We start from the raw sequence: 69,192 nt of genomic DNA on the forward strand, positions 1-69,192 counted from the left end.
ACTTTCTTTCTTTTTTTTTTTTAACGCCTCTGCCTCCGCCTTGAGAGTGGCAGAAAGACCAGTGTTTTTTTCCCCCACCGGGCCTCTGTCTATTCTTGGAGGCTGCCCTGATCAGAGATAACGATGGACAGGGAAGATGGCGGGGGGTGATGGATTCATTAAGGACCTGGTTTCGGAGGAAGGGTTAGGTAATGCCATCGAGAAAGAAAGCTGGGTGCCGAGGGCTGATTGGGCAGCTCTCATATTCCAAAGCGAGCTCTACCCCGAGCCCCGGTGACGGCTTGTTTGGTTAGGAAATGCGAGTGGGAGACGGGGCCGGCGGCCTAGTGGAAAGAACGCGGGCCTGGGAGTCAGAGGACCTGGGTTCTGATTTTGGATCTGCCACCCACCTGCTTGCTGTGTGACCTCGGTCAAGTGGCTTAACTTCCCTGAGCCTCACTGGGTTTTCTCAGCTGTAAAACTGGGGACTCAATACCTGTTCTCTCACCTGCTTAGACCGCGAACCCCAAGGCGGGGGGCGGGGGAGGGCCGCGGCCGATGAGATTCCCTCCAGCGCTAAGGAACGTGTTTATTTGGCATATAGCAAAGCGATGGCATGTAGAGAAACAGCGTGGTGTTGCGGACAGGGCCCGGGCCTGGGAGTCAGAAAGCCCATGGGTTCTAATCCCGGCTGCTGGGTGGCCCTGGGCAAGTCCCTTCACTTCTCTGAGGCTCAGTTACCTCGTTTGTAAATTGGGGAATTAAGGCTGTGAGCCTCACGTGGGACAGGGACCCCGTGTCCAACCTTATTTGTAACCACCCCAGCGCTTAGTCCAGTGCCTGGCACACGGTAAGCGCTTAACAAATACCATAATTATTATCATTAAACACTTAATCAGTGGTATCCTTAATTACTTATTTGTAGGCGGAGCCCTGTAGTAAGTGCTTGGGGGAGGGTACAATCCGGTGCCGGTAGACCCATTCCCTGCCCACCAGGAAAAATAGGAAAAAACCTGAGGCAGGGAGGGAGGAGATGGTTGGAGTTAATCCGGGCCCTGTAGGTGGGTGGCGGTTGGGGGTAAATCACTTAACCTCAGCCTCAGTTTCCCTATCTGAGAAATGGGGAAAATGATAGTGTCCCATCCCAAGTGCCATGGAGTGACAAGCCCAAATTTACTCAGCCGTTTCCAGTGCTAAATTGTCATACGGTCCTGGAAAATGAGGAAAATCTAGAGCAGCATGTCGGACCAGAGAACCCGCTAAGAGTAACAGAGCATTGACAAGGAATAGGATTTGCTCAGCGAAACCCTTTGGGTACCAGGCAGCCCCTCCACAGTTGGCGAACGGCGGAGAAGACCGAGCCAAGGCTGACTGGGTGAAAATGACTCAGAGATTTAAAAAAAAACCACAACTATTTGCAACAGAACCGAGGCCTAGGAAAAGCCGGGGTGGGATTAAGTTTAAGAAAGGTGCGGGGCCAGTGGGGCGCGATCATTAAAAGCGAAAGAGATTGAGGGAGGAGGAAGCTCGCCAAGATAGATAATCGGCCAGACCCCGGTCCCCGCCTGTGAGGAAGTAACAGGTGTCGTGGAAAGCCACGAGAAAGCATCTCAGTACATCCGGCCTCTGTATGCACTAGGTCTCCTTCGGGACCTGTGGATCATCTTTCAGAGACCGTGTGAACTTTTCTACAACCCATGCCTCACTGAGGAGGTGCCGCCAGCCTTTCAAGACTCGGCAACAGTCGAAGGAGAAAAAGCGGGCAACAATCCCATTTCCCCGCTTCGCTAGCGCAGGCATCAGTCGGTCGGTGGTATTTACTGAGCACATACTGTGTGTAGAGCATTCGACTAAGCGCTCGGGAGAGCATAATACAACAGAGTAGGTAGACACATTCCCTGCCCACCGGGAGCTTACGATTTAGAGCGGGAAAAGGACATAAGTATAAATTATGGCTCTGCTCTATATGTAAACGCTGTGGGGCCGAGGGTGTGGGGTGGATTCTTGCGACGGGTGATACGGAAGGGAGAGGGGGAATCGGTGAGTCGAGGACTCAGTCGGGGAAGCCCTCTTGGAGGAGGGGGATCTTTTATAAGACAGGGAAGATGGGGAGAGTGATGGTCTGTCATATATGAAGGGGGAGGGAGTTCCAGGCCCGAGGGAGGGCGTGGGTGAGAGGGGGTCACGGATGAGATAGGCAAGATGAGTGGGTCAGCTTTGGAGGAGCGCGAAGCATGCGGACCGGGTTTCCGTCTATCGTAAGGAAATCAGCGAGGGAAGATTAGGAAGGGGACGAAAGTGAGGATTTTCCGTTTAATGCAGAGGTGGTTGGGCAACCGTCGGAGATTTTTGAGGAATGGACGGTGGGGGAGATGTGAGTGGTGAATGGTTTTTTAGCAAAAGGATCTGGGCAGCAGAATCAAGTATGGTCTGGTGCGGGGAGGTCAGGAGGCTGGGAGGTCAGCGAGGAGGCTGATGCAAGGGGATAAGTGCTCGAATCTGCACGGTAGCAGTTTGGATGGAGAGGAGAGGGCGGATTTTGGCTCTGTCGTGACGGTAGAACCGACAGGATTCGGTGACAGATTGAACAAGTGAGTTGAATGAGAGCGATGAGTCGAGGATAACGCCAAGGTTGCGGGAGCGTGAGACGGGGAGGGAGGGTGGTGGTGTGTCTACATTGATGGGAAAGACAGGGGGATGACGAGGTTCAGGTGGGAAGATGAGTTCCGTTCGGGGTGTCGCCGGGACATCCGAGTCGGGAATGGGTCCGTCTTGCCCCCAAACCGATGACCCACCCACCGTCTAGTCAAGTTTGAATGTCTATAACTTTTATTCCTAATGACTTTGAAAAGCATTCTCAGCAGCAAAGCCTAGCGGAAAGAGCCCGGACCCGGGAGCCTACAGACTTGATCCCGGTTCGGCCACTTGCCTGCTGGCTCCCATCTTCACTTCTCCGGGTGCGATCCCTCGGCCGGAAGATGGGACTGAAGCACCCCTTTCCCTCTCCCCCCATAGGCTGAGTTCCGTGTGTTGGGGGACAGGGACCGTGAACAATCTGATATCTTGTCTCTCTACTTGGCATAGAGTATAAGCGTTCGGTGAAAGCTACGATGGGTATTGTTATTGGTGATTCTGGATGTCCCAGAAGGACAGCTAATTATTGGGGAAAGAGGAGGGTGTTGGTAAAATGTAGGGGAGGACACCCCCCGGCATTTACAAGGAGAACTTAACCCCCCAAAGACGGGACCGTGAGTTCACCGGAAGGGTGGTTTTAACGGCCTTTTCCTTGCAAATCTTAGAGTGCTTTTATGGACCCTTGGTTTGTAAACACTTCCTGGGTTCACCTTTCTCCCCCGCAAACCATTTTGAGGGTCCCCCCATGAGATTGCCAGCTCCTAGAGACTTGTGATCTTCCACCAGAACTCAGCGGAGTGGGACACTCCAAAAAGAGCCCCCATTCCTGGGGATCTGCTTCCTAGACGGGTGTTAATGACAGGCCCGCCAGCACTGGGGGCCCTCTAAAATAGTGGGTACGTTTCCCCCCTAAATATCCCGTGGGTTACCCCGGGCACGGAACGGCACCGCGGGTGGTGCTGTAGTCCCCCAGGTTGGCACATCCTCGACTATTTCTGGGGGTGGGAGGGGATATCGCGGCCTGCTTGCGCCACGGCTGTTGCGCGATTCCCCCCACGCCGCCCCCCCACCCCCTCCGGATGCCCCTCCAAATCGGGACTCGGCGATCGGAGCCGGGACAGGAACGCAGAGCCCAGAGAGCCAGAGCGGCCGTTGTCAAGGTCTCCGGTTCCCCGTCGCACCGGGAATGCATCAGCCCAAAGACAGCCGCAGGCCGGCTGGCTCCCCGTGCCACCTGACTGGCAGAGGGGCACAGAACTCCCCCCGATCAGGACGCACTTCTCACCGCCCTCCCCCTTCTGACCGCTTGTTCTCCCCACGACACTTCCCCCTCCATTCTGGCTACTGGCCAGCGTTGAGCCCTCAAGCCATACAGGGAGGAAAGCTAGGTTTTGATCCCCTCCTCTCCTCCTGAAGTCGACAGGAAGGAAGCCTGGGCTTCCAACGGAGAGGGAAGGGAGGAGGTGTGAGGGGCCAGAGGTAGGACCCCTGCTCCGGCAAGGCCACGGAAGGGGAGACCGACACCCAGAGCTTCCGGACCCGGTCGCCGCTAATGAGCCTTTAAAAGCCCCAGGGAGGGAGTGGGGCCCGGCAGAAGCAGGCGGCGGAGCGAGCAGGAGACACAGATGGACGCAGCCGCTAGCTCGGTAAGCGCCTGCCGGCGTGGAGGTGGGAGCGGGTGGCCGGTGAGGAAAGCGGCCTGGCTGGGCCGCAGAGGGCCTGCCAAAGACGGCCGCGTTTGGACTTGACAAACCTCTCCCAGAGTAAGGGATGGAGGGTGCGGAGAAGCAGGCCGGGGTCTGAAAAGGAAAATGAAAGTGCTTTAAGGGGTTCAGAACCAGAAAGCGCTCAGTAAGTATGATTGAATGAATGGATGAACGAACCAAGCACATAGATGACGCAGAAGGGAGAGTCTAGCTTTCTCTAGACTAATCAGTCAGTGGTATTTATTGAGCGCTTACTGTGTGCAGCGCACTGTAGTCAGATCTTGGGAGAGTACGCTACCACAGAGATGGTAGACACGTTCCCCGTCCCTAACGAACTTACGGTCTAGAGGGGGAGATGGGAATTAATACTGATAAACGAACTGTGGATATATACATAAATGCTGTGGGGCTGAGGAAGGGGTGAAGAAAGGGTAAAAATCCCAGTACGCCCTGTAAACTCATTGTGGACACCGACTTTGTTCTGTCATCCTCTCCCAAGTGCCTAGAAGGGTGCTGGGTACACAGTCGGTGCTCAATAAATATTCATTCATTCAATTGTACTTATTGAGCGCTTATCTTATGCAGAACATTTACTTAGCGCTTGGGAGAGGACAATAGAACAATAATTAGACATGAGGAGGAGGAGGAGGATATTAGGAGCCTGGGGAATCTCCCAAGCACTTCCCGGGCCGGATTGAGGAACGGGGCCGGATGCGGCAGGCGGCGCAGGAGTATCCGGGAGGGCGGGACGGGTGTGTGTGTGTCGGGGGTCGTTCCAGGGACCCTGATGGGCTTCTCCACCCTTGCAGGGGCAAGTTGAGAACGTGACCCCATAGCCAGGATCACCTGCCAGATGCCAAGCGGCCCACCGAGGGCTCCTTCGCCAGTGACTTCACATAACTCCTGGACCACAGGAAAGACTAGGAGTACGTGAAGATACTCCTCGCCTTGGAGAAGCCTCCCAGGTGGGCCGAGGGGGAGGTGGGGGAACAGGGTCCCCAGCTCGGGACCCTCGAGGGATGTGAGCTGGCTCCAGACCTTCTGGGGGGGAAGGCTCGATTCACTCTTCGGAGTCTGGGGGCCTGTTGTATTTGAGCGGCCGCTTCTCTCAGACTGTAAGCTCCTCGAGGGCAGGGTTGATGTCTACTGACTAGTGAACTCTTGAGCGCTTAGAACAGTGCTGTGCACACCGTAAGCACTCCACCAGTCAGGGCGGTGGAGGGGGGGAGTAGTACGTAGCAGGGTTGGGGATCAGACCCATTCCTGCACAGAAACCAAATGGGAGATCCCAATTTCTGTCCCTCAGGGCTTCTCCCAGGAGTCGTTTCCCTGGCTGCGTTGAGGGCCGGACGCCAGACCCCATAGGTGTCGCCGCCGAGACCCCCGGACAGGTTCCCCGGGGAAATCCCACCGGCCACGTCCCGCACCAGGTAAGCCTCCAGGGAAGCCGCCCCCTGGGTTCTAATCCCGGCTCCGATCCTTGCCCGCCGTGTGACCTTGGCCAGGTCACTTCCCTTCTCGGGCACCTCGGTTCCTTCTGCAAAATGGGGATTCAGTCCCTGTTCTCCTTCTGAGAGCTCCACGCGGGCTTCAATCCACCCCAACGCTTAGTACGGTTCTCGGCACTTCACAGTTATGATTATTATGGGGCCCTGTTGTGGGGTACACCCCGACCCTGCCTGGGGCTGGGTTGAGCCCGGAGGCTCCGCTGACGCCTGTCTTCCCCAAGCTGGAGCTGGAGATAGCGAGCTGACCCCCGAGAGGGGGGCATCACCCAAGGCCACGGCCTGCAGGAGTCTCATCCGGCCCCCACTCCGGAGGGCCCCCCCCCGGCCCGGGACGGCTGGGGTGGGGAGTAGGCGGACGGGGCCCGTCCCCGTGAGACGAAATACCCGAGGGCCCGTTTGGTGTGTTTTCAGGACTCGAGAGCCGCCCAGCCCAGACGTCGTCCTGGGTAGAGCACCGACCCCCCGGTACTTTGGCCCGGCGCCCACCACCCCAAGACTGCATCGCCACCCTGGTTTTCTGCGTTCGGGACAGAGAGACTTGACCGCGGATTCCCAAGGGGGGAACTCCCCCATACTCTCCCAGGACCCCGGCGGAGCAATAAGGTGCAGAGAGGTTGGGCCCATCTGGAGAGGACCCAGAGGGTTTGTGTTGGGAGGGGGATGGCGGGGGTGGGGGGGAGGGGAGGGCACGAGGAAACGCAGCACCCACTGCCGAGGGGTGGGAGAATGGAGCTGATCCAGAGGGGGCAGAATGTCAGACTCCTGTCAGCCGGGACCTTGATGTGATGGTGGCTTTCACTGCGGTCATTAACCCGGGAAGGAATTTGCCGTTCCCAAAGGCGTCTTTCCAATAAAAACACAAATCTGACTGGACAGAGAGTCTGTGCAGTCTGTCCCTCCCCTTCCCCACCTGTTGAAACGGGCTCTTTCCCCCTCAGGCCCCGGCCTCTGCCCTCCCTTGCCAATTCCCGTTGTCCCCGAGGCACAGCTCCGGAGCATCTTTCCCTTCGGAGGTGAGGAAAAATGGCAGGAGTCTTTGGGCATCCTGGAGTGGGAAGGAAGTAGCGCGGCTCAGTGGGAAGAGTCCTGGCCTGGGAGACGGAAAGCCTGAGTTCTGCTCCCCGCTGGGCCCCTTCTCAATGTGACTCGCTTCTCTGGGTCTCAGTTTCCTCATCTGCAAAATGGGGACTCGACGACGCCCGTCTCCCCTTTCAGACTGCGAGCTCCATGTGGGACAGAAGGTCGGATATCGTGTTATCCACCTCAGGGCTTAGCACAGTGATTGGCACACAGGACGTGCTGAATAAATATTACAATTAGGATTCGATTCTGTAATGGACAGCTCAAAGGGAAGAGGGAAAGGGCCAGAATCTGGCCCCTACCTCCAATACAATACCTCCAATGCTAAACCCTCTTCTCCCCCCCACCTTTCCCTCTCCTCCTCCCCCTCTCCCGACCCACCCCCTCAGCACTGTACTTGTCCGCTCAAGGGCATGTATCTTCATCACCCTATTAATTTCGTTTAATGAGATGTGCATCACCCTGATTCTATTTATTTGCCATTGTTTTTATGAGATGTATTCTTATTGCCATTGTTCTCGTCTGCCCGTCTCCCCCGATTAGACCGTAAGCCCATCAAAGGGCGGGGACTGTCTCTATCTGTTGCCGATTTGTACATTCCAAGCGCTTAGTACAGTGCTCTGCACATAGTAAGCGCTCAATAAATACTATTGAATGAATGAATACACAATCCTTTACACATTGCAATTTGCCCAGTTCTTTCAGCACTCACTCACCTGCAAACCCTTGTTTCATCTGTAAATCTGTGTCTCCCTGACTCCCCTGCAAACTCCTACGCAATTGTGGTATTTGTTAAGCGCTTACTCCGTGCCAGGCACTGTTCTAAGCGCTGGGGTAGCTACAAGATAATCGGGTTGGACCCAGTCCCCATCCCACACGGGGCTCACAGTCTTAATCCCCATTTTACAGATGAGGTCACTGAGGCCTAGAGAAGTGAAGTGACCTGCACAAGGTCTCACAGCAAAGTGGCGGGGCTGGGATTAGAACCCAGGTCCTTCCGAATAACATCTTCCACCTCTACTGTTCTCTCCCAAGTGCTGAGCACAGTGCTCCGCACAGAGGAGGGACTCAATCGATCTAATGACGGGTGGATGGATTCAACCTTCTTCTTTCTCTTTGCTCGCACACCCCGCCCTCCTCCTTGACCTCCGAGGCCCCAGCCCCCCTAGAGTGCTGGCCTTATGAAATGCCCGGGGTAGACGGAGGGTTATACACAACGTTTATTTTTTCACCAGCGTGGGCAGCCAAAGGGCCAGGTGTTTGCACATCACAACCAGTGGCTCCCATTTTTCTCTCTCTCTCACACACAGACACACACACACACACACAAACAGAGGAACAGGTAACGTTTCGGACACGAACACAGACGTGGACGAGGGGCAGGGATACGGTCTTTCCGCTCGATGGGCCTCGGGGCTCCGTTTCTTAGGGCAAAAAGAAGATTCCGGCCTCTGGCATCGAACAAAAATATCTCTAACACTACATGGCGCGGAGCGGGAAGAGGGAACCGAGAAGTGGGGCAAAACTCGTCTCTCTCGTCGACCGGCTAGCGGGCCGGTGTCCTTCCCGGCCTCGGGTCGATAGAGCCACTTGGGCAGCTGGGCGCTCTGCTCCGCCCTTGGCATGGCCGGGGTGGCTCTGCCTCGGGTGGAGGGGAATGAGGAATTGTGGAAACTCAACACCGTCTCCAGCTCCTAAGCTGGAGAAGCCGACTTCTCCATCCAGCCAAACGGGACTGTCTCGGGTTTGCGTGGGCAGCCTGGGAATGCGGGGGCAGACGGGAGTACCCGCCTTGCCTGTGGAATTCAAGAGCTGCTCCTCACCCAGGTGTGCCCCCTTTCTTCCCTCCCACACCCCTCTGGCCCCACCCTTTGACCATCCAAGGATCCAGACCCTGGCGCCAACGCCACGGCCCCTCACCCCTGGCAGTCAACCATGCCGCAGGAAGTTCCCTCGAGACCCCGGTTCATCCCGTGCCGCCCCCGAAACCTGCAAGATGGGAAGAACATCGACTAAAGCTAGGTCACTTACGGAGAAAGTCTCTCGCTCAGTCACTTTTCGAAGTCCCTCCCCAGTGTGGCCAGGGAAGATTTTCCATCGACCCGGCTGGATCGCCCCCATCCAAACTAGTCCCGCCGGGACGTCTCTGTTGGCTGTTTTCCCAGTGCCTGGTGGGGCACTGAAAGGCAGACACGTTCTAAGCGAGAGCCTGCCGAGGGCAGGGAACCGTATTCGATGCAGCAGAAAGCAAGACGTGTTCCCTACCCACAGGGAGCTGCCAGCCGACTTCCACGGGGACGTCGACGGAGGTGATGAAGGGCTTCAGCAATTTGGGGCATTTGGTCTCCCCCTCAAAGCACCCCATAACCACCCCCCAAACTGCTCCTGTGTGGCTCCACAAAGCCAACACCAAGATCACCACGAACCGCATCCTCTTTCCTTCTTCCTCGGAACTGGAAGTTATTTCAATTCGTCTCCCCTGCTAAGACTGGAAGCTCCTTGAGGGCAGGAACCAGAGGCTTGGGGCGGGGTGGCCCAGCGGAAAGCCCTGGGAGTCAGGGGACCTGGGTTCTAATCCCCACTCCGCCCCTCGCCCGCTGCATGACCTCGGGCAACTCACTTCACTTCTCGTGCCTCTCTTGCCTCATCTGAAAAGTGGGGATACAGTACCTGTTCCCTCTCCTACTTCGGACTCTGAGCCCCGGGAGGAACAAGGACGGGATCTGATCTGATTGTTTCCGCCCCAGAGCTTAATATAGCGCTTGGCACATAGTAAGTGCTTAACAAAACCACCATTACTATGACCGTCGGATCACTCGTATCATACTCTTCCCCCGTCCTTTTGGGGACGGCGTAAAAACTTCACCAATTTGAACTTTGCTGATTCAGGCACGAATTCTTGAGTCTGAATAAGTAAAAAGGTCACAAACTAATAGTTTCTTTCTCTCCAGCTATACAAGGTACACGGGCGTAAGTAGGCCCTAGGAGAACTGTCTCCCCCACACCAAACCCACCCCCCTTCCCGGGCACTACCAGATCCCATTTTACTGTCTGCAGCCCACACCTCGGCTTCTGAAAAATAACAACACTGCATTTCTTCCCAAACACTTTTACCATTTAGGCGGTTTCACTAATTTGGACACACACCCACCCCTCCATCCCCGACTGTGGTCCAAATTCATGAGGTTTTGCTGAATTTGTTTCGTTTCTGGCTCGGAGATGCCCATCGGGGAATATCGAGGGGTCCGGGAGCTGTGGGGTAAGGAGAGGCGGGTAGAGGGTGGAGACCCTCACTCGCCTGAGGAAGCCCAGACGGGGCGAGATGGGGCTTGCTCAAGTTTGGTTGGGGCAGGACCCAAGGCCACGGCCGGGGGGGGTGTCTGGTGACCGAAGGAGTCCTCACGGGTGGGCGGATGAGACGGCTGGCCTATCGAGCCCCCGGATCCTCCCAATTCTCCTCGACATCCCCAGCTTTCCTGCTTGTGCCTCAGTCTCCCCGGGGGGGTGGGGGAGCGGAAGGGGAGCCCCAGAGCCGATCAAAACCGTCCCGGGTCGGTACTTCACGCGGCTCCCAGCGGGAGGTTTCCGTCCTCTCCCCGGACAGTTGGACGATGACAGCGGGCCTGCCCTCAACCGGCTTACAGTCGAAGAGGAAAGACAGCGTCGATTCTGGTTTGGGCAGGGGAGATGGTTTCTTTTCCCTTTTTCTGTGGACATTTTCTAGGTCTTTCTGGTCACGTGTGTGAGGATGGCACTTAGGTTGAGGAGAGGGTGGCGGGGCCAGGAGGAGAAGCAGGCCCCAGGGGCAGCCCTGGGTGAGTTTCTTCCACCTGAGCCCCGAGACCGCAATGGATGAGAGCGGTGGTTCCGCCCCTGACCTCCGGCCCCCTTCGGCGAGTCGGTCCTCGGGCGGCCATGGAGCCGGGTCTACCGGCCCTCCTGCCGTTCGGGGACGTGTGACCTCAGAGGGCTCGTGGAAGCGGTGAATCGGCAGGAAGCGGTGCCCTCTCCCTCTGCCGGCTAACGGGGTGGAGTCCGGCCATGGGCGGAACCTGGGGGGGGGGGGTCCATCTAGTCCAACCCCCTGCCTCAGGGCAGATTGCTGGAAGAGGGGAAGGAAGAGGCCTGCTCCAGCAACCTAGCAACCAAGCTCTAGCGGACCTTGCAGACCCTCAAGGCCCGCTCTCCAAGCCCCCGCCGGACCCAAGTCCTCAGCCTTCTCCTCTCCCAGCACAACAGCCCCCTGGGCCCGGGGGGGACCTCTGTCCCAGGACCGGCGTTAGAGGCTTTGGGCTCCTGAGCTTGGGCCCATCTCTCCTCATCACCACGTCAGCCCTCTCTCAAGGTTTCGGGCCAGGGGATCGGAAGCTACAGTCCAAAGGGGCCGGGGCCCCCTTGGGGGCCACAGCAAGGGGTAGGAGGGGTGGGGGAGGGTCCGGCGTGCCCCCGCAGTCGGCGTCAGTGTCTGAGGGCACATCCAGAATGGGTAGAGGTCCAGCGGCAGGAGGGAGAAAGCTCCCACGCTCGGCCCCCCGAGGGGCCCCGGGAGCAGCAGAGCTCCATCGACGCAGAGGGCGGAAGGCCGGCCCCACTCGTTCGGGGCAGGAAGGCAGGACTCGCCCCTCGGGGGTGTTTCCTCCTCCACCGGAAACGCGCTCCTCTCTCGGCATCGTTCGCCCGCTTCCCCGAGGCCTCTCCGAGCGGCCTCCCGCATCCAGGCCGGAAGGCGGGGTTTAGAGGGGAGAGTGGGACCCGGGGGGGGGGGGGGGGCCGTCCGCCTCCTCCGGAGCAGTGTCGGGGAAGGGAAGACTTCTGCGGGCTTCAAACCTGACCCCCTCAGCCCTTGCCAATCCCCCCAGTCAGCCCGGGGGTCCTTCCCTGGTCCTCCCACCTCCCGTTCGAATCCGTCCCTGGTGCAGTCCGGTGGTCAGAATCCAGTGGGTCAGAACCCCCTTTAGCCATTCCCCTTCCCGGTGCCCGCCGCACCTCAAGGGCCCGTTCGGGCTGAAACTATCTCGGTCTGGCTCCCGCCGCCCATCTCCCACCCAGCCTGGCACTGAGGAGGACAGATCTGGCATGGGGCGGCGGAATCCGTCCCACTCCCGGGCCCCTGCCCGGCCCCACACCCCTCACCACCCGTGCCCCGGGACGGCCCCTGGGAGTGGGGGAGACCGGAGCCTAGAAGCGGTCTCCCTCCGGCCCCCGCCTGGTCCCGGTCCGCTCCCGTTACCTCTATTCCTTGGCGCCCCCGGCATTCATGCTCAGGGCTTTCCAGACCGTCGTCTTGGACATCTCGTCGGAGATGTTGATCTCGGAAGGGTCGCCCCTGGAAGGGACCATCGGGATGTAGGGTCGGGGAGGCGGGGGAAGCGGAGGGTGGGGGGACCGGGGTAGACCTCGGGAACCCCCAGGGTGTCTGGAATCCGGTCATCAATTGGCAGCCACCATCTCCCACTAGTCTGTAAGCTCGTTGTGGGCAGGGAATGTATCTGTTGTTCTATTGTACTCTCCTAACCTCTTAGTACGGTGCTCTGCGCAAAGTAAACGCTCAATAAATGCAGTGGAATGAATCGAATTAATGAATTTCCCGCCTGGCCCCACTCCCCAGCGTGACCCTGGGGAGTCTTGGTGTGGGGGGTGGAGAGGAGGGGAAGTCACCCTGGCGGGAGGGAGACGTGGCCGACACGGGCCGAGACGCGGAAGGCGCTTGGGCGTCGCTAGACGGGAAGCTCCTAGAGGGCAGGGTTCATGTCACCTAACCGTTGACTCTCCCGAGCGCTCAGTTCAGTGTCCTGCGCATTGGTGGCCGTGGGTCGGACGGGCGCCGAAGTCGCCTTTCTCCCTACCTGCCCCCGTTGTTCTTCCCGGGGCTGCACAGGAGCTTCCTGGTCTCCAGGGGGAACTTATCCCCACCCAGGTCCAGCATCTTCTCCGAATCCTGTGGGAAGGGGAGGAGGAGGGCCGCGGTTCCTCCCGGGTCCGAGGATAGGCCCTCCCCGGCCCCCGGGTCAGGTCAAGAGGGGTGTGACGTCATCCCCGTTACCGCTCCCCCCCGTCCCCCCCAAACCCCGGGTCGCAACGAGGGTGACGCCATCGCCCCTCCCACCTCTTCCTCCTTGGCTTTGGCGTCGTCCAGCTTCTTCTTTTTGCTCTCTGGCATGAGGTCGTCCAGCCAGCTCAGCTCCCGCTCGGAGAAGCACAGGTCCATCACCTTGCGGACGAAGACCAGGGCCAGGACCTGCCCGGCGACCGGGAAGGGGTCGGGGGGGAAGGAGGGGTGCGAGGAGGCTGCTCCTGCCCCGAAGCTTAAAGGCCAACGTCCCCCTGCCCCGGCCCTCCTCCTCCGCCACCCGCCACCCCCGTCCCACCCCATGCCCCGCGGCGGGTCCCTCGCCCTCCCGGGATCCGAGGGATCCCCTCCTCGCGTCGGGCTCGGGGGGCGGGCCCCACGCACCATCATGGGGAAGACGATGGCGGCGGGCGAGGCTTTGATGACCCAGAGCAGCACCAGGCAGGTGAGCTGGATCAGGGTGAAGAGGTGCACCTGGCGGAGGGGCACGTGCCGCAAGTAGATGAAGTCCGGCTGGTGCTTGGCGGGCATCCCGAAGAGCTTGAGCCGATCGAAGAACTGCGAGAGAGCAGCCGCCCCCGCCCTCATCAGAGCCCAGCCGAGCCCGCCCCGCCGGCCGGTCTGTCTGGACACGGCCTTAAGGTCTCCCCGGGCTCTCCAGCCTCCCGTTCTGGGGTCTCTGGCGTGACTGGCCCACGGTGGCTGCCCGCCGTGCCTCTCTGAGACTCACTCCACCGCTCTCCCCCCTTGCCCCGTGGCTCCCTCTGGCCCCGTGACTTCCTCCCAACCCCGGAAAGGGCCCTCAGACCAGTCAATATTTTAATCCCACCTTGCCTGCCTAAGCCTGAACAGGCAGACGGAGATGAACAGATGAGACACAGGGAGATGGGAGAGACGGGACGTGGGGGAGACGGGACACTGAGGGACACAGGACCCTGGGGGAGGCAGGACATTGGGGGAGGCAGGATATCCGTCCCAACTCTAGACTGTATGTTCATTCTGGACAGGGAACATGTCTGCTGTTTCTGTTGTGCCCTCCCAAGTGCTTAGTACAGTGCTCTGCACATAAGCCCTTAATAAATACCATTGATTGAGACATCCATTCATTCAATAGTATTTGTTGAGCGCTTACTATGTGCAGAGCACTGTACTAAGCGCTTGGAATGGACAAATCGGTAACAGATAGAGACAGTCCCCGCCCTCTGACGGGCTTACGGTCTAATCGGGGAAGACGGACAGACAAGAACAATGGCAATAAATAGAATCAAGACAGGAGGTTGTGGGGAGACGGTGTTGTGCGGAGAGAGGAGAAGTCCAGGAGTCTGGGAGGTGGGGGAGACTGAAGAATGGAAGAGAGGAGGCAAGGAGAGATGGGGAAGAGACCAGGGAGATGTGAGAGACCCAAGAGAATCAGGGAGAGGCCAGGAAAAAAGGTCCGAAACCCTGCCCGTTTGGTGGGTTCTGGCTGGTTTTTCAGCCCAGCCACCCGCTGTGGCTTCGCTGGGTGGGAGAGATGACAGGAGGGGTCGGGGATGGAGGAAGAGAGGGTGGAGGGGAGAAGAGACACGGGCAGACCTACACACATACCCCCCCGCACACACGTGTCCTCCCGCGGAGGAACAGACAGTCCCACCCAACCCCCGGCGGTACCTGGATCCCTCTTAGCGAAGAGACCCCCATGTAGAGGAACACGCCATACAGCACCGGCATCGGAATGAACTGGAGGGGGAGAGGGGCGGCGGCCATCAGCCGGTCCCACGTCCTCCCACGGGGACGCCTCCCCACCCCCGGCCTCGGGTGCCCCCCCCCCGGCCCGGGCCACCACCTGGAGCACGGCGGTCATGAAGACGGAGCAGCCCATGAGGACGAAGATCATGAGGCCGGTGACCCTCTGTTCGCGGATGCCCAGGAACTTGGGCTGCTCGCCCGGGGCGGAGCCCTCCGACTCCAGCTTCAGGCTGTTGACGTGGGTGATGGAGAGGACGGTGGCCGCCACGAACCAGGGCAGGCCCATGACCGAGCACACGCCCAGCATCACGGCCACCATTAGCAGGTCCAGGTGGTAGCCGCAGCCTTTCTGCGGGACGGGGTCGGGGGGGGGGAGGAGAGACGAGCCCTCGGTTACCCGACGCCCCCCCAGAGACCCGGCCCGTCCTTATTATTACTATTACTATGGCGATACTTTTACGTCTACTGTGCGCCAAGCGCTACTCTAAATGCCGGGGTAGATATGAGACCATCAGATTGGACCCAGTCCCTATCCTACATAGGGCTCACGGTTTTAATCCCCATTTTACAGAGGAGGGAACTGAGGCCCAGAGAAGCGACCCGTCCAAGGTCACACAGCAGGCAGCCACTCCGGGAACGCTCCCAGCCTCCCCGGGGCTGCGGTGTCCCGTGAAGCCCCTAATAGGGACGATAATAAAAACGGTGGTATTTGTTCAGTGCTTACTATGAGCCAGGCACTGTGCTAAGCGTTTGGGTGGATACAAACTAATGGGATTGGACACGGTCCTCGTCCCATATGGGGCTCTCGGTCTTCAGCCCCATTTTACAGGTGAGAGGACTGAGGCACAGAGAAGTGAAGTGACCGAAGATGATCACCTCTAGCCTGGAAGTTCATTACAGGCAAGGGACACATCTGCTAATTCTGTTAGTCTGTGCTCCCGAGTACTTAGTAAAGTGCTCCTGCACAGAGCAAGCACTCAATAAATACCACTGATCAGTTTGGTCCCATGAGCTTAGTACAGTGCTCTGCACACAGGAAGCGCTCAATAAATATGACTGAATGAGTGAATAAGCGGTCCAGATCCAATCCAGGTCCCATGTGGGGCTGACTGGTTAAGGGGGAAGGAGAACAGCTACTGAATCCCCATTTTACGGATGAGAAAATGGAGATCCGGAGAGGTTAAGTGGCCGGTCCGAGGACACCCAGCAGGCAAATCCTCTCTCCCTCCCCAACGCCCCTGGGGTGGCCCGAGTCATTTCATTCATTCATTCAATCGTATTTATTGAGCGCTTGCTGTGTGGAAAGCACTGTACTCCCCACAAGGGAGAGGACAACAGAAACAATAAACCCGCACATTCCCTGCCCACAACAAGCTAGAGGACTGCATTCATTCATTCATGCAATCAAGCGTATTTATTGAGCGCTTATTGTGTGCAAAGCACTGTACTAAGCGTTCGAGCGAGTACAATTGAACAATGAACAGGTACAATCCCCGCCCTCGAAGTGCATACCTCCAGCTGGGGGGTCCCAACCCCCCACCCGTCCCGCCTCGGGGGAGGCCCGGGGGCGAGGCCCTCCCCACCGGCCCAAGTCCCGGTTACCTTGAGCTTGTGTTCCTTGCGGTTGATGATGACGGCGGTGATCTGCTGGTCCATGAACACCAAGATGGTGCAGAGGAGCGCGGGGATGATGGCCGCTCCCACCGTCCACCAGGGGTTGGGGCCTATGGGGCTGATCAGCCAGCCCCGGTCATCCCTGGTGGGCTACGGGGAGAAACGGGACTTCAGCCGGCCGCCGGCCAGCCCCGCTGGACCCCTCTCCGGAGCGGGTGCCGGGGGTGGACCCCCAAGCGCGGGCGGGGCTGAAGAACATAAGGACATAAGCGCTGTGGGGCGGAAGAAGGGAGGAATAATGGCTCTAAATCCATTATATCCAATAAATCCAAGAGCGAGGGTGATGCAGAAGGAGGCGGGAGAGGAGGACGTGAAGGCCTAATCGGGGAAGGCCTCTCGGCAGAGACAATAATAACTGAGGTATTTTTTTAGTGCTTACTATGTGCCAGCGATGCACCCAAGCACATTGGGTTGGACATGGTCCCCGTCCCGGTCTCGATCCCCATTTTACAGATGAGGTCACCGAGGCCCGGAGAAGTGAAGTGACCCGCCCAAAGCCACACAGCAGACAAGGAGATGTGCCCTCAGTAACTAACTCCAGCGAGAGCCGTCGGGAATTGGAAACGAGGCCCAAGTCGTCACCCGCGTGGGCATTCGCTCCGGATTCTCCCCCTCCCTCCCCGGCCCCAGCCCGGCCTCCTCGCTCCCATCTCCCCTTCCCGGTCGACGGTCACCTTGAACACGCTGGGGACCTGGAGCTTTGGGGAAGGGACTCCGACGAGGAAGTCGAGAATCACCATGGTGAAGATGGTGAGGAAAACCGCAAAGTCACTCACCACCGAGCGTACCTGGGGCGGAGAGAGTCGTGCGAGAGGCCGCCGTCAGTTGGGTACGCGGGGTGGGAGTCGGGGGGGGAGGGGTGCCTGGGGAAATCCCTGGAAAGAGGGTGGCACGAAGAGTCCTCCAGAGGCGGTGCCCGCCCCACCATCCACCCACAAGACCCATCTCCTCCAAAAATATTAATCGTAGCATTTGTTAAGCACTTGCTACGTGTCAGACACTGTTCTAAGCGCTGAGGTAGAGGCAAGCTCATCAGGTTGGACACGGTCCCCGTCCCTCACGGGGCTCCTCGTCTCAACCTCCATTTTCCAGATGAGGTGACCAAGACTCAGAGAAGCGAACTGGCTTGCCCAAGGTCACACAGCAGATAAGTGGCGGAGCCGGGATTAGAACGATAATAATCGCTAATAACGATGGGATTTGTTAAGCGCTTCCTAGGGGCCAGGCACCGTTCTAAGCACTGGGGTAGATCGATGATGATCAGGTTGGACGCGCTCCCAGTCTTCATCCCCATTCTGCAGATGAGGGAACTGAGGTCCAGAGAAGTGAAGTGACTTGCCCACAGTCACAGGGCAGACGAGGGGCGGAGCCGGGATTAGAACCCACGACCTTCTGCCTCCCAGGCCCGGGCTCTCTCCGGAAGGTGGCACGGGCTGCGTCAGGGGCCGGGGGGGCCGGGGGCATTGCCGGCTACCTACCCTGGTGGGGAAATAGTGGCTGGTCTTGAAGGTCTTCAGCGTGGCCGACAGGATGAAGGTGGTGAAGAAGAGGATGCAGGACCAGAAGAGCACGTCGGGGGCGTAGGGGCCGTGGTGGCCGCAAGCCGGGCCGACAAACTGGCCGTGCATCTCCTGGCATTCCTGTGGGCAGCGGGCGGGTGATGGGTGCCCAGACGGGCGCCTCCCAGGCCACCGCTCCGGGGGCGGGAGCGACGGGGTCGAGGCCGGGACCACCTGCCGGCGGTGGGGGTCCGCGGGGCCCGGGTGGGCGGGGTGAACCAACCCGGGGCAGCCCCACCGAAGGCGGGGAATAGAAATGCGGGGGTCCGGGCGGCAGGGGCGCCCCCTCCCCGGCCCCCCGGCCCGGTGCAGCCACTCACGGTGACGGTCAGGTTGGCCCAGTTGGTTTCGGGGGCGGAGATGTTGTGTTCCCGCCAGTACTGCAGGGTGTGGTTGCTGGGCCTCTCCGGCGGGGCGCACCTGCAGCTGACGGCCGGGGGGGAAAGGGGGAGAGCTTTGCCCCGGACCACCGCCGTCCACGCCCCCTCCATCCCTCCCACCGACGACGCCCATTCTGCCAGTAACGCCCCCACCGGTGATCCCCACAGACCGGGGATGTCCCCCCCCCCAAACCTCCCCATTCACACCCTCCGCCCCCCAAAACCGCCGCCTACTGAATGGCAGGCGGGAAGCTGGAGCGGACGGGGACCGCACCTGATTACCTTGTCTCTACCCCGGGGCTTAGTTCAGTGCTTGGCACAGAGTAAGTGCTCAACCAATACCCCCATTATCATTACTATTATCATTATTATTAGTGTATATGTGGGCCCCAACTCATCCGCCCCCACGGCTTCCCAACCGTAACACGCGGGGGGACGGAGGGGGGCAGGCCGTCCGACGCCCCAACTTCCGGGACGGCCTCCCCGGGCGAGGGCTCACTGGCTTCCAACGGTTAACGGCCGTCGTGGGTCACCCATCCTCCCCGCGATCCCTGGACCCCCAGACCGTCCCCCTCGGCCCCCATTCCGGTGGGAGTGGGGGGCCGGGGGGCCGGCCTCCCCCCGACTCACTAGTAGAGGCTGAGGCGGTCCAGCTGGCTGTGCATGTGGATGGGGTAGGTCTCCCCGAGGTGAATCAGCTTCTCGATGGCCTCGTAGATGAAGATGATGCAGATGAGCGAGGCGAAGGCCTCCTCGGTGAAGCGAGTGATGTAGCAGACGAGCGAGCTGGCGTCGGTGGCCACCAGCACGCCGCACAGGAAAGCCGTCCACAGGCCGATGCAGGCGCGGAGCGACAGGTAGGACAGCGCGTGGTCCCTGGAAGCGGGCGGCGCGGCGGCCCGTGAGATCACGTGCTCCCTGGTCACGCCCGGCTCGGCTCCCGCTCGCCGTTCTCCCTGCCGCCCAAGAGCTCCCAGGGGCCGGGGGACCCCCGGGCTGTTCCTCTACACCGGCCCCCATCATACCGCCTGCCTCTCCCGGCCCTCCTCCTCCTCCGGGGAGCTCTCCGGGACGAATCCTGCCCACGCAGCGTAGCCAGTCCAAGGCCCCCTCTCCCCCCTCCGCCCTTCTTTCCACTTCTGTGTGTGCGCGTATGGGTCCTACTGCATCTCCCCTGGCCCATGTGCTTCCCTGAGCCCCCACCGGGCCACAACTAGCCCTCGATGCGGCGGAAGCCCGTGATCCTCCCACCCCAACCCACCGCTCCCGACCGGCTGGGAGTTGGAGGCGGAGGGGCCGGGCGGCCTCCCACTGGCCACGGGGCTGGGTGGCCAGCAGGGGAGGGCGGGGGGGGAGGGAAGGGGCCCGCCATACTTGCAGAACTTGAACAGGATCTTCTCGAACACCAGCACGGGCCCGGTGCTCCCCAGGATGGTGAGGGCCTGCCCGGCGAACAGTGAGTACGCGATGCCCGTCATCGAGGCGCCCAGCAGGGACTCCATCGCGCTCTGCACGGAACCGGGGTCGCGGGGTGGGCGTCACGGTGCCGGCCGAGGAGTCGGGGTCCGCTTCACTCCCCCGGCCCCCGGAGCTCCCCAGCCCCCCAGAGACTCCCATCAGGCAACCTTGCGGGATGCGCCACGAAGCCGTCCTCCCACCCCGGACTCAGAAAGTCTGTACGAGGCCGATACGGGATGCTCAAAGGACACTGACCCGCCCACTGGGACAATGTGCAAAAGAACCGGGCCAGTGGCCATCATTACTGTCACCCTGTTGCCAATGGTGGACGGGTGTTGAGCCCTCCCGGCAGTGGAATTAAATGGGCTGCATGTCTCTGTGCTTGGCTTTTTTAAGGAATTTGTTAAGGGCTTACTATGTGCCAGGCACTGGGGTAGATCCAAGTTAATCAGGTTGGACACAGTCCCTGTCCCACAAGGGGCTCACAGTCTTCATCCCCATTTTCCAGATGAGGGAACTGAGGCCCAAAGGAAGTGAAGTGACTTGCCCGAGGTCACACAGCAGACAAGTGGCGGAACCGGGATTAGAAAACGGGTCCTTCCGACTCCCAGACCTGGGCTCTAACCACTGAGTGATTCTGGGATGGGGACTGTGTCTGATCTGATTTCCTTTATCTACCCCAGTTTATAGTAAGTGCTTAAACAGTACAATTACTAAAGCGACTCTTATTGGGGGAGGAGGATGACAGGTCTTATTCTCCTCATTGGACAGACATATATATATATATATATATATATATATATATATATATATATATATATACACATGTAGTATTTGTTAAGTGCTTCCTAGGTGCCCAAGCACTGTTCTAAGCACTGGTGTAGATACAAGGTAATCAGGTTGATCACAGTCCTTGTACTATATGGGGCTCACAGTCTCAATCCCCATTTTACAGATGAAGTAACTGGGGCCCAGAGAGGTTAAGTGGCTCCCCCGAGGTCACACGGCACCCCGGCTGGGCCCAGAAGCCGGGTCAGGCCCCACCCCACTCCCAGCCCGAGCCCCCCATCCACCGGCGCCATCCCCCGTCCTTACGATGCGGCCCTCGGTGGCCTCTCCGAGCAGTCCCCCGAAGGTGATGACGGGCGACATGCAGGCACAGTAGAGGAACAGGAAGGAGGCCAGGCACTGCAGGCTCAGGGCATCGCGGAAGTCACTCCAGTACCAGGGCGCCTTCCGCTTCACGTCCAGCACCAGCCCTCCGAACAGCCTGAGGACCCCATGGACCCCCCCCAAAAGGCCCCCGGGACTGCTCAGACCCAGACCCACCCCCCGGCCCCTCAAAGCACCCCACGTGCCGCCCGCTCACCCCCCGACCACGCTTTCCGTGCCCGCCGGACCCAGCCAAGTTCTCCGGGGGGTTCGCTAGACTGTCAACTCGTTATTGGCAGGGAACACGTCCGCCATCTCTGTCGTATCGTACTCTCCCAAGCGCTTAGTACAGGACTCTGCAAACAGTTAAGCGCTCAATAAATACCATCGATTGATTGATTGCCCCTCCTAATCCAATGCCCACCTAAATCACCCGGGTGATTTTCCCACAGACACCCCACGCTCCACAATAATGATGGCATTTGTTAAGCACTTACTACGTGCCGGGCACTGTACTAAGCGGTGGGGTGGATACAAGCCAACCAGGTTGGACACGGTCTCAATCCCCATTTTACAGATGAGGTTAACGAGGCACAGCGAAGTGAAGCGACTTGCTCAAGGTCACACAGCGGACTGGCGGCGGAGCCAGGATGACAACGGCCTAGCTCCTGCTCCCCGGCTAGAAGTGGGAGTTGGGGTGTCCCACAAACAGACCTTGCCTTCTGTAGACTGGACACCCCCCGAATTAGAGGGTAAGCGCCCCGAGGGCAGTGAATGTGTCTCTTATTATTGTGCTTTCCCCAACCCTTCCTCCACTGCACAGCCCCCAGACGGCGCTCGCTAAGCACCTTTCCTCCTCCTTCCACTACCACCTGAAGGTGTGAGCAGTCACAACTGAAAAGGAAGTTAATGTCAGTCCCACACTTCAGAGTGTGAGCAGAGGACTAGAGGCATCCAATGGATGAGCAGTGTTGGCATTTTTTTTTTTTCCATTTGCCGGAGAGAGACGGCTATCTCGGGACCGAGCATCTTCCCGCGCTCAAGTGGGCGTGAGCGAAGGAAAAGCACCCCAGTGGATCCCGACAGCTACCAGAAATCCCTCTTCCCTCTGAAGTCTCTCTGAAGCCAGGACACTCTCCGTTCCATCACTACCCCCTGGACTTCTCGCTATGCCGTCCCTCCGCTGCCAACTGGTCCAAATCGGCCGGTAGCCACCTTCGCCGGAGCCTCCGTTAAAGGGGGAGGACCCGGCCGATTCAAGCGGGATCAGGGGAGATGATTTGAAGACGCTCTGTCATCTCAGCAGCCCGAAATAAAACGCCCAGTGGGATCCCCGTATCCATACCATCTTCCCCTCCAGAGCCTTGTCCGGCCCATAGATCCAGCCACCCTCCACTCAGAGGGCAAAGGCGTGTCCGGACGGCGTTCCCAGAGGGAGAGGAAGTACTCCCCGATTAAATCCTCTTTTCCCCGGCTACGTCTCTCTTCTCCGTCATCCGTGCGCTTGGATCCGTGCCCTTTGGGCATCTGGCATTCTCCCCGCCCTCACCCCCACAGCACTTATGTTCCTATCCAAAACTGATTCATTTTTATTCACGTCCGTCTCCGCGTCTACACCTTGAGCTCGTTGTGGGCAAGGAGTATGTCTACCAATTCTGTTGCGTTGTTTTCTCCCAGGGGCTGAGTCCAGTGCTCTGCACGCAGTGAGGGCTCAATAAATGCAATCGACCGACGGACGGACTAGGAGAGCGTGGGCGACGGGGAGCCCCGCAAGGGCCACGACCGCCGAGACTCACCTCCCCGTGCGCTGGAGTTCGGGGCCGCTGTGTCCTCCGTGCTGCTCGGGCTCTCTGGGGCACGGGTTTCCGTTCGGGGTGACCCCGGGCATCTTCCTCTTCTCCTGGGGACAGAGGACCCCCCCCAGGGTGGTTGGCCTGGAAAGACTCGGAGGTCCCTAGGGTGGGGGCTGGACTGCCGCGGGTCCAGGGCACCCGCCGCAGGCTAGGTCCCGGTCCGCCCCTCCCCTTCTGCCACGGCCGGGGCTGGCTGGACGACGGAGGGGGGAGGGCGGCGGGGCGACGCCTACCTGGGACGGCACGCTTTTGGGCGGTTCGATCCGGATGGATGGGTCCCACTCCCCGGGCGGGAGCACCGTCACCTGGTCCAGGAACTCGTCGACGCCCGCCACGAGGTCGGCCCGCTCCCGTGCCTTGTATGCCACGTCGTGGAAGATCTGTGGCGGGGGAGTGGAGGGCGCTCAGGGCCGGGGAGGGGCAGAGGGCCAGCGTCCAGAGCGCCCCCGCCCCCACTGAAGCCGGCCAGCCCAGCGCCTCCCCTCTCTGCCTGACAACCAGTTAGCAGAACAAGGGCTCGTTAGTTCCGTCCCTCAGTAGACCGGGACACCTTGACCTGCTGGCTTGTTCGAGTGGGGAGGAGACCTCCGCTGGTTTGGAAGAAAAATCTTTAACTCCTGAAACGCCGCTGTGGTCAGGCGGAAAATGCTAGCTGAAGCCACGGGACGCTTGGGTTGGGGAGGAGGCAGCCGCGTGAGCGACCGCTTCCGTATCCGCTGAGCCGGGGAGCCGCTCCGAGGGGTCCGGCACCGATCGGTCTGACTCCGGGGTCACCTTCCCGTCCAGCCCAGAGCCCTACTAGGAGTCGAAGGGGGGCCCTCGGCTCCATCCTGACCTCCCCCTGCCCCAGAACTCTTGATGGCTGCCCCTCTGGCCGGGGCGGAGGCTGAGGGGCAACAGCCCCTCAAAGCCAGTCCATTGGGATGGTCTGAGGGGTACGTGGGTGTGTGCTTGAGTGTGAAAGGCTGAAGGGAGACAGCCCCTCTAAGCCAGTCCGTTGGGACGGTCTGAGGAGAAAGAGAGACATGAAGGATGAGGAGAGACAGCCTCCCTAAGGCAGCCTGTTAGTATGGTCGGGGGGAGAGGAGAGAGAGGGATTGAGAGAGGGAAAGAGGGAGAAGGCGGAGGGAGAGAGAAAGAACGAGTGTGTGTGTGCATCTGTATGTTTGTTTAAGGCTGAGGGGACACAGCCCCCGGAAGCCAGTGTTGGGGTATGGTCCGAGGAGGGTGTCGTGGGGTGGTGGGGGGGGCGTGTGTGTGTGTCCTGTCTCTCCCCTCAGACTGGCAGCTCCTTAAGGGCAGGACCGTGTCCTCTCCCCCCTCCTGCCCCCCTCCCCAGGGCCCAGGACGGGTCTCTCGGAATCCATCGGTGCCCGCCGGCCACACAGACCCTCCTTGGATTATGCTTTACCCTCAGGCACGGCGAGCCCACGGGACGGGCCTGGAGGGTGGGTGGGAAATCCCAGCTGAGACTGGAAGCTCACCCTGGGTAGGGAATGCATCTACTAACTCTGTTGCACTGGACTCGCCCAAGCGCTTCGTACCGTGCTCTGCACACAGTACGCGCTTGAAATCATCGGTTGATTGACTGGCTGAGGAGGAAAGGTGGAGTAAATGGGATCCTTCGACCTGGTGTGGAGGATCCTGGGGGCAGTGTCCTCTAGGAAGTTCCTCAAAGCCAAGAGCGCACGGGCCCCGAGGTCTCGGCAACCGGTCACACAGTAAGTGCTCAGTAAATACGGTTGAACGTATGGTAGAATCGGGGGAAGGGAAGCGGTGCCTTGGTGAGGGTCCCCAAGGTTTAGGGGATTTGTTGGGATTACTGAGCATGTGAGGACCAGCATCTCCTGGCCATGCCCAAGGCCTCATGAGCAAAGTCCCTGTTCTGGGCAGAGCCAGCGTCCCCCGGGGCCAGAGGACCTGGGTTCCAATACCGGCTCCGCCACGTACCGGCTGGGTGAATCTGGGCAAGTCACTTCACTTCTCAGTGCCTCAGTTCTCTCATCTGCAAAGTGAGGATTCAATACCCGGGTTTCTTCTTACTTAGAAGGTGAGCCCCATGTGGGACCTAATTAATCTGTCCCAGTGCTTAGTACAGTGCTTAGCACATCGTAAGCGCTTAACAAAACCCATAATTATTAGTATTAGCGAGGAGGAGCCGTCCGTTGGGGTCTGTAAAAGTGTCAGTGCTTGTTGGGACGCTCGGCTAAACCAGCTCCGATCCCAGGCAGCCCGGGGGATGAGGACATCCAACCTGAAGAGGCATCCCCTCTGAACCTTGACATGGACGGGCGGAAGATCCACGCTGGGGGCAGGCCATGAAGGTGCAGGATGGGGTGTGGGGAAATAATAATAATAATAATTGTGGTATTTGTTAAGCGTTTACTATGTGCCAGGCACTGTACAAAACGCTGGGTAGTTACAAGATAATTGGGTTGGACACAGCCCCTGTCCCCGGTGGGGCTCCCGGTCTTAATCCCCATTTTACAGATGAGGAAACTGAGGCCCAGAGAAGTGAAGTGACTTGCCCAAGTAGACGAGTAGACGAGTCGGGATTAGAACCCAGGTCCTCTGACTCCTAGGCCCGTGCTCTTTCCACTAGGCCACGCCGCTTCTCAGAAAGGGGAGGGGTCGATCGAAATGGTATCTCGGAATGATCCCCCCGCCGCCCCACCAAATACCTCATCGGTCATGATGGTAGCCATGGACCGGCCAATCTCATGGTACTGCTGCCCTTTTCCCACAGGGCCCAGCAAGAGGAACAAGAACCTGCAACGAGAACAAGCCGAGAGAGGAAGATGGGTCTGCCCCAAACCCAGAGTCCCGCGTCCCTGGCCTTCTCCCCAAAACCCAGCGGGGCACCCAGCCGCTGAGAGCACCTTTCACAGACGGCGTGAACCTGGGCGGCCGCCGTTCCCGGGGTTGGGGGGAGGCGTGGGACTCCCGGGTGCAGCCCATTAGGATGGTTGGCGACCGCGGGACCACCTCTCCCGCTTCGGGAAAAATCGAAACCGCGCCGGCCCCTAGAGATCGCCTTACGGCTTGGGCCGATCCCGGCCCCTTGGAACGTTCGGTCAACTGTCGGTGGTCCGCAGAAGGCCCGTTTGTCTGTCCGGCGGGTGACCGGAGGCGGAGTTTTAAGCTTCCAGCAGGCGGGAGAAGCCACGTCTGGCCTTGTGGTTGGAAGCCCTAGGAATTCCCTAGACTGTAAGCTCGACGTGGGCGGGGAACGTGACTGTTTATTGGTCTACTGTCCTCTCCCAGGCGCTTAGTTCAGTGCTCTGCACACAGTAAGCCCTCAATAAATATGATTGAATGAATGAATGAATGAATGAAAGTCCCCAGCTCCAGCAGCTCAGAACTACCACGTCAGGCCTCCGTCACTTTGCCTTATCCTCTCTCCCCAACCCACCAAGGGCCCGACCTGCCTCTCCCACTCTCAACTCTCCGCGGTTTTGCACCGTCCACTCCCCCGGACCGAAGCGGACCCAGAGGAGGCTGCCGAGAGGCGGCCCTCCGGCCGGGGGCCGACCGGGAGGGGCCGGGTCGTCACCTGGTGGGGATGGGCACTTCCGTCAACCCCGAGAGCAGGACGGCCGGGGACAGGCGCACGAACGCCACGATGGGACGGTCCAGGGTTTCCAGCTCGCCCACCAGGACGTTCGACGCTTCCGCTCCGGAGGGAATTTTCTTCATGAAGTGAAGGTCCGCCTGGAAATTTACCGCGACCGTGAGCACCCCCCTCAACCCCACAACCCCCAGTACCACCCCACCGGCCCCAGACCCTCTGGATCCGATCCCTGAGGACTCTCCCCACCTCTACGATTCTCTCCTGAAACAAGCTAGCTCCTGAGAGGTGTTCATTGAGCAGGACCCTGCGCTCGGCGCTTGAAAGAGCACAACGGAAGCCCGAGACACATTCCCTGCCCGCAAGGAGCTTCCACTCTAATAAGTATAATGGATTGACACTCTAAGGAATTATGGATTCTAGATACTAATAAAAATAATTATAATAATTGTGAAATTTGTTAATCTCGTACTATATGCCAGGCACTACATTAAGTGCTGAGGGAGACACGAGCAAATCGGGTTGGACCCAGCCCCCGTGTCACATGGGACTCACAGTTTTCATCCCCATTTTACAGATGAGGGAACTGAAGTGACCTGCCCAAGGTCACACAGCAGACCAGTGGTGGAGATTCTGTGATTTGTGGCTAAATCTAATTTTCAAACTTGGTTAATCTCACCGCCGCCGCTCCCCACCCCCCACGCACAAGCCATGGTAACTCCTCAAGGCCCCGTTGAGGTGGGGCTTTGTGTCTAGAGGAGGAGAGGGGCAATCCAGCGCTGCCCACCCGACCCCCTGCCCCCCTCTGCCCAGTTGGCTGCTCACCTTGCTTAAATCCACACCACTGTTCTCACAGTTGACTCCATTTTTCCCCTCAAGGTGAACCGGAACCGACTGAGGCGACACCATCTGGCCCGCTGGGAAAATTCCCAGAGTTTTCAGGAGCTCGGCTCCCTCTCCTCTCCCGTCCTCCCTCTGGGCAGCCCGGCTCGGCCAGTGCCACGTTCCCTGACAGGGGGCTCCCTGACCTGTTGAACCCCTCCAGCCTCCAGGCTCCCCAGAGGGAGACAAGTACCGAGTGGCCCCTGGCTGCCTAGAGAGAACAGGAATTGCCTTTGGTGGGCATTGCTGGGGCCTCTTTAGGTCAATCCCTGAGTGACCCCTGGCTGCCTAGAGGGAACAGAAAGTGATCGGCATGCTTGGGGACTCTCTAGGTTCATCAGCGAGTGGCCACTGGCCATGGAGAGAGAGCAGGAGGTGTCTTTCACGGGCATGCTTGGGGCCTCTCTAGGCCCATCACTGGACGGTCACTGGCCCCCTAGAGAGGCCAGGAAGTGCCTCGATTGGGCAGGCCCGAGGCCTCCCTATGTCCATTTACTGACTGGTCACTGACTGCCTAGAGAGGCCAGAAAATGCCCTTAGAGGGCACGTCTGGGGCCTTCCTACCACCCTGGAGAACCAACTCCCCACTCTGCTCCGCTCGCTCCCCAGCGAGGGCCAAGCTCTAAGGGGCCCTGGGCTCTGAGGGGGCAAGGCTTGGCTTCTCTGCATCCCCCGCCGTGGCGGCCCTTACTGTTTCTGTCCATCGAGGGCGGGTCGGGCTGCTTCTTGCCGACCTCGGTGAAGGAGCGGACGATGGGGATGAGGGTCCCCCTCTTCCTCTCGTTCTGGTGGTGATGCCTCCTGAGCAGGGCTTCGCGGACCCGGGCCCGCACGGTCTGGCTCAGGGCTCCGGCCAGCTCCTGCTGGGCCAGGATCAGGTCTGGAAGGCAAACCGGCGGTCTCTCTCAGCACCCGGGCCCCTCCCCTCCCCGGCAGCCTGGTCCGGTCCGATCGCAGCCCTCGGGCTGCTGGTCGCCGGCCAGGGACGGGGGCAAATGACCATTTGAAGGGCCTCGGGTGCCCCCTCCTCCTTCCTGGCCCTTCCTCTGCTCTAGGCCAACCATCTCATCTATCTCTCCGCTCACCACCGAATAATAATAGTTATGGTCTTTATTAAGCACCTGTCGTGTGCCAGGCACTGTTCTAACCGCCGGGGTTAGAACAAGCAAATCGGGTTAGACACAGTCCCTGTCCCACGTGGGACTCATAGTCTTAATGGCCATTTTCCAAATGAGGTAACTGAGGCCCAGAGAAGTGAAGTCACTTGACCAAGCTCACACAGCAGACGAGTGACAGAGCCAGGTTTAGACTTTCTAAGCCTATGACCTTCTACGTGGAGGAAGGACCCATTTTACAGATGAAGAGAGGGAGGACTTGATTTGCTCCAGGTTACCCAGGATCTCTAGGATTAGAACCCAGGTCCTCCCACACTCAGGGCTCTTTCCACGAGGCCGGGCTGCTTCCTCCAGTTCTGTGATCTGTGGGGGGACGGTGAGGGAGTTTTGGGGGGGTTCCCGGCCCCTCGGGGCCCCCGTAGGGCACAGCCTAGGACGGGGCCCCGGCTACCTGAGATCTCCTCGATGTTGCCGGCGTGTGCGTCCAGGAGGACGGTCCCGTTGACCAGGCAGCTGCGCAGCTCGAACAGACTGTGCAGAGACAGCGTGGCCACGTAGGGCTTGCTCCACCGCTCGCCGCCGTCCTCCACGTCCTCCTCGAACTTCAGCCACCTGAAAAACCACCGCCCCGATGGGGGTCGGGGGAGAGGGGCGCGTCGGCCTCCGCGGACGGGTCGCAGAAGAGGGGGCACCCGGGGCGGATCTCGGGGGGTGGGCAGGGATTCCTCAAGCGGGCAGGGATCCAGTGGACAGAGCCCAGGGAGCCAGAAGACCCGCGTTCTAATCCCGCCTCCGCCGCGTATCCGCTGGCTAACCGGCAAGTCTGCCGGCGAGTCGCTTCGCTTTTCTGGGGCCTCAGTTCCCTCATCCGCAATAAATATAATAATAATAATAATAATAATAATAATAATTACGGTATTTGTTCAGCGCTTGCTATGTGCCAAGCACTGTCCTAAGTACCGGGGCAGATACGAGTTAGTCAGGTTGGACACAGTCCCTGTCCCCACACAGGGCCCACGCTCTTAATCCCCATTTTACAGATGAGGGAACCGAGGCCCAGAGAAGCGACGTGATTCAGCCAAGGTCACACAGCCGGCATTACAACCCATGAGCTTCTGCCTCCCAGGCCCGTGCTCTACCCACTGGGTCATCCCGCTTCTCCAGTAAAATGGGGGATTCAATCCCTGTGCTCCCTCCTAGTCTGTGAGGACCTGACTATCTTGTAGCCACCCTAGCGGTTAGTACAGCGCTGGACACATAGTAAGCGCCTAACAAAGACCATAAAAAAAGCTGAAAATGCCTTCAGGGACTCCAGCACAGGTACCGGTCTCCAGACTTTTCCGGACCTCTCTAGGTGCCCTCCCCCAATCCACACTAGCCCAAGCTCTCGGGGGCCAGGTGGCAACTGAGAAGACGGGCCCCCCCACGGCCACGTCGGTCACCCCTGGCTAGGCGTTCCTCTCCCCTGGTTGGCGGCGGGGGTCCGGCGGCGGGGGAGAGGGGAGGGCTCACCTAGCCGTTTCCTTCCATTCGGCGTCGTCCCCGTCCCTGATGCAGATCTCGTCCAGTTCCGTGAACAGGTCGTGGGGCACGTGCTGCTCGTCCTCTTCGGTGCCCAGGATAAACTGGACCCGCTGTGACGGGGTGTCTGCCAGGCGCCAACCGGTCAGAGCCAGGGTGGCCCCGGGCGACGGGCGGCCCAGCTCCGCCGAGGCTTCTCGGCACCCACATCCCCGCCCGAAATCGGCCAACAGAACCACCGGGCCGCGGGGCTAGGAGGGGTCGTGCCCCCGCCGTCTAGGGGAGCCCCCGGGGTCCCCAACGTTTGGGCCGTGAACCCCTCCTCCGACAAGGCGGGACGCCACCCCCCGGCCCGCCCGGCCCCATCGACGCCTCAGTTTCCTCCCGCAAATCGGAGGCGAGTACACCGTATACTTCGGGGCCGCGCGGGCACGGGCAACCGGACACGAGTTGGCACCGGGAGGCCGTGGATCCCCCTGCTCCAGGGGGAGTGGCGCATTCCCAGGCTGTGGGAGCCCCCCGCCCCACCTCCATGCGGCCAGGTCTCAGGGTCCCCCCCCCCCAGGGCTCCCCAGGATGCCCCTCGGGGGGCCGAGCAGTGGGCGATGTCCCGGGGGGCCCGAGGTAATTTTCCTCTTCCCAACCAACCGTCCAGGGTGGGGACCCCTCCCGCCCCGCCCCCCGGCCTCGCCCCCCGGGCATCCGTACCGTGGGCCAGCGGCTCCTGGCCGTCCTCCCCCTGGGCGGCTCCCTTCCCCCGCGCCCGCCTCCGGTGCTTCTGGCCGTGGGGCCGGTGATGTCGGCGACCCTGGCGGCCCACGGGCATCCGGACGCCCACGTACAGCGTCCTGTGGCCTGGGAAACAAGCAGACCGGTCTCCTTTGATTGGATCCAGGCCAGAACAGTAGGTGCCCAGTAATGATAATAATAATAATGATACTTGTTAAATGCCTACTATGTGCCAAACACTGGTCTAAGCGCTGGGATAGCTCCAGGTTAGTCAGGTTGGATCCAGTCCCTGTCCTGCATGGAGCTCACACTCTTAATCCTCGTCTTCCAGATGAGGTGACCGAGGTCCAGAAAAGTGAAGTGATTTGCCCCAAGTCACCCAGCAGACATGTGACAGGGGCAGAATTAGAACCCGGGTCATTCAAACTATTTACTGAGTGCTTACTGTGTGCAAAGAACTGTACTAAGCGCGTGGGAGAGGACAGTACAATGCCACATTCCCTGCCTACGGTGAGCTCAGGTCCTGACTCCCATCTACTAAGCCAGGCCGCTTCTCTGACCACGCAGACGCCCAGTGGTAATAATAATAATGATGATGGTATTTAAGCATTTACTATGTGCCAAGCACTGTTCTAAGCGCTGGGGTAGATACAAGATCATCGGGTTGTCCCAAATACCACGAGCGAATGAATGAATGAAGTGCCGATCGGTGTACGCTCGTTCCTTCCCTCCAGCCTGTGTCCAACACGTACCTAACCCGGCACTTAGTAAGCGCTTAACCAATATGGTTAAAAAGAACAAAATCTGCAGTCGGTACGGTGCTCTGCACACGGTAAGTGCTTGAGCAATCCTACTGGTGTTCTCGATCAGTCAATCCGTCGTATTTATTCTTTTTCTTCTGGCATTTGTGTCCCACGTGGCCTGCAGACTCCAGGGTCCAGGCCCCCGTAGTGAGCGGACCGGTTTTTCCGCGCGGCCGTCCTTCTGTTCCCTCCCCCGTCTCCGTCCATCGTCGCGAGTCCGTCTCCCCCGCTAGAGGGGAAGCTGCCGTTCTCTCCCAGGCGCTCAGGACAGCGCTTCGCGCTCAATCGCTGCTCGGTCAGTACCACTGCCCGATTAGACTGGAAGCTCCTAGTGGGCAGGGAACGCGTCCGTTATATTGTAATAATAACGAGGGTATTTGTTAAGCGTTTACTATGAGCAAAGCACCGTTCTAAGCGCTAGGGGGGATACAAGGTGATCAGATGGTCCCACGTGGGGCTCACAGGCTTCATCCCCATTTGACAGATGAGGTCACTGAGGCACAGAGAAGTGTGTCTTGCCCAAAGTCACACAGCTGACAAGCGGTGGAGCCGGGATTAGAACCCACGACCTCTGACTTCCAAGCCTGGGCTCTTTCCACTGAGCCATACTCTCCCTGCACAAAGTAAACACCAAATAAATACCATTTATAGTAAGGTTGGTATCTGTTGAGCGCTTACTCTGTGCAGAGCACTGTTCTAAGCGCTGGGGGAGATCCAGGGTAATCGGGTTGTCCCACGTGAGGCTCCCAGTCTTCATCCCCATTTGACAGATGAGGGAACTGAGGCCCAGAAAAGTGAAGTGACTCGCCCACAGTCACACAGCTGACAAGTGGCAGGGCCGGGATTAGAACGCACGACCCTTGTCGCCTAAACCCGGGCTCTTTCCGCTGAGCCGCGCTGCTCCTCATGTAAGCTCGTTGTGCGCAGAGAACGCGTCTACCAACTCTGTTGTTCCACATTTCTCCCGAACGCTCGATCCGACGCTCCGCCCAATCGATACCACTGACTGACCGATGGACGGGCCCAGCCCCCGGCGGGGGGGGGGGGGGGGGCGGAGGACGTATCTCTGGGGAATAACAGGAGCCGAGAGAGGGGGGTGGTCCCCCCGGGGTTTCCATTCCTGGGGTCCGGCGTCGGGTGCCCCTCCACTTCCCCGCCCGGCTTGATCCCTACCTTCCAGCTCCTCCTGCTCGTAGTGAATGTTGAGAACGGAACTGGTCCCGCCCTGGTCCACCACCGCCTCTTCGTCCGGTCTCTGTGGGAGGAACGGGAGAGAGGAAGAACACGACCGTGCCTCCGTCTCCTCTATCTCACCGCCCCTCGCCCTGCTTCTGGCCTGGAATAATAATAATGTTGGTATTTGTTAAGCGCTTACTAGGTGCAGAGCACTGTTCTAAGCCCTGGGGGAGATACAGGGCCATCAGGTTGTCCCACGTGAGGCTCACGGTCAATCCCCATTTTACAGATGAGGGAACTGAGGCACAGAGAAGTGAAGTGACTTGCCCACTGGAATGCCGTCCCTCCTCATGATGCTGGTCTTTGTTAAGCCCTTACTATGTGCAAAGCACCGTTCTAAGCGCGGGGGAGGATGCAAGGTGATCAGGTTGTCCCATGTGGAGCTCACAGTCTTAATCCCCATTTTGCAGATGGGGTAACTGAGGCACAGAGAAATTAAGTGACTCGCCCAAAGTCACACAGCTGATAAGTGGCGGAGTCGGGATTTGAACCCATGACCTCTGACTCCCAAGCCCGGGCTCTTTGCACCGAGCCACACCGCTCCTCATATCCGACAGACGACGACCCTCTCCCCTTTCAAAGTCTTATTGAAGGCCCCCCTCCTCCAAGAGGCTTTCCCTAAGTCTCCCTTTCCTCTTCTAATAACGTTGGTATTTGTTAAGCGCTTACTATGTGCACAGCACCGTTCTAAGCGCTGGGGGAGATACAGGGTCATCAGGTTGTCCCACGTGAGGCTCCCGGTTAATCCCCATTTTCCAGATGAGGTAACTGAGGCACAGAGAAGTGAAGCGACTCGCCCACGGTCACGCAGCTGACGAGTGGCGGAGCCGGGAGTCGAACTCACGACCTCTGACTCCGAAGCCCAGGCTCTTCCCACTGGGCCACGCTGCTTCTCTTCTCCCGCTCCCTGTGCGTCGCCCCGACTTGCTCCCTTTATTCATTCCCCTCTCCCAACCCCACGGCACTTTCGTCCACATCCGTCATTTATTTTATTTCTATTCGTGTCTGTCCGCCCTTCTAGACTGTAAGCTCGCTGTGGGCGGGGAATGTGTCCGACGACTGTTATTTTGCACTGTCCCAAGCACTCCGGACAGTGCTCTGCGCACCGAAAGCGCTCGATAAATACGACTGAACGGAGGGATGAGTGGAATGAATGAACTTTCCAAAGGAATCTTATCTTCCCAGCCCGCTTTGACTTTACCCACTTCCCACGACTACCCTGTGGGGAAGCGAGAAAGAGGCGGCGGCGCCCTCGTTTCACGGGAGGGGAAACTGAGGCCCGAGGTCACCCAGCTAGACCGTTCGCTCGTCCCAAGCGCTCTAGTACAGAGGGAGCAAGTCAGCGTGCCGCAGGAGGGAGTGGAAGAAAAGGAAAAGAGGGCTTAGTCAGGGAAGGCCTCTTGGAGGAGATGGGCCTTCAGTTGGGCTTTGGAGAGCGGGGAGAGTCTGGAAGCAGCGCGGCTCGGTGGAAAGAGCCCGGGCTCGGGAGTCAGAGGTCATGGGTTCGAATCCCAGCTCTGCCACTTGTCAGCTGTGTGACTGCGGGCAAGTCACTTCACTTCTCTGGGCCTCAGTTCCCTCATCTGTAAAATGGGGATGAAGACTGGGAGCCTCACGTGGGACAACCCGATGACCCCGGGTCTACTCCAGCGCTTAGAACAGTGCTCTGCACATAGCAAGCGCTTAACAGGTACCAACATCATTATCTGAGGAGGGAGGACGTTCCGGGCCAGAGGCAGGAGGGGAGCGAGAGGTCGGCGGCGAGACAGAGGAGACTGAGGGGAAGTGAGAGGGTCGGCGCCAGAGGAGCGAAGAGTGAGGGCAGTGTGGTGAGGAGAGTGGCGAGGTAGGAGGGGGCGAGGTGACTGCTTTGAGAACGCTGTACTGAGCGCTTGGGAGAGGACAGTACACCAGAGTCGGTAGACGTACTTCCTGCCCATACCGAGCTCAGAGTCCAGACGGAACGCAGCAGTAAATAGTACGATCGACTAACAGCGGCGGCGGAGGAGAGCAGCGTGGCTCAGTGGAAAGAGGCCGGGCTTGGAAGTCAGAGGTCATGGGTTCTAATCCCGACTCCACCGCTTGCCAGCTGTGTGACTTGGGGCAAGTCACTTCACTTCTCTGTGCCTCAGTCACCTCATCTGTAAAATGGGGATTAAAAACTGTGAGCCCCGTGTGGGACAACCCGTATCCCCCCCGAGGGCTTAGAACAACAAACACCACTCCAAAAGGGACCGTGAGAGACCCGATGAGAGAGCCGAGTGTCCGTGAGAGAGGAGGAGGCCGAGGCCAAGCCGAGGCCGTGACCACCGGCCCCGCATTCCAGGTGGCCGGGGGAGGCGGAGCGAAGGCAGGACGGGAAGGGGACGGGGACATCAGGGAGCGAGGGAGGGGGTGATGACAGGCCAGGACATGGCCAGGACATTCAGTTCTCCCAAGAGCTCAGGAATCCTGAGGAGACTGTGAGGGACACGGGGAGGGGACTGCGTGGGGGAGAGGGAGAGACAAACAGCACGATGCAGCGGAAAGAACCCGGGCCCGGGAGTCACGGGGCCCGGCTCCCCATTCCGGCCCCGTGCGACCTGGGGCGGCTCGCTTCACCGGCCCTCAGTTTCCTCCTTTATGAGAGGGGGAATCACCCATCTTTTCTCCCTCCCTCTGAGGTGGCGAGCCCCGTGTGCGACCACCCGACTGTCTTGGATCTTCCCCACGGCTCCGCACGGTGCTTGGCACGCGCCAGGCCCTGAACGCCGTTATTATCATCATCCAAGCATCCGGGGCCTGAGCCGACCCCGACGGCCTCCTCCGGCCACGATCCCTCCCCTACCCAGGCTCAAGTTTACCTCCATCCGGCAGAGGAATGGGGGAAGCCTCTAGCCAACCTCATCCGACCGCCGGAAGCCGGCTCCGCTAGACCGGTGTTGTCTGAGGAGGCCGGGTGGCCGGGGTAAAGACCCCGGGGCTGGAGGGCGGTCAAGAGACCTGGGTTCGAGTCCCAGCTCCACCGCTAGCCTTCCACGGTACGCCCTCGATCCCATCTCGTCCGAGAGAGAACACGGCACACGCACAAGGAAGCAGCACCGGCCTAGAGGATAGAACGCGGACCTGGAAGTCAGAAGGTCAGGGGTTCTAATCCCGGCTCCACCACTTGTCTGCTGTGCCACTTGGGGCAAGTCCCTTTCACTTCTCTGGGCCTCAGTTCCCTCAGCTGTAAAATGGGGACTAAGACGGCGAGCCCCTCGCGGGACAGGGACTGTGTCCAACCCGATTTGCTTCTATCCACCCCAGTGTTCAGCACAAAGGCTTAACAAAAGCCAGAACAGATATCATGAAGGACCCTGGAAATAGCACGAGGGCAGAGATCTCCCCCTTTGCTCTTCGCAGCCCCGGAGCATTTATATACATACCCGTAATTTTATTTATTTGTATTGACGTCTGTCTCCCCTTCTCTAGACTGTGAGCTCGTAGTGGGCGGGGAATGTCACTGTGTATTGTTGTATTATACTTTCCCAAGTGCTTAGTACAGTGCTCCGCACCAAGTAAGCACTCAAGAAATACGACTGAACGAACGAATGAACGAGTGACTCTCTTCCAGGCCGAGCGGTGGATACGGCCCAGGCCTGGGAATCAGTGGATGGAATTTAGTGAGCACCTACCGTGTGCAGAGCACTGTACTAAGTGCTTGGGAGAGTATAACAGGACAATATAACCATCAGAACAGGCGGATCTGGGTTCTAAGCCTCACTCCTCCACTTGTTTGCTGGGTGAGCTTGGGCCGGTCACTTCACTCCTCTGTGCTTAAGTGACCTCAGCTGTAAAATGGGGATTAAGACCCCATACGGGGACAGGGTCCGCCCGTATCCACCCCGGCGCTTAGCACAGCGCCTGGCACGCGGTAAGTCCTTAACGAATGCCACAGTTACCATTCTTATCGTCGTCAAGACAGGAGGCGGGCACGGCGATTCGACTGTCCTTTCGGGGGTTCCCGGAAGAGCATTTCTGCTGCAAACCTAGGGGATCCCCTGGCCCGTTCTGGAACTTTCTACTCCCGGGATTTCCTGGGGCTGCCCGGGAGAAACGCTGCGTATGCGGTGGGGAGACGGAGAGGGGAGAGGTCAAAAAATCTGGGAACCGGCCTGGCTCAGGACAGGGGAGCTGGGGGTCGGTAAGGAACAGTGAGTCCGCCACTGCAGCCAGTTCTCGCCCGTGTCCGCAGACTGGGGAAAACTGGGAAAGCGGGAGAATCCCAGGCACTTAGAGGACTCCCATCCAGGGAGGCGGGTCCAGCGGATAACTGTAATCTGGGGAGGTTGGGCGGGGGGGGGGGGGGAATTCCCTCTAGACTATAAGCTCACTATGGGCAGGGAATAACTCTGCAGTATCGTCCTCACCCGAACGATCGGTCCAGTGCTCTGCACACAGTAAGCGCTCGATAACCACCGGGGATCGGTGGAGTTCTGGCCGCCGCCGCCTCCGGGAAGCCCTCCCGGGTTTTCCCAGTTGGGCACCAGTGAGGCAATCCGGGAAGTCCTCCGCTCCGCCCTCCCCCCCGCAGGGATGTGTTCCCGATCTCTGCTTTTTTCCAGCCTCCTGGTCTTCATTCCCCCGGGCTCCTTTATTGTCCTTGGGGCTGCCGGCCCCTCCTCCCTTCTTTCTCCCGGGGAATCCGGTCCCTCCGCTCTCCCACCGAGCCCCCCGTCCCGCACAAGGCGGGGGGCCCTGCCCACCCTCTGTCCGTCCACTTTGGCCACCCCCCGTCCTCGGGCCCCGGGGCGGGGAGGGGGACGCCTCTTTTTCTGGGGGAGAGAGATCCGGCGCTTGCTCGGAAACGGGGGCCGGGAGGTGGTCTCGGGGGGGCGGTCATTCGGCCTCCGGGGGGATTCGGGTCCCGGGGGGTGGGCGGAGACGTCTCCGTCCCCGCCATCCCCATCATCTCCCGGAGCTGCCGGGGTTGGGGGGGGGGGTCCCCCGCGGGGAAGAGGGTCGGAGGAGGCGGGCGCCCCTCCCCCCGGCCGGGCTGGGAGCCGCCGCAGTGGCCGGGCCCGGCCCAAGGTCACTCTTCGTCCTGCTGCCGGGGCCCCGGCCGGGGGTCGGCTCCCGCGGCCCGGGTGGGGAGGGGGGGATGGGGGAGCAGAAGAGGGAGGGACGGAGGGAGGGATGGAGGGACGGAGGGAGGGATGGAGGGATGGAGGGCCGGAGGGAGGGAGGGATGGAGGGGCGTGCCCCGCCCGCTACCTGGTAGCTGAGGACGCCGCCGCCGGCGGCCTCGCTGGTCCCGGCCGGCATGGCGACGCCGGGCCCCGGCGCTCCGCTCCGCCCCGCGGGGGCTTCCGCGGACGACGACCAGGAGGCGGCGGCGGCGGCCCCGGTGTCGGTCCCGGCCATCGGCCCCCTCCCCACAACGGCCGCCGCCGCCTCCATGGGTCCCGGGGCGGGGCGGGGCGGGGTTGGGCTCCCGGGCAGCGGCCAATGGGCGCGCGGGGCGAGAGGGCCGGGGGGCGGGGCCCGGGCGGCGGAGCCCCGCCGGTACCCGGGGCCGCGGCGGGACGGGAGGAGATGGGAGGAGACGGGAGGAGATGAGGAGGGACCCGTTGCCGTGGCGACCGCTCCCTCCCCCGCCCCGCCCCGCCCCGCCCCGCCCCGCCCGGGAGCCTCAGGGGCGCCGCCTACCGGGCGCCGCCTCAACAGCACCGCCCGCGGCCGCCCGGCGGCATCCCACAGCCACGGGGGATAACGGGACCGGGAGGGGCCCCGGGGGGAGGTGGGGTGAGGGAGGGATGAGGGAGGTGGGGAACAAGGCGGGATGAAATAGCGAGGGAGAAGGTGAGGGACAGTGACGGGATGGGATGGGATGAGGTGGGTGGGGTGGTCATAAGCGATGGTGGGGAATGGGGCGGGATGGTGAAGGGTGGGATTGGGACGGGGAAGGTGAAGGGTGGGATGAAATAGTGATGGAGGAGGTGAGGGATAGTGACGGGATGAGTTGGGAGGGGGTGGGGAGGGGTGAGAGAGGGATGGGAAAGGTGGGGAATGGGATGGGATAGGGTAGGGATGGGCAACGTATAGGATGGGATGGGATGGGATGGGGATGGGGAAAGCGGGGGATGGGATGGGATGGGTGCAGGTGTGGGAGCTGTTGAGGCTGGGTCCTGAAGTGCAGCTCTGGGAGCTCCCAAGGAAGCCACAGAGGGTGGAATTCATCATCGCCCTCCTCGGTCCTCTCCACCCCACCTGACTTCCCGTCCCAGTTCCGCCCCTGGCCGTCTGGGACACCTTGGGCAAGTCACTGCACCTCTCTGAGCCTCGGTTTCCTCATCTGTGAAAGGGCAGGGGAACAAGATCCCGGCTCTCCCTCCTCTTTAGGCGGCCAACCACGAGCAGGAAAGGGACTGCGTCTGACCTGGTAATCTTCTACCTACCCCCGCACTTCCCACGGTGCTTAGCATGTAGTGAGCGCTGAATTAATCGATCGTTTATTGAGCGCTTACTGTGTTCGGTAAGCTCACTGTGGGCAGGGAATGTGTCCACCAACTCTGTCGTATTGTTAATTTTGTACTCTCTCAAGCACTCGCTACGGTGCTCTGCAGAGTGAACGCTCAATAAGTATGTCTGGCACATAGTAGGTGCTTAATAAATATGACTGGTCCACAGTAAGTGCTCAATAAATATGATTAGCACGTAGTAAGTGCTCGATAAATTGTACTTATTCATTTAATTTTGATTATTTATTTATTTTATTCCTATTCATGTCGGTCTCCCCCTCTAGACTGTGAGCTTGTTGTGAGCAAGGAATGCGTCTGCTGTTCTACTGTTCTCTCCCAAGTGCTTAGTACAGTGCTTTGCCCACGGTAAGTGCTCAGTAAATAGGATTGATTGAATGAATGAATGAATTAATTAATTAATGAATACGGCTGCGATTGAAGCTGTTAACGCGTTCTCTTAGATGCCAAATCTAACTCCTTTGTGCTTCTGTTGAGCACACAGTAAGCGGTTCCCCGTGCTCAATAAATAATAACGTTGGTATTTGTTAAGCGCTTACTCTGTGCAGAGCACTGTTCTAAACGCTGGGGTAGATCCAGGGGAATCAGATTGTCCCACGTGAGACTCACGGTTCATCCCCATTTTACAGATGAGGGGACTGAGGCACAGAGAAGTTAAGTGACTTGCCCACAGTCACACAGCTGACAAGGGGCAGAGTCGGGGAGAAGGATCCCTTCTTTCATTCATTCAATCGTGTGCATATGTAATAATGTTGGTATTTGTTAAGCGCTTACTCTGTGCCGAGCACTGTTCTAAGCGCTGGGGTAGACACAAGGGAATCGGGTTGTCCCACGTGCGGCTCACAGTCTTCATCCCCATTTTACAGATGAGGGGAACTGAGGCACCGAGAAGTTAAGTGACTCGCCCAAAGTCACACAGGTGACAAGTGGCCGAGCCGGGATTCGAACCCACGACCTCTGACTCCAAAGCCCGTGCTCTTTCCACTGAGCCACGCTGCTTCTCTAGTACCACTGACTGATTGATGGATTGATTTCCTGGTGTTCCATCCCCAGAGGACGTGGCCAAGAAGCAGCTGACATCCTTTTCATAAAGATCCTTCGGAAGCGTTCCCGTCTGATTCTTTATGATTTCATAGACTGTAACAGGCTCCCTTTGGTTTCCCAGGGGTTGGTCTGGGGACGGCTTTGCACGCCAATAATGCTCATTTATGAGCTTCCCGAACCGACCCTGCTTCTTCCTGCTGCTTCTTTGTCTCCTGAGGAGATGTTCCCGAGCTCTCCCTTTCCTTTCGCCTTTTACCAAAAGATCTGAGGAGAAGAGATGGTCGGCGGGAAGGCGGGGGGAGGAGGAAGGAATGGAGGTCTGACATGGCTGGTTGGACTGGGGCGTTTGGATACCTCGGTCGACGATCCCCGTGGCTGGGAAATAACAATAGTAATGATGGTATTTGTTAAGCGTTTACTATATGCCAAGCACTATTCTAAGCACTAGGGTAGAGACGAGGTAATCAGGTTGTCCCACGTGGGGCTCACAGTCTCCATCCCCATTTTACAGATGAGGTCACTGAGGCACAGAGAAGTGAAGTGGCCTGCCCAAAGTCACACAGCTGATAAGTGGCGGAGCCGGGATTAGAACCCACGGCCTCCGAGTCCCCAGCCCGTCCCTTTCCACTAAGCCACGCTGCTGGAAGTTGGTCGGGCTGAGCGAACAAGGAGTCGGCTGCAAATGAGCTCCTAGGAAGCGGCGCGGCCTAGTGGAAAGAGCGTGGACCTGGGAGTCAGAAGGACCTGAGTTCTAATCCCGCCTCCGCCGCTTTTTTTTATGGAATTTGTTAAGCGTTTACGGTGTGCCGGGCCCGGTGCTAAGCGCCAGGGTAGATACAGGCTAAGGAGGTTGGATGCAGTCTGTGTCTCACTTGAGGCTCGCAGATCTAATCCTCATTTTACAGATGACGGAACTGAGGTATGGAGAAGTAAAGTGACTTGCCAGAGGTCACCCAGCAGAGAAGTGGCAGAGCCAGGATTAGAACCCAGGTCCTCTGACTTCCGGGCCCACGCTCTATCCACTAAACCACGCCGCTTCTCCTCGTACTGTGGTCTCCCAAACGTTTAGCGCTGCCTCCGCACAAAGTAAGCACTCGGGTACACCCTTGATTGATTGAATGATCAGACACAGTCCCTGCATCTTATCCCCATTGTACAGATGAAAAAAGCGAGGCTCAGCGAGGTTAAATGAGGCATACAGGTCCTGCAGCAGGCCAGAGGCCCGGGGCTGAGCGGGGATTAGCGTTTGAATCTCCTGACTCAAAGCCCCGGGCTCTTGAATCCGGGCTCTTCCACTTGTCAGCTGTGTGACTGTGGGCAAGTCACTTCGCCTCTCTGTGCCTCAGTGACCTCATCTGTAAAATGGGGATGAAGACCGTGAGCCTCACGTGGGACAACCTGATTACTCTGTCTCTCTCCCAGTGCTTAGAACAGTGTTCGGCACATAGTAAGCGCTTAACAAATACCAACATTATCATCATTATTATTATTATTATTATTATTCCACTAGGCTGTGCTGTCTCTCCTCTCTCTCTCATCATCTCTCTCTCTCTCTCTCTCTCTCTCTCCTCTCACTGTCTCCGAAAGTGAAACCCCGAACAACAGAAAAACAGGAAATCAAGCAACAGTTCAAGAGTAAACCATTCAGTCATTCATTCAGTCGTATTTATTGAGCGCTCACTGCGTGCAGAGCACTGTACCAAGTGCTTGGGAAAGTGCAATACAATAATAAACCGTGACATTTCCTGTCCGCAGCGGGCTTACGGTCGGTGGGGGGTCGGGGGAGGAAAATAATAATGGTGTTTGTTAAGCGCTTACTATGTGCCAAGCACCGTTCTAAGCGCTGGAGTAGATACAAGGGAATCAGGTCGTCCCATGTGGGGCTCACGATCTTAACCCCCATTTTACAGATGAGGGAACTGAGGCCCAGAGAAGTGAAGTGACTTGCCCAGAGTCACACAGCTGACAAGTGACGGAGCCGGGATTAGAACCCACAACCTCTGACTCCCAAGCCCGGGCTCTTGCCACTGAGCCACGCTGCTTCTCCGATGGGAGGGCAGGGGGGAGGCCGGGGAGACAGACATCAACACAAATAAATAAAATGACGGGCATGGACATATGGGCTGGGGGGGAAGAGGAAAGGGAGCGAGTCAGGGTGACACAGACGGGAGGAATTTCTATCTGACGGAGGATGACTCTCCCCTCCTTCGAAGCCTTACTAAAAACACATCTCCTCCAGGAAGCCTTCCCTGATTAAGGCCTCCCTTTCCCTTCTGCGTCAAAGAGATTTGGCCAAGGTCACACAGCAGATAAGTGGAGGAGCCCGAATTAGAACCCTAGTCTTTCTGACTCCCGGGCCCGGGCTCTAGCCACTGGACTACGCTGTCTCTCTGGAAACGGTCTAAAGCTGCAGCTGGAGGGACTTAGATTAGACAGAAGTGGGGACTTCCTGAATGACAGGCTTGTTTTGCTACTTTCCCTTAAGCTGTGGGCAGAAGGGAAGGCTAGGAATCTCTCCCAATTTCCAATACTCGGGGAGTTTTCCTGCATCTTCCCCTTCCGACAGACCCTTGACTGACAAAAGCAGTAATTCTGTGGTATTTGTTAAGTGCTTACTATGTGGTAAGTACTGTGCTAAAAAGCTGCAGAAGCAGCACTGCTTAGTCGAAAAAGGACGTATCTGGGAGTCAGAGGACCTGGGTTCTAATCCCAGCTCTGCCGATTGCTTGCTCTGTGACCTTGGGCAAGTCTCATCACATCTCGGCTCCACCACTTGCCAGTTGCGTGACTTTGGGCAAGTCACTTCACTTCTCTGGGCCTCAGTTACCTCATCTGTAAAATGGGGATTAAAAACTGCGAGCCCCACGTGGGACAACCTGTTCACCTTGTAACCCCCCAGCGCTTAGAACAGTGCTTTGCACATAGTAAGCGCTTAACAGATACCACCGTTATTATCTCTGTGCCTTAGTTCCTGTCAACTGTAAAATGGGGATTAAATACCTGTTCTCCCTCTTACTTGGGCCGTGAGCCCCGTGTGTTCAATCATTCAATAGTATTTAGTGAGCGTTTAGAGCACTGTAGTAAGCGCTTGATCAGGGACCGTATCCGACCCAGTTCACTTGTACCTACCTCATCTCTTAGAACAGTATTTGATGCATAGTGAGCACTTAATATAGTTTATTTTTTTAAAAGTGCCAGGGTAGAAACAAGACAATCAGGTTGGAAACGGTCCTCTTTTTTTTAATGGTATTCGTGACCTGGGTTCTATTCCCGGCTGGGCCACGTTTCTGCTGTGTGACTTTGGGCAGGTCACTTAGCTTCTCTGTGCCTCAGTTACTTCATCTGTAAAATGGGGTCAAGAGTTTGCGCCCCATGTGGGAGAGGGACTGTGTCCAACTACCCCAGTGCTTAGAACAGTGCTAGGCACATAGTAAGCGCTTGACAAGAACCATAATTATTATAATTACTTAGAAGAATGCTTGACATAGTAAGCACTGAACAAATGCCATAATCTTCATCACTACGTGCTAAGCACCGGGACAGGTACAAGATGCAAGATCCCTCTAATCCGTAAACCCGTCGGCAGGGAACGTGTCAGGGAAGCAACGCGGTCTAGCGGATAGAACGCTGGCCTGAGAGTCGAAAGGACCTGGGTTCTAATCTCAGCTTCGCCACGACTCTCCTGCGTGACCTCGGTCAGGTCACTTCACTTCTCTGTGCCTCAGTTACCTCTTCTGTAAAATGGGGGGTTAAGATTGTGACCCCAGTGTGGGACAGGGACTGTGTCCAATCCAATTACCCCAGCCCTTAGTAGAGCGCCTGGCCCATAGAAAGCATTTAACAGATACCATAATAATAATTAATCCCGGGCAGGGTTCGTCTCTATCTGTTGCCGAATTGTATATTCCCAGCGCTTAGTACAGTGCTCTGCACCTAGTAAGTGCTCAATAAATACTATTGAATGAATTATTACTATTACTACCAACTCTGTTGGTCGTAAGCGCTTAGTACGGTGTTCTGCCTACCGTAGGCGCTCAATAAATGCGACTGATGGATAATCAGATCTCGAGCCAGAGTCAAAAATGCCGACCGTCGTCAGTTCCACCGCAGGCGGAGGATGCTTTCCGCTTGCGCACTGTGAGATGGGGGCTGAAAGGTCTCCACTGACCTTCTCAGACGCACGCGGGGGTCTGTTCCGCGTCAGAAGTGATGAAGGAGAAAGGCGGCTGTACCTCTTTACACGCAATTCCCCCCTACATAAAGAGGGAGCTGCGGGGGGGAGAGCCGCAAGGAGCGTTCAGATCAATTAATGGTATTTATTGAGCGCTAGGGAGGTGCAGAGCACTGAATTTAGCACAACGGAATTAGCAGGCACGTTCCCTGCCCAGAACGATCAGCTGACAGCCATATAGCAACGAGTTACTGAGGGAGACATAAGCAACAGAAAACTGCATGGAGATCAGTCGATTTTAACTGTAAGCAGATCACTGAACCCAAATCCAACAGCAGCATTTCGCTTGCTGGATTTACTCTTTAATTAGCATCTACAACTCAAAACTCCGGATCCCGAAGCTATTAATGTTGAAACCTGCAACCACTTATCATTATTTCAGCATAAACTCTACATGATAATAATAATGACGATGGTATTGGTTAAGCGCTTACTATGTGCCAGGCACTGTCCCTAAGCGCTGGGGTAGCCTCAGGGTAATCAGGTTGTCCCCCGTGGCCCTCACAGTTTTATCCCCATTTTAGAGATGAGGTAACTGAGGCCCAGAGAAGTCAAGTTGGCTTGCCCAAGGTCACGCAGCAGACAAGGGGCGGGGCCGGGATTAGAACCCACGACCTCTGACTTCCCAGCCCGGGCTCTTCCATTAGGCCACGCTGCTCCTGGAGACGCAAACGCTCAAGCTATCCGTCCCGATGCGATGCTCCAAAAAGTCAAGGGTTTTTTGATTATTATTATTTCAGTCCTCCTGTAAATTCAACATGCAGAAGTTTGCTTAAACTGAGCCGAGGAGCAGGTGCCCCTGTAATAATAAAGCCCTAAAAAAGGTATGAACACAATCAGGGCCCTGAGGATATAATAATAATAATAATAATGATGGCATTTGTTAAGCGCTTATTATGTGCCAAGCACTGTTCTAAGCGCTGGGGAGGATACAGGGTGATCAGGTTGTCCCACGTGGGGCTCACGGTCTTAATCCCCATTTTACAGATAGGGTAACTGAGGCACAGAGAAGCAAAGTGACTTGCCCAAAGTAACACAGCTGCCAAGTGGCTGAAGCGGGATTTGAACCCATGACTTCCGACTCCCAAGCCCGGGCTCTTTCCACTGAGCCACGCTGCTTCTCGACCCACTATCCTCATCTAGGCACCCCTAGTTTGGGCTAAGGTTCTTCTATTTGGCGGGTGCACTGAAGAGTTCAGTACAGTGCTCAAGCGCTTAGTATAGTGTTCTGCACACAGTAAGCGCTCAATAAATGTAATTGAATTGTGTGAACGGAGAGTAAGAGGGAACGTGCAGAAGTCTTTTGAAGGAGAGAATAATAACGTTGGTATTTGTTAAGCGCTTACTCTGTGCAGAGCACTGTTCTAAACGCTGGGGTAGATCCAGGGGAATCAGTTTGTCCCACGTGAGACTCACGGTTCATCCCCATTTTACAGATGAGGGAACTGAGGCACAGAGAAGTTAAGTGACTTGCCCACAGTCACACAGCTGACAAGGGGCAGAGTCGGGGAGAAGGATCCCTTCTTTCATTCAGTCGTGTGCACATGTGTCTGTGTGACTGTGCTTGTGTGTGAACACGTGTCCACATGTGACCGTCTGGGTATGTTTCCACGTGTTCTCGTCTGTGTGGTTTTTTTTCCACATGTGACCACGTGTCTGTGTTAACGTGTCCCAGGGTTTCTGTCACTGCGGGCGTGTGCACCAAGCGATCAATGCATGGCATTTATTGAGCACTTACTGTGTGCAGAGCACTGTACTAAGCACTTGGGAGGGGTCGAGAGAGTCAGTGGAGGGGTTCCCTACCCACGGTGAGTCTAGAGGGGATGTCTCTCAAGGGTAGGGGTGGGCGAGACCGTGATCGTCCCCCGAGGGTTGGGTGCCCGTGACCGACGCCACACTTGCCCACCTCTGGCCTTTGGGTGTGATGTGGCCTTGCTCTCTGGGAGCCTGGTGGTCCCCGGGTGGGAGCCCGGTGGGGTCTTTCTGGTTGGGGGATGGGGGAGAGGGGGAGCATCCTCACCCCTGCAGCTGGAGATCATCATCCCCTGCTCCGTCGCGGGCCACGTCTTCCGGGCCAAGACCCCCCCACTCCTTCCCCAGGGGGACCCGGGTCATTTCCAAGAACGAGGCGGCCGTGTGGCTGGACGGCTACAAGGAGGTCTTCTACCGGAGGAACCAGCCGGCCACCCGCGTGGCCCGGGAGGAGGGGAGCCGGGATGGCCCGGGAGGGGAGTGGAGGCGGGGGGAGAGGTGGGATGACCTGTGAGGTAAACCGAGGTCTGGGGAGGGGCGACTGGGATGCCCAGTGACTCCTAGACTTGGTCGCCTCCCCTTCCACACCTCCCAAACGTGGCCACTGGCCCTTTCGCACCTCCGCGCCTTGGCCGCCACCATTTCCACACCTCCGTACGACCCAAACGCGGCCGCCACCTCCGAACCTCCGGAACGTGGCCGCCGTCACCTCCACACCTCCCAAACACGGCCGCCTCCTCCTCCACACCTCCCAGATCTGGCCGCCACCACCGAGAAACCAAAGTGGCGGCGGGGCACGTATCAGGACGACAGAGCCAAGCTTCCCGGGGTAGTCAGTTGAGGGCCGGCTGGCGATGAGGGGGTGGTGGAGCTTTCTCCCCCTCGGTGCCAGTGGATGTCTGGGGTAGGCACCTGGGAGAGTACAATAATCAATCTACGGAATTAGTTCATCAGTTAACATTCAATTGTATCTGTTGAGCGCTTACTGTGCGCAGAGGGCTGCACTAAGCGCTTGGAAAGTACAATTCAACAACAGAGACAATCCTTGCCCACAATGGGCTCACAGTCTAGAAGCGGGGAGACAGTCGACAGTCATCGAAACAAGTAAACCGGCATCAGTGGCGTCAATGTAAATAAATAGAATTAAAGATATATCAGAACAAGTAAAACAGGCATGAATGTAAATTAGAAGCAGCACGGCTCAGTGGAAAGAGAATGGCCTGGGGAGTCAGAGGTCATGGGTTCAAATCCCGGCTCCGCCGCTTGTCAGCTGTGTGACTCTGGGCAAGTCACTTCACTGGGCCTCAGTTCCCTCAACTGTGAAATGGGCATTAAGACTGTAAGCCCCACGTGGGACAACCTGATCACCTTGTATCCTCCCAGCGCTTAAAACAGTGCTTTGCACAGAGCAAGTGCTTAACAAATGCCGTCATTATCATCATTATTATTAATAATAAATAGAATTGAGCACCTGGTATGTTCCGAGCGCTGAACGAAGCAATTGGGAGAGTATGCTATAACAGAATTAGCAGGCACTTTCTCTGCCCATAACGGGCTGAGAATCTAGAGGCAACGTGGCTCAGTGGAAAGAGCCCAGGCTTGGGAGTCAGAGGTCATGGGTTTGAATCCCGGCTCTGCCACTCAGCTGTGTGACTGTGGGCAAGTCACTTCATTCAATAGTATTTATTGAGCGCTTACTATGTGCAGAACACTGTACTAAGAGCTTAGAATGTACAAATCGGTAACAGTTACAGTCCCTGCCCTTTGACGGGCTCACGGTCTAATCGGGGGAGACGGACAGACGAGAACAGTGGCAATAAATAGAATCGAGGGGGAGAACATCTCATTAAAGCGATAGCAAATAAATAGAATCAGGGTGATGTACATCTTTCATTAACAAAATAAATAGGGTGATGAAGATATATACGGTCGAGCGGACGAGTACGGTGCCGAGGGGATGGGAAGGGAGAAGGGGAGAAGCAGAGGGAAAGGGGGGAGAAGAGGGTTTAGCTGCGGAGAGGTGAAGGGGGGTTAGAGGGAGCAGAGGGAAAAGGGGAGCTCAGTCTGGGAAGGCCTCTTGGAGGAGGTGATCTTTAAGTAGGGATTTGAAGAGGGGAAGAGAATTAGATTGTCTGAGGTGAGGAGGGAGGGCATTCCAGGACCGCGGGAGGACGTGGCCCAGGGGTCGACGGCGGGATGGGCGAGAACGGGGGACGATGAGGAGGTGGGCGGCAGAGGAGCGGAGCGTGCGGGGTGGGCGGTGGAAAGAGAGAAGGGAGGAGAGGTAGGAAGGGGCAAGGTGATGGAGAGCACTTAACTTCTCTTTGCCTCAGTTCCCTTATCTGTAAAATAGGGATTAAGATTGTGAGCCTCACGTGGGACAATCTGTATCTCCCCCAGCGCTTAGAACAGTGCTCTGCACATAGTAAGCGCTTAACTAATACCAACATTATTATTAGAGGGGTACACAGACATTGGAGAAGCCAGCCTGTCTCAGTGGCAAGAGCCCGGGCTTGGGCTCTTTCCCTTTCTAATGCCGGTTCTGTCGCTTGTCAGCTGTGCGACTTTGGGCGAGTCGCTTCACTTCTCTGGGCCTCAGTGACCTCCTCTGGAAAATGGGGATGAAGACGGGGAGCCCCACGGGGGACCACCTGATCACCTTGTATCCCCCCAGCGCTTAGAACAGTGCACATAGTAAGCCCTTAACAAAACGAATACGATCATTATTAATATGAATATATAAGTGATTTATAATGTATAATTTAAAGCCGGGCACGTTACGGCCCTGGGGAAGGAGCTCAATCAGGCAGGCAGTGGCGAGGGGTGCCACAAGGGGGCGCTGTGCGAGCGCACCGTGGCCTCGTCTGTGCATGCACCTGTCAATGTGTGTGTGTGTGTTGGGCGGTGGGGGGGGAGAATGTTGCTTCTGCTTCTCCTTCTCCTTCTCCTCCTCCTTCTCCTCCTCCTCCTCCTCCTCCTCTTCCTCCTCCTCCTCCTCCTCCTCCTCCTCCTCCTCCTTCTCCTTCTCCTTCTACTCCTTCTCCTTCTCCTTCTTCTCCTTCTCCTCCTCCTTCTTCTCCTTCTTCTCCTCCTTCTTCTCCTTCTTCTCCTCCTTCTCCTCCTTCTTCTCCTCCTTCTTCTCCTCCTTTTTCTCCTCCTCCTCCCCCTCCTCCCCCTCTTGGGAAGCAGCGTGGCTCAGTGGAAAAGAGCCTGGGCTTCAGAGTCAGAGGTCATGAGTTCGACTCCCGGCTCTGCCACTCGTCAGCTGTGTGACTGTGGGCAAGTCACTTAACTTCTCTGTGCCTCAGTTCCCTCATCTGTAAAATGGGGATTAACTGTGAGCCTCACGTAGGACAACCTGATTACCCTGTATCTCCCCCAGCGCTTAGAACAGTGCTCGGCAATAGTAAGCGCTTAACAAATACCAACATTATTATTCCCCCTCCTCCCCCTCCTCCTCCTTCTCCCCCCCACCCCCACAACACACACACACTGACAGAAGAAGAAGAAGAAGAAGGTGAATCCCTGCTCCACCACTTGTCCACTACGAGACCTTGGACAAGTCACTTCCCCTCTCTGGGCCTCAGCTCCCTCATCAGCAAAATGGGGATTCACAACCCACAGTCCCTCTTCCTTAGACTAATAATAATGTTGGTATTTGTTAAGCGCTTACTATGTGCAGAGCACTCTTCTAAGCGCTGGGGGAGATACAGGGTAATCAGGTTGTCCCACGTGAGGCTCACAGTCTTAATCCCCATTTTACAGAAGAGGTAGCTGAGGCACGAAGAAGTGAAGTGACTTGCCCACCGTCACACAGCTGACAAGTGGCAGAGCCAAGATTTGAACCCATGACCTCTGACTCCCTAGCCCGGGCTCCTTCCACTGAGCCACGCTGCTTCTCGTAGTAAGAGCTTAACAAATAACAACAAAAAAAAAAGAGATCTTCTTCCCCTCTAGACTGTGAGCTCACTGTGGGCAGGAGACATGTCTACCAACTGTTATATTGATTTCTCCCGATCGCTTAGTACAGTGCCTGCGTACAGTAAGCGCTCAATAAATACGATGGATCGATTGGGTGGTGAGGACTGCAGTGGCTCCTAGGACGACTCGCTGGCTCATTGCTTGGACCTCTGGGTTTGTTGCCCCAGGCCCCGGGGCAGGGAGAGGGGCCTGGGGGAGAACTGCGGGGTGGTGGGGTGGGGGGAGGCCTTCGGGCCTGGCTGGAGGGAAGGGGGGGGGGACGGGGCAGTTCAGGGGGAGTCCCCAGAGGGCCAGCACCCAGGAAGGACAGATTAGTGGGGGGCGGGAGGCGGGGGCACAAAGAGGAAGGACTCGGGACCGAGGAGGGAGCTGGAGGAAGTAGACTGTTGGCCTCGAAACGATTGCCCCATCGGGGCCGAGCTGGCGATAACATGGGGTCCCCGGTGTTCCCCATTCTCCCCCGTGTGGGATTATAATATAAGAAATTTATATTTTTTCTAATAGTGTTTGCTAAGCACTTACTATGTGCCAGGCGCTGCTCTAAGCACCGGGGTAGGTACAAGCTAATCAGGTTGGATGGACAGAGTCCCTGTCCCACACGGGGCTCACGGTCTCAAAGCCCATTTTGCAGATGAGGGAACTGAGGGCCAGAGAAGTGAAGCGACTTGCCTAAGGTCACCCAGCAGACAAGTGGCAGAGCAGGGACGAGAACCCAGGTCCTTCTGAGTCCCAGGCCCCGGCTCTATCCACTAATAATAATAATAATAATGTTGGTATTTGTTAAGCGCTTACTGTGTGCAGAGCACTGTTCTAAGCGCTGGGGTAGACACAGGGGAATCAGATTGTCCCACGTGGGGCTCACAGTCTTAATCCCCATTTTACAGATGAGGTAACTGAGGCCCAGAGAAGTGACGTGACTCGCCCACAGTGGCCGAGCCGGGATTCGAACCCATGACCTCTGACTCCAAAGCCCGCGCTCTTTCCACTGAGCCGCGCTGCTTCTCCGGGCTATTAGTCCAGGTTACTTTGGCTAGGATGAGGGTGGGGCTTCTGGCCCTGAGGGACCCCAGCCCCCAGGCCGGGGATGACCAGAGGGGAGGGAGGTGGGGGAGGCATGGGGGTGGGCCTGAGGGATGGGGATGTGGACGGAGAAGACACCAGCCTGGCTGTGGAGCTCAATCAACAGTATTTACTGAATGTACTAAGCGCTCAATACACTGTACCGTACCGAGCAGTAGGTACTCAATAAATTCCACTGTTTGAGTGCCTACTGTACGTATACTAGGAATGACACTAATAATAGTATTTGTTAAGCACTTACTATGTGCCAAGCGCTATTCTAAGCACTGGGGTGGATACAGGGTTATCGGGTCGGACACGGTCCCTGTCTCATGTGGAGCTCACGAGTAGTGGAGAGAGCCCGGGCTTGGGAGTCAGAAGGTCATGGGTTCTAATCCCAGCTCCGCCACTTGTCAGCTGTGTGACCGTGGGTGAGTCACTTGACCGCTCTGTGTCTCGGTGCCCTCATCTGTAAAACGGGGAATAAGACCGTGAGCCCCATTTGGGACGGGGACCGCGTCCAACTGATGACCTTGTATTAAGCGCTTAGAACAGTGCTCGGCACGTAGCGCTCAACAGTGTGGCTCGGTGGCAAGAGCCCGGGCTTGGGAGTCGGAGGTCATGGGTTCTAATCCCGGCTCCGCCACCTGTCAGCTGTGTGACTTTGGGCAAGTCACCTCACTTCTCGGTGCCTCAGTGACCTCATCTGTAAAATGGGGATGAAGACCGTGAGCCTCACGTGGGACAACCTGATTACTCTGTATCTCCCCCAGCGCTCAGAACAGTGCTCGGCACATAGTAAGCGCTTAACAAATACCAATTCTTTTTTTAACAAATGCCATAATAATGATTATCGTTATCGTTATTATTATGATTTTACAGATGAGGAAACTGAGTCCCTAAGAGCTTGGGAGATTGCAGATACACCTTCCCTGCCCTCCAGCAGCCAACAGTTGAATTACTGTGGTATTTGTTAAGCGCTATGTGTCAACCACTGTGCTAAGAACTGGGGTAGGTAGAAGATAACAATCGTACCCTCCTGCCCCCCCCTTCCATGACATTTAAGTGGTCACTCCAAGCCCTCCCCACCGTGACTTTCCCTTCCTGACCTCCGACCCCTCCCCGTTGGGAGACCCGCGGTCTTGAGTTCGAGAGGGTGCCAAGGAAAAGCAGGCTGGAGGGGGCAAAAAGCCTGCCCTTTGAGGGCAGAGAGCTGAAGCAATTGGAAGGGGCGGGGGAGGCCGAGAGATACACCCAAGGCTTGTCAGATTGGCAACCGGATGCAAAGCACGCCGGGAGGCCCCATTTCCTCGTCAGCCCAGCTCGGGGTAAACCACAGTGTGACAGCCCAGAAGGATGGCGGAAGGGAAGGCGGGCAGTGCTGGTCTCTTTGCCAAGCAAGTACAGAAGAAATTCAGCCGGGCCCAGGAGAAGGTAAGGCCGGATTCGCCCCCACCCGACTCCTGAAGGGGCCTCCCCTCGAGGACGGTCAGTGATGTCAGGGGGCAGCCGAAGTGGGTGGGTTGGGGGAGGTGAGTGAACCTCTCCAAATCTCTGAAAAGGCATCCAGCCAGCAGGATTCAGGTTAGACCAGAGCTGGAACTCGCAGCCCATTGAGAGATCTCAGAGATCTCCACAGTCTGGACCGGGTTTAGGGGTCATCCTGCCCGGAGGCAGGGGGAGGGACCGTTTGACCTCTGCATCTCCCGTGGGAAATTCCGAGGTGTCCACCAGGCCGGACCCAGAGACCCCAGGAAGGCGTGTGGACCAGAAGGGAAGTGTGCATTTGTCGTTTGCATATGGTTTGAATTGGGAAGTGCTCCTCTAAGGGAGGAACCCTTATGGAATTCACAGCTGCAGTAGAGTTTCAAACAGCTGTCCAGAGGTGACAGCACGTTCAGGGACTCAAATTCCCTCCTCTGGAGATGATAAGAACACCTGTGGTACCTGTTAAGCGCTTACTATGTGCCAAGCCCTGCACTAAACACTGGGGGAGAGACCAGATAATCAGGCCGGACACAGATCCCGTCCCACGCCGGGCTCGCGGTTGAAGGGGGAGGGAGACAAGGTATGGAATCCCCATTTTACAGATGAGGAAAATGAGACCCAGAGAAGTTAAGAGACTTGTCCAAGGTCGCACAGCAGGCAAGTGGCAGGGCTGGGATTAGAACCCAGGTCCTTCTGACGCCAACGCCCCCACTCTATTCATTAGCTCATGTCCCTTCTCTCTCCCAATTCTCCCAGAAGTCCCTCAAGAGACTCTACATCAGGGATCGGGACTCTACTTAGTTTTCCTCAATTTTTCTTTTTTTTTTAGGGTGTATGTTAAGTCCTTACTCTGCGTCGAACACCGTTCTAAGCACAGAGGTAGATACAAGTGAATTAGGTTAGACTCAGTTGTTGTCCCACATGGGGCTCACATACTAAGTAGGCGGAAGAACAGGAGAATTGAGGCACAGAGAAGTGAAGTGACTTGCCCAGGGTCACTGTGGCAAGTGGCAGAACCGGGAATAGAACCCAGGTCCTCTGATTCCCAGGCCAGGGCTGTTTCCAAGCTGCTTCCTTAACCCCCCACCCTCTCCCCCCTCTCCTTTCCTCTCAATCAATAGATCGATCATATTTATTAGGTACTTACTATGAGCAGGCACTGTAATAATAATAATAATGATTATGGTACTTGTTAAGCACTTACTATGTGCCAAGCACTGTTCTAAGCACTGGGGTAGATAGAAGTTAATCAGGTTGGACACAGTCCCTGTCCCACATGGGGCTCATGCCCTTATCCCCATTTTACAGACGAGGTAACTGAGGCCCAGAGGAGTTAAGTGACTTGCCCAAGGTCACACAGCAGGCATGTGGCAAAGCTAGGATTAGAGCCCAGGACTTCTGACTCCCATTCATTCATTCAATCATATTTATTGAGCATTTACTTTGTCCAGAACACTCTACTAAGCGCTTGAGAGAGTTCAGTACAACAATAAATAGATACATTCCCTGCCCACAACGAGTTTACAGACTAGAAGGGGAGACAGACATTAATAGAAATAAATAAATTACAGATATGGACATGAGTGCTCCCAAGCCCGTGCTCTAACCATTCATTCATTCAACCGTATTTACTGAGCACTTATTGGGTGCAGAGCACTGTACTAAGCGCTTGGAAACAGGCAATCCCTCCCGAACAACGGGCTCACGGTCTAGAAGGGGGGATACAGACAACAGAACGAAACAAGTAGACGGGCCTCGATAGCGTCAATAAAAATAAATAAGACTATAGATACACATCATTAATAAAATGAATAGAATAATAAAATAATAAATATGCACACGTGCTGTGGGGTGGTGGGAGGGGAAGAGGAGCAGGGGAAAAGGGGGGCTCAGTCTGGGAAGGCCTCCTGGAGGAGGTGAGCTTTCAGTAGGGTTCTGAAGGTTGGGTGGGGGGAAGCCAGGTTGCATCTACAAGCTTGGTACTAAGCGCTTGGATTTCCTTCCGCAGCCAAAAGAAATGAAACCTTCCCATCACTCATTTTTTAAAAACTTTTTTTGGATGGTGGGGAAGGGTGGAGGATAAGATTATGGGCTGCCTCCGGGCGGGGCAAGGAGGGGTTGAGAAAGTGGGGAGGTAGGAGGTGGGGCTGAATCAATCAAAAGTATTTACTGAGCATATCACCCTTCTAAGCGCTTGGGAAAGTACAATTGTGAGTTCCTGGTGTGACCCCTCCCCGCAAGGAGTTTACAATCTAAAAGAAAGCCCATCAATCTGACAATCAACAGGTATTTACTGGAAGTGGCCCGGGCGGGTTAGGAGGGTCCTAAACTCAGGGAGAGAGGGGTCTTGATAAAGAGGAAAAGCCCCTGAGAGGGGAAGACAAAGACAAGCCCCATAAGCTCCTTGAGGGCTGGGCTGATAATTATTATTCTTATTTGTTAAGGGCTTACTATGTGTCAAGCACTGTCTAAGCGCTGATTATCTATCAACGCTATTGCATTGCAATTGTACTGGGAAGCCGTGAGTCCTAGTGGAAATTCATTCATTTATTCAATACTATTTATTGAGCGCTTACTAGAGTAATAATAATAATGACGTGGTATTTGTTAAGCGCTTACTATGTGCAGAGCACCGGCCCGAGGCCCTCAGCCCTGTTTCCCCGGAGCCCTTCCATTTCCCAAGATCTTTATTCATTCAGTAGTATTTATTGAGCGCGTACTATGTGCAGAGCACTGGACTAAGCGCTTGGAATGGACAATTCGGCAACAGATAGAGACAATCCCTGCCCAATGACAGGCGCACAGTCTAATCCGGGGAAATAGACGGACAAAAACAAGACAACATAATCACGAAAAATAGAATCAAGGGGATGGACACCTCAGTAGCAAAATAAATAGTTGGAGCCCGGATAGAGCCAGGGCCTGGGAGTCAGCGGACCTGGGTTCCAATCCCTATTTGCCCACTTGCCAGCTGTGTGTCCTTGGGCAGTCCCCTCACTTCTCTGGGCCTCGGTTCCCTCATCTGCTAAACGTCAATCAGTCAGTTGTATTTACTGAGCGCTTACTGCGAGCAGAGCGCTGTATTAAACGGTTAAGAGAACACAAGATAACAGACACATTCCCTGCCCACAGCGAGCTTACAGTCCGGAGAGGGAGACAGACATTAATAGAAATAAATAAAAAGACAGATATGGGCATAAGTGGCGCGGGACCGGGAGGAGGGATGAATAAAGGGAGCAGGTCAGGGTGACTCAGAAGGGAGTGGGAGAAGAGGAAAGGAGGGCGCAGTCAGGGAAGGCCTCTTGGAGGAGATGGGCCTTCAAAAAGGCTTTGAAGGAGAGGGAGAGTCATCCTCTGTCGGATACAAAGAGGGAGGACGTTCCAGGCTAGAGGCGGGATGTGGGCAAGAGGTGGGCGGTGAGATAGATGAGGTCGAGGCCCAGTGAGTAGGTTGGCAGGAGGGGGCAAGGGGATTGAAGGCTTTAAAGCTGATGGTGAGGAGTTTCTGTTGGATGTGGAGGTGGATGGGCAATCCCGGGAGGTGCCTGAGGAGCGGGGAAACATGGACTGAACGTCTTTGTAGAAAAATGATCGGGGCTGCAGAGCGAAGTATGGACTGGAGTAGGGAGAGGCAGGAGGCTGATGCAGTCATCAAGGCGGGATTCAAGTCAATTCAATCGTATTTACTGAGCCCGAATGCTTACTGTGTGCAAAGCACCGTACTAAGCACTTGGGATAAATCCTTGGATTACCAAGGTAGCAGTTTGGATAGAGAGGAAAGGGAGGGTTTTAGCCATGTTGGAGAGGTCAAACGAACAGGATTTCGGAATGGATCGAATACGTGGGTTGAATGAGAGAGAGGAGTCCTGGATAACGCCACGTTTATGGGCTTGTGAGACAGGAAGGATGGTGGAGCCATCTACAGTGATGGGAAAGTCACAGGGAGGCCAGGGTTTGGTTGGGAAAATAAGGAGTTCTGTTTTAGGCATGTTAAGTTTGAAGTTTGAGGTGATGGGAGGACACTCAAGTAGAGATGAGTAAAAGGCAGGAGGAGATGCGAGACGGCAGAGAGGGAGAGAGCTCAGCGTTGCAGGTGTCGATTTGGGAATCAGTATTGGAGAAATAAATAAATGCCAGATATGGACATAAATGCTGTGGGACTGGGAGAGGGGAATGAATAAAAGGAGCAAATCATGGCGATGCAGAAGGGAGTGGGAGAAGAGGAAAGGGGGGCCTAGTCCGGGAAGGCCTCCAGGAGTTGTGTCCTCAACAAGGCCTTGAAGTGGAGCAGAATACTTGTTTGCTGTGTGTCCATAGGCAAGTCAATAAACTTATCTGGGCCTCAGTTCCCTCATCAGCTAAATGGAGATAAAATACCTGTTCTTCCTCCTGCTTAGAGGCCCCATGTGGGATTTTCCATCTGCTCCATTGCTTAGTGAAGTCCTTGGCACGTAGTAAATGCTGAACAAATACCAAAGTTGTTTGATTATCAATGTTATTGCATTGTAATTGTATTGTAATGGGAAGCAGCTTGGCCTAGTGGAATGAGCCGGGCCTGGGAGTCAGAGGACTTGGGTTCTAATTCCGACTCTGCCACTGGTCTACTGTGTGGCCATGGGCAAGTCGCTTAATGTCTCTGTGCCTCGGTTTCCTCATCTTTAAAATGGGGATTAATCCTACTCCCTCCTACCTATACTGTGAGCCCCATGCAGGACAGGGCTGTGTCCAGCCAGATCAGCTCGTGACCACCCCAGCTCTTAAAACAGTGCCTGGCTCGTAGTAGACACTTAAATATCATAATTAATCACTCAATCAGTGGTATTTATTAAGCATTCACTGTGAGCAGAGCTCTGTATTAAGCTCTTGGAGGAGTAATCATCATCATAATAATAATTGTGGTATTTGTTAAGCACTTATTCTGTGCTAGGCACTGTACTAAGCGCTGGGGTGGATACAAGCGAATCAGGTTGGTCGCAGTCCCTGTCCCATGTGGGGCTCACCGTCTCAATCCCCATTTTACAGATGAGGGAACTGAGACCCAGAGAAGTGAAGTGTCTTGCCCAAGGTCACACTTGGGCAGCAGACCAGTGGCAGAGCCGGAATTAGAACCCAGGTCTTTCTGACTTCCGGGCCCGTGGGAAGGAATGCAGAGGGCCAGGGTGGCGGGGGGAGGGTCTTGTAGACTGGGAGGAATATTTTAATTTAATTTTATGGTATTTATTAAGCGTTTACTATGTGTCAAATACTGTTCTAAGCAATGGGATAGATACAAGTTAATTAGGATGGACACGAGGCTGGACTGTAAAATCCAACCTTGTGTTCATCCTAATGAACTTGTATCTATTTATAAAGCATTTACTATGTGTCAAATACTGTTCTAAGCGATGGGATAGATACAAGTTAATTAGGATGGACACAAGGTTGGACTGTAAAATCACTGTGGGCTGAGAATGGGTCTTTTCTATTGTTGTATTGTCTTCTGCCAAGAGCTTAATACAGTGTTCTGCACACGGTAAGTGCTCAATAAATACAATTGATTGATTGATTGATTGATTGACAGAGTCTCTGTCCCACATGGGGCTCACAGTCTAGGAGAATCCCTTCAAAAACTTATAGAAAGCCCGTCTCCTCCAAGAAGCCTTCCCTGACTAAGCCCTCCTCTCCTCTTCACCCACTCCCTTCTGTGCTGCTTTGACTTGCTCCTTCATTCATCCTCCCTCCAATCCCCATAGCACACACACACACAGATATCTAGATATCTAGATATCTGTAATTGATTCATTTATTTATTCTTATTGCTGTCTCTCTCCCCCTCTAGACTGTGAGCTCGTTGTGGACGGGAATGTGTCTGTTTGTAGTTATATTGTAACTCTCCCAAATGCTTGGTCTAATGCTTTCCGTGTAAGCTCTCAATAAATACGATTGACTAAATGAATGAATCCCAGAAAACTCCTTGGAGGAGGTGGGCTTGAGCCTCCCCGGGGCAGGGGGCGGCCAGGTAGGGGGCCGGCTGGGATGGCTTTGCTGGAGATTGGCATCTCTTTGGTTTTCCGAGCTGGGCCAACACCCGCTCCCTCCCCCGAACCGGCAGAGGATGAGCCAAACCTGCTTCTCGGGACCTGGGTGCGAGGGAAGAGTAAGGAAGTGGGCATGGCTTTTCCCCCCACCTGCAGCCCCCCACCGGGACCCCTCCCCACTCCCCAACTAGCAGAGGGCGGACAGAGAAATCTGGAGAATAATTATAATCCCGGTGGAATTAGTTAAGGGCCGACCTGGGGCCCAGCACTGTGTTACGCCCTGGTCAGACCCAATCCATGCATTGGGCTCATGGGCTGATTTCCGTTTCTTCTGCACCAACTCACACTTTGCATTCACAGCCTCCTACTGCGCTTCACGACTGATCATTTGATAAAGTTTAATTGAGCACTTCCCCTTCCTATCAATGGTATTTCTTGATCATTTTCTGTGGGGAGAGCACCGAACTACACACTCGGGCGAGTAGAGTGCAACAGAGTTGGTAGATACGTTCCCAGCCCCCAGCGATCTTACAGTCTAGAGATCAACATCATCGATGGTATTTATTGGACGCTTACTGTGTGCAGAGCACTGTCCTAAACGCTTCAGAGAGGACAATCCAATTGAGTTGGAGTTGGGAGACACATTCCCTGCCCTTCCCAGGACGGGGAGAAGGATATTGATAGAAATAAATAAATTACAGATATGGCCATAAGTGCCGTGGGCTGACGGAAGGGTGGATTAGGGGTGCAAATTCAAGTCTGCACACCGGAGGTGTATAATCAATATTATCGATTGATAATCCACTCCTAGCCAATAATTTCCACCTCCTTTCTTCCATCTCTACCCTCTCGCCATTCCCAGAAGCCTGGTTGGCTGCTCAGAAGAGTAATTATGGTACCTGTTGAGCGCTTACTATGTGCCAAGAACTGTTGGGGTGGATACAAGTTAATCAGTCCCTGGCCCACATGGGGCTCACACTCTTATCCCCATTTTGCAGATGAGGGAACTGAGGCACAGAAGAGCAAAGTGACTCACCCAGGGTCACATGGCAGAGCTGGGATTAGAACCCAGGTCCTCTGACTCCCAGATCCGTGCTCTATACGCTAGGCCATGCTGCTTCTCAAGAGAGTAATTAGTAGTGGCTCATTGTGAGCAGGGCACTTTTCCGCCAACTCTGTTACATGTACTCTGTTACAACTCTGTGACATGTACTACGTGGTCATGGGTTCAAATCCCGGCTCCGCCACTTGTCAGCTGTGTGACTTTGGGCAAGTCACTTCACTTCTCTGTGCCTAGTTACCCCATCTGTAAAATGGGGATTAAGATTGTGAGCCCCACGTGGGACAACCTGATCACCTTATATCCTCCCCAGTGCTTAGAACGGTGCTTTGCACATAGTAAGCGCTTAACAAATGCCATTATTATTATTATTGCTCTCCCAAATGCTAAGTACAGTGCTCTGCACACAGTAAGCACATAATAAATATTATTGATTGATAGTGATAGCAGCAGAATTAATATAGTACTAGTAGTAACCATAATTGCAGCATCTATTAAACACTTACTATGTGTCAAGCCCTGTACTAAGCGCCGGGGAAGGCGCACAATAATCGGGCACCACGTGAAGCTCACGATCGATGGAGGAGGGAGGACACGTATTGAATCCCCATTTTGCAGGTGAGGGAACTGAGGCTCAGAGAAGTGAAGTGACCCACCCGAGGTCACTCAGCAGACAAAGCGGGGATGAGAACTCCCAGATCCGGGCCTCTTTCCAGCAGGCCACGCTGCTTCTCCCTGACGGAGGCCCGAATGATGAGGGTGTTACCTGCCTGCAGGCAGGGGACTGGACCCGATGACCTCTGAAGAAATCTCTGGTTGAGAGATTAGCAAGGTCCCGGCGGCCCTGGCAGGAGAGGAAGGAAGCAGTGAGAGGCGGGGGGCTGAGGAAAGCATCAGAAGTGGCAGGAAAGGGATCGCCCAAGGAGCCTGCGCCGAGGACGAGGTGTCGAAATTCTAGGGGGGAGGGGAGAGGAGACTGTGGAAAAGGGAAACGAGAGGCCTCTCTTCCCCCCCCCCCCGCCACCCCCCACTGCCTCCTTCTCCTTTCCTAGTAATAGTTGGAGCAGTGGCGTTTATTAAGTCAGTCGATAGTCATTATCGAGTGAGAATAATAATGATAATTGGTATTTGTTAAGCGCTTACTAGGTGCCAGGAACTGTACTAAGAGCTGGGGTGGATGCCAGCGAATCAGGTCGGACACGGTCCCTGTCCCCAGTGGGGCTCCCGGTCTCAATCCCCATTTTCCAGATGAGGGAACTGAGGCCCAGAGAAGTGAAGTGACTTGCCCCAGGTCACCAGGCAGACAAGTGGCAGAGCTGGTATTAGAACCCAGGTCCTTCCGACTCCCAGGCCTCTGCTCTTTCCACTGGGCCACACTGCTTCTCTTGTGCACTGTAAACAGTGATTATTGGGTACAGGGCACTGTACTAAGCGTTTGGGAGAGGACAGTAGACAGTAGGACGGGAAATAAAGACATTCCCGTCCACGACGAGCTTACAGTCTAGAGAAATGGCACGGTTTAGTGGAGAGAGCCTGGGCCTGGGGTTCTAATCCCAGCTCTGCCACTTGCAAGTCACTTCACTTCTCTGGGCCTCAGTTCCCTCATCTGGAAAATGGGGCTACGACTCGTCAGCCTCACGTGGGCTGCTAGAAAGGGTTTGCGGTGAGATTCCTGTGGAACGTGTCCTCTAGTTTCGTGGTACTGTCCTCTCCCAAGAGCTTAGGTCAGTTTTCTGTACGCGGTAAATGCTCAATAAATACCGTGGATTCATCGATCGATTGAATGTGAGCAGGGATCGCGTCTACCAGCTCTGTTATAGCGTCCTCTCCCAAGCGTTTAGTTCAATGCTCTGTCCACAGTAAGCGCTCAGTAAATACTGTGAATTGATTGATTGTAGACAGGGACCGTATCTACCAACTCAGTTGTATTGGCCTTTCCCGAGTGTTCAGTCCAGTGCTCCGCACCCAGCAGGGACTCGATAGATGCCGTGAATGGATTGATTGATTTCATCTCCGCTTTCCCGGCTCCTCTGCCAGGTGCTGCAAAAACTCGGGAAGACCGTGGAGACCAAAGATGAGCAGTTTGAGCAGAGTGCGCACTGTTTCCAGATACAACAGGTCTCCTGCCTTGCCTCGGGACCCGGGCGAGGGGCTGGGGTGGGGGTCGAGGAGGGGGATCGGGGATGGGGTCTGGGAAGGGAAGGGAGGGGGTCAGGAAGGGGGCAGGGAGAGGGCGGAAGAGGGTCGGGGAGGGGATTTCATTCGTTCGTTCATTCGATCGTACTTACTGAGCGCTTACTGTGTGCAGAGCACTGTACTAAGCGCTTGGGAGAGTACAGAATAGCGATAAAGAGAGACAATTCCTGCCCACAGCGAGCTCACAGTCTAGAAGGATTGGGGAAGGGGTCTGGGAAGGACAGGGAAGGGGTCAGGGAGGATGAGGTCAGGAATGGACAGAGGAAGGTAGGAGAGGGTGTCAGGGAGGGTTTCGGGGAGAGATAGGGAGGGTTGGTGGGAAGGAATTATATCTGGATGAAGAGGAGGAGAGTAGGGGGCAATAGCCAGGAAGCGAAGCAGTTTCATCAACAAACGAGGAGCTTCGACGGGCGTGCACTGCAGCAGGAGGGATTTGGGTTTGATTTAAGCCGGGGGACAGTCCTCAGTGGCAAAGGCAACCTAGGGGGACTGTGGAATCTCATCCTGGGGGGCTTCACGTCCTAACCCAGCTAGGCTGGTTGGGGTGCAGCCTGGCGAAGAGGCGGGGGGATGGTTCAGATGACTTTCTCCTAGGCTCGAGAGCTGGAAGATTGGAGGGGCTGTCAAAGAGCAGGCTCCCTCCAGGCTGAGCTGCCTTTTTTTTTTAATGGAATGTTTCAGCGCTTACTATGTGCCAAGCACTGCACTAAGCACCGGGGCAGATAACACGCCAAACAGGTTGGACACAGTCCATGTCCCATAGGGGACTCATCGTCTTAATCTCCATTTTACAAAAGAGGGAACTGAGGCACAGAGCAGTGAAGTGGCCCAAGGTCCAACAGCACACAAGTGGCGGAGATGGGATTAGAACCCAGATCCTTTTGACACTCAGGCCCCTGCCCCATCTACTAGATAGGATACACCCACGGGGTGGGTCTGTTGGCCTTGGGGGCAGAATAATGGAGGCCGGGGGGGGGGGGGGACACGGGGAGACCTTGGGCAAGTCACTTCACTTCTTGGGGCCTCAGTTTCATCATTTGCAAAACGGGGATCGAGACCCTGAGTCCCTTGTGGGACCGGGACTGTGTCCAGCACGATTTGCGACTGTATCCAGCACTCCCCAGTGCTTAGTACAGTTCCTGGCACGGAGTAAGTGCTTAACAAAAACCACAATTATTATTATTATTAGGGAGGCCAGGGTGTGAGTCAGATCAAAGCCGAGAGCTGGGAGACCATCCAAGGGAAGAGAAGGCTAAGGCGGGGAGGCGATGCTAGACTGTAAGCTCACTGTGGACAGGGAATATGTCTATTTGTTGTTCTATTATACTCTCCCATGCGCTTAGCTCAGTGCTCTGCACATAGTAAGTCCTCAATAAATACGATTGACTGACTGATGCTCCAAAGGCTGACTCCGGCCACCTGGACCCCCAGGGCCACAGGTGGGGTTGGGGAGAGGCCAGCTCAGCCTTAGCTCTGGCTTAGACCCGGTTGCTGGCCGGGGGGCACCGAGTGGCTGCCTTCCTCCCGGGGCCAGTCACCTTCTCCCCCTCTTCTCCACCACCACAGGCTGAAGGCCACAGGCTGTACAAGGATCTCAAGACCTTCCTCAGTGCCGTGAAAGGTAGGGGCTCCTGTCCGCTCCCCCCACCTGTTTTGGGGAGCCCCATTCCCTTCCCCTGCCTGTTTCTGGGGGCCCCTTTCCTCTCCCCTACCTGTTTCGGGTGGTCCCATTCCCCTCCCCGACCCGTTCCACGGAGGCTCCACTGCTCCTTCCAGACCGTAAGCTCGTCCCTCTAGATTGTAAGCTCGTCGGGGACGGGGAACGTGTCTACCAACTCTGTTCCACTGTCCTCTCCCAACCGCTGAGTACGGTGCTCGGCACGCAGAGAGCGCTCAGTCGGTAGGCCTGATCGATTTATGGATTGATTCCTCCAGTCATGCACGAGAGCTCCAAGAAAGTGTCGGAGACCCTGCAGGAGATCTACAGCCCGGAATGGGACGGGCACGGGGACCTGAAGGCCATCGCAGAGGTCAGTGCGTTCCGCCATTTGTCCGCCGGGTAAATCGCTTCACTTCTCTGGACCTCGGTTAAGTCACGTGGAAAATGGGGATCGAGACTGCGAGCCCCACTGGGGACAGGGACCGTGTCCGTCCCCATTTGCTCGTATCCACCCCAGCGCTTCGTACGGTGCCTGACACGTAGTAAGTGCTTCGCTAATACCGTGATAATGATAATAATAATTATTATTATTACTAGAATAACAACCTGCTGTGGGAAGACTATGAGGAGAAGCTGGCTGACCAGGCTGTGCGCACCATGGAGAATTACATCAGCCAGTTCGGCGAGGTCAAGGTAAACCAGAGAGGGATGGGCGGGGCTCGGGGGGTCCCTGCCTGCCGTGTACCTGCCATGTGTGGGCCGTGTACTTGCCGTGTGTCTGCCGTGGGCCTGCGGTGTGCGAGGCCCCAATCAACGAGCGTGCGTTCTCTCCCCCAAGTGAGAGTTCACCCCCCGACCCCACCGTGATCCCACTGGGGGCTCTGACCTACCTTTCCAGAGGCTGGGACAGGATTGAGGGGCAGATGGGGTCTGCGAGGCCAGTTTCCCCAGTGTGAGACCTCCGGGATGAGGAAAGGGGAGGTGAGGAATATGTCCCCCCTCGGACCCGCCTTCCACCCCCGGGGTTGCTCCGGTATCCCATCAGCGACCTCTCCGCCACTGGGAAAGAGGGAATCAGCACCCCCAACGGGGGAGCGAAAGGAGGGAGGAGCCCCGAAGCGGGTGTCAGCCTCCTCCCGTCCCGGGCAGGAACGGATCGCCAAGCGTGGACGTAAGCTGGTGGACTACGACAGTGCCCGCCACCACCTGGAGTCCCTACAGAACGCCAAGAAGAAGGACGATGCCAAGATTGCCAAGGCAAGGGTGGGCAGGGGGTGGGGCAGAGCTGCTGGGACTCCCCCAACCCTCTCAGGATCTGGGGGAGGAATGAAGTCTCTTCACCTCTGGTCCCAGGGACCACCAAGGCCCGGGACCCTCCCTCACCTCGCCCCTTAAGGACACCCTCCACCGTGGGATCGACTAATCCGCCTGGAAGCTCTGCCCAGGGGCATGATGAGGGCTCGGCCTTGCCCGCCAGGCCCAGGTAGGCCCAAGTAGGCTGACCCACTCCCGATTCCCCTCCTCCCCCGCTGGGTCGGCTCTGCCCTCCCTCTCCCATGGTGTAGTGGGTAGGGCACCGGCCTGGGAGTCGGAAGGTCATGGGTTCTAATCCCGATTCTGCCACTTATCTTCTGAGTGACCTCGGGGAAGTCACTTCACTTCTCTGGGCCTCGGTTACCTCATCTGGAAAATGGGGATGGAGACTGCGAGCCCCACGTGGGACGGTGACTGTATCCGACCCGATTTGCTCGTATCCACCCTGGCGCTTAGTAGAGTGCCTGGCACGGAGTGAGTGCTTAATAAATACCACCATTGTTATTATTATTATCATCATTAGGCCGAGGAGGAGTTCAACAAGGCCCAGGCTGTGTTCGAGGAGCTGAACCAGGAGTTGAGAGATGACCTGCCCGATCTGTACAGCAGGTGAGGGGACGGGGGGACGGGGGACGCCCGGTCTTGGAGGGTCAGAGGCCTATCCCTCAGTGTCCCCTCGCCGCCCCTCCGGCCCCCTCGCTCACCGGCCTCTCTTCCTTCTTCCGAACAGCCGGATCAGCTGCTACGTCACCATTTTCCAGAACATTTCCAACCTGCGAGATGTTTTCTACCAGGAGATGAGCAAGGTGAGGGGCGCTCCAGTCAATCAATCAATCCCATCAGTGCTATCATTTAGCGAGGCTTATTTTTTGTTTTAAACCATCAAGCCGTGCTATTTTGTCAGTCAGTCATATTTATTGAGCGCTTACTGCGTGCAGAGCTTGGGAGAGGACAGTAGAACGATAAACAGACGTGTTCCCTGCCCAGAGTGAGCTTACAGTCTAGAGGGGGAGACAGACATTAATAAAAATAAATAAATGACAGATGTGGACATAAGTGGTGTGGGGCTGGGAGGGGGGTGAAGAAAGGGAGCAAGTCAGGGCGACGCAGAAGGGAGTGGGAGAAGAGGAAGGGAGGGCGCAGTCAAGGAAAGCCTCTTGGAGGAGATGGGCCGTCGGTAAGGCTCTGAACTAGTCACTATCTGCTATGAGTAGGTAGGGCGTTCCAGGCCAGAGGCAGGATGTGGGCGAGAGATCGGCGGCGAGATAGAAGAGATCGAGGTAGAGCGAGTAGATTATTGAGCGCCCTTTTTTTTAATGATCATTCAATAAATAGTACTTATCGAGTGCTTACCTTCTTTTCAATGATCAATCGATCAGCGGTATTGAGTGAGCGCTCACTTTTTTAAATGATCAATCCATCAATCAGTCAGTCGTAGTTATTGAGGACTTACAACGTACAGACCACCGCACGAAGTGCTTTGGAGAGCACGAATATAACCGAGTTGGTAAGACAGGTTTCCTGCCCACAATGAGCTAACGGTTTAGAGGGGAGACAGACGTTAATATAGATAAAGAAATTCCAAATATAATAAATTACAGATTTGGCACTTCTTAAGCGCTTACAATGCGCCGGACACTGTACTAAGCCCTGGGGTCGAGCCAAACTAATCAGTTTGGAAAGAGTTCCTGTCCCACATGAGGCTCAGTGTTTATGTCGGAGGGAGGAGGATTGAATCCCCCTTTTATAGATGAGGAAACTGAGGCATAGCGAAGTTTAGTGACTGGAACAGGGTCACCCAGTAGGCAGGTGGCAGAGTTGGGATTAGAACCCAGGTCTTTTGACTCCCAGACCTGGGCTGTTTCCACTAAGCTACCCTGCTTACTCTAGTCAAAGCGTTGGATTCGACACTTGGGAAGAGTACAGTTTTACAGAGTTGGTAGGCACATTCCCTGCCCACAGCGAGCTTAAAATCTAGAGGGGGAGACGGACATTAAAATAATTTACGGATATTGACCTAAACGTTGTGGCGCTGAGGGCGGGGTGAGTATCAAGTGCTTAGGGGGGACAAGATTGTTAAGATACGTGGGAAGGAGCGGGAGGTTGGTTGATTTGCACTGATCTTGAGAGGGGCTGGGGTGGAAAAGTCCTTCCTGTTTGTTGTGAATTTTAGTTCACGCCCCCCCATCGTACCGATAACATACTCACTCCCTCTGGTGAACATAAGCAGCATGTTTTACACGCTCGCCCAGCCATTCAACCCTCTCCCGGCCCCACCTAATCACCTCCCATAGAACAGGAGGGCTGGCACTGCAGCAGGGGGGATTGAAGTTAGACCGCGGGGCAGAGCGAGGCAAAGATTAGAACTGGAAGTGGGGGCCGGAGGAGGGGCGCTGGGGGAGCAGCCTGGGTCCCCTGACTCCGTCTTCTCTCCTGCCGCTCCCAGCTCAACCACAACCTGTACGACGTGATGAGTAAACTGGAGAAGCAGCATTCGAGCAAAGTCTTTGTGGTCAAGGGTGTCACCAAGTGAGTGGGTTTTGGGGGCCCTGGCTCCCCTTCCCCCACCCCAGCCTTGCCCCCCGACCCCCAGGCTAGTCCGGGATCACTCGGGCAACGTGTGAAACGGAAGCTAATCCACATCTCCCAGGAGGGATGGGGGCAACTTGAGGGATTGATAGGAATGATGATGATGGTAGCCATTAAGCGCGCCCCCTGGGCCCGGCACTGTGCTAAGCGCTGGGGTAGTTCCTGTCCCACGTGGGACAACCAGTCTCAAGACTTTGCTTTGCCCCACCCCTCAGGAGCATCACCAATCCCCGGAGGCCCCACCCAGAGGTGTCATGGGAGGAGACACCATGATCTATTGGCTCTCCTGAGCCTCAGTTTACCCAGCCTGTACAGTGGCGTGAGCCCAGTTTGCTGAGACCTGTGGGGGGCTCTCTGGAGACCAGGGCTGGGGCTTGGGGGTGAGGGAGGGTGGGGGCGGCGGGAGGGCGATTTAAGATCTCTGTGCCGGTTCTCCGCCCTTTGATGCCTTCGCCCCTCGCCCCGCAGACGACGCTCTCTGGTCATCTCGGCTCCGGTGAGGCAGTCCTCCGTCTCCGCCGCCTCCACAGAGGACAGCCCCGCCCCGACGCCCAAAACCCCCACGTCCTTCTCCCTGCGGAATAACAGGGAGTCCGTGTCGGGGCCTGAGGAGGAGGAAGAGGAGGAGGAGGAGGAAGAGGAGGGGGACCCCAGCCCGGGCCCTGGGGAAAACGACAGTGAGGCTGGCCTTCAAGACGGGGAGGAGGCGGGGACCGGAGGAGGGGAAGAAGCCGCAGTCGGGGCAGATTCTCCTGCCCGGGACGCCGGCGTCGGAGAGAAGCCGCGGCCGGCCCGGCCCACCTCGCTGCCGGGCGCCGGGGCCGCAGAGTCCCAGGCCCGGGGCCCGTGTTCCCCGACTCCGAGCCCGGCGGCCCGCCCGTCCTCCGCCCTGCTATCTCCGGGGGGCGGCCCTGACGGAGGCGCACCGCCCGAGAGACCCCCACGCCTGCAGGCCCCGGCGCCCCCCTGCAGCCCCACTCCCAGTCCCGAGCCCCAGGCCCAACTCCAGGAGAGACAGGAAGCGGAGCCGTCTGGTCTGGACCAGGAGAGCCCCAGCCTGGGGGAGGAGAAGGAGGAGGAGAAGATGGAGGAGTCCCACATCTCCCCGGCAGAGGTGAGAAGGCTGGGGCTCGGATGGGGTAGGCCGGAGGTCGGGCCCCGGGGACGGGGAGCCCTGGGTGGCACCGTCCAGGGGCACCGGGAGTGGTTCAGCTTAGTCCACATGGTTCGGAGCGGGTATGGGGCGCCCAGAGCAGGGACTCTCACCCGCGGAGGGACTTGGAGACTCCTCCCGGTGGGCCCCGAGGACCGTCTGCCCGCCCGGACCGAGCCTCGGGTGGCCAGCGGGAAGTGGGTCCTCCGGGCGGGAATCAACCCGCCCTCCAGGATGGCCCCTGGATGGTTTGTGCCCTTTGGTTTGCAGCCCAGCCCGAGCCCTGCCGGTCTGCCCGCGGAGGTTGAGGCCCAGGGAGAGAGCGCGGATCCCTCCCAGGTACACAGTCCCGGCCCGGCCTGAGCTCGGGGACCGGAGACCCACACGAGGGGGGCGGGAGATGGGGGCACGAGGGGGAGGAGATCAGGACCGTGGCCATTCCTGGGCCTAGAATGAGCCTGGCAAGACAGAGCCCTGGTCTGGGTTCAGCGGGGAGATACAGCATGGTGTAGT

General features: G+C 56.8%; 2 protein-coding genes across 4 annotated transcripts in view; one reads left to right on the forward strand and one right to left on the reverse strand.

The window, feature by feature from the left end:
* Positions 1-10,000: 10,000 nt before the first annotated feature.
* SLC4A8 (solute carrier family 4 member 8) lies at positions 10,001-38,014 on the reverse strand. Of its 2 annotated transcripts, none has more exons than XM_029073583.2 (25): positions 37,871-38,014; positions 32,573-32,654; positions 30,576-30,722; positions 29,859-29,994; positions 28,798-28,958; positions 27,923-28,111; positions 27,175-27,266; positions 26,335-26,492; positions 25,463-25,550; positions 23,015-23,161; positions 22,725-22,828; positions 20,872-21,046; positions 19,693-19,826; positions 18,949-19,194; positions 18,259-18,364; positions 17,858-18,019; positions 17,054-17,167; positions 16,308-16,469; positions 14,803-15,054; positions 14,628-14,696; positions 13,362-13,535; positions 13,014-13,145; positions 12,754-12,845; positions 12,138-12,233; positions 10,001-10,959 (listed from the first exon to the last, which is right to left on the reverse strand). In XM_029073583.2, exons 1-24 carry the CDS (start codon positions 37,919-37,921, stop codon positions 12,140-12,142), a joined length of 3,267 nt encoding a protein of 1,088 aa, XP_028929416.1. In that variant the 5' UTR covers positions 37,922-38,014; the 3' UTR covers positions 10,001-10,959; positions 12,138-12,139. The 2 variants fall into 2 exon arrangements, with proteins under 2 accessions (XP_028929416.1, XP_028929415.1); XM_029073582.2 differs by having other exon boundaries at positions 10,001-11,009.
* A 14,500-nt stretch (positions 38,015-52,514) lies between these two features.
* Positions 52,515-69,192, forward strand: part of BIN2 (bridging integrator 2) — a 23,847-nt gene continuing 7,169 nt past the window's right edge. Inside the window, exons 1-11 of one of the 2 annotated variants that reach the window (XM_029072832.2) lie at positions 52,515-52,636; positions 61,805-61,885; positions 63,530-63,584; positions 63,899-63,993; positions 64,221-64,316; positions 64,773-64,880; positions 65,461-65,546; positions 65,668-65,743; positions 67,384-67,466; positions 67,995-68,640; positions 68,950-69,018. In XM_029072832.2, the coding sequence (XP_028928665.1) occupies positions 52,559-52,636; positions 61,805-61,885; positions 63,530-63,584; positions 63,899-63,993; positions 64,221-64,316; positions 64,773-64,880; positions 65,461-65,546; positions 65,668-65,743; positions 67,384-67,466; positions 67,995-68,640; positions 68,950-69,018 (1,473 nt within the window). In that variant the 5' untranslated portion in view covers positions 52,515-52,558. The remainder of the gene's footprint in view (positions 52,637-61,804; positions 61,886-63,529; positions 63,585-63,898; positions 63,994-64,220; positions 64,317-64,772; positions 64,881-65,460; positions 65,547-65,667; positions 65,744-67,383; positions 67,467-67,994; positions 68,641-68,949; positions 69,019-69,192) is intronic. The other variant, XM_029072833.2, reaches the window with a different exon arrangement.

The sequence above is a fragment of the Ornithorhynchus anatinus genome, chromosome 10 (genome assembly GCF_004115215.2).
Source record: "Ornithorhynchus anatinus isolate Pmale09 chromosome 10, mOrnAna1.pri.v4, whole genome shotgun sequence".
Classification (NCBI taxonomy): Eukaryota; Metazoa; Chordata; class Mammalia; order Monotremata; family Ornithorhynchidae; genus Ornithorhynchus; species Ornithorhynchus anatinus.

Excerpts from the sequence above, each read along its gene's own strand:
- SLC4A8 (XM_029073583.2), bottom strand. The coding sequence starts at position 37,921 with ATGCCGGCCGGGACCAGCGAGGCCGCCGGCGGCGGCGTCCTCAGCTAC. Across the intron at positions 25,551-26,334 it reads GAAGTGCCCATCCCCACCAG|GTTCTTGTTCCTCTTGCTGG; the intron begins GTGACGACCCGG and ends TTCTCGTTGCAG. Across the intron at positions 19,195-19,692 it reads ATCCTGTTCAAGTTCTGCAA|GGACCACGCGCTGTCCTACC; the intron begins GTATGGCGGGCC and ends GCCCGCTTCCAG.